Raw genomic sequence first — 72,089 nt, 5'->3', positions numbered from 1 at the left:
GACCCCGCTGCCATGGGAGGGTAGGACAAAAGATGTCATGCAAGTTCTTTTCCATAAGCACGTATGACTATATTCGGAATACATGCCTACATTACATTGATGAACTGGAGCTAGTTCCGTGTCACCCTAGGTTATGACTGTTACATGATGAATCGCATCCGGCATAATTCTCCATCACCAATCCATTGCCTACGAGCTTTCCATATATTGTTCTTCGCTTATTTACTTTTCCGTTGCTATTGCTATCATCACTGCAAAATACCAAAAACATTACTTTTGCTACCGTTACCACTACTATCAAATTACTTTGCTACTAAATACTTTGCTGCAGATATTAAGTTTCCAGGTGTGGTTGAATTAACAACTCAGCTGCTAATACTTGAGAATATTCTTTGGCTCCCCTTGTGTCGAATCAATAAATTTGGGTTGAATACTCTACCCTCGAAAACTGTTGCGATCCCCTATACTTGTGGGTTATCAAGCATCATGAAATTGGTGATGGAGGATGGTTGATGATGACGATGGCGACGGATTCCCCTCTTCGGAGCCCCGAACGGACTCCAGATCAGCCCTCCCGAGAGGTTTTAGGGCTTAGCGGCGGCTCCGTATCGTAAAACGCGATGAATTCTTCTCTCTGATTTTTTTCTCCCCGAAAGCAAATATATAGAGTTGGAGTTGAGGTCGGAGGAGCTCCAGGGGGGCCCATGAGGTAGGGGGCGCGCCCTAGGGGGGTAGGCGCGCTCCCACCCTCGTGGACAGGTGGTGGGCCCCCTGGTCTTCATCTTTTGCAGGGATTTTTTATTATTTCCGAATAGGTGTTCCGTGAAGTTTTAGGTCATTCCGAGAACTTCTGTTTCTGCACATAAATAACACCATAGCAATTCTACTAAAAACAACGTTAGTCCGGGTTAGTTCCATTCAAATCATGCAAGTTAGAGTCCAAAACAAGGGCAAAAGTGTTTGGAAAAGTAGATACGTCGGAGACGTATCAACTCCCCCAAGCTTAAACCTTTGCTTGTCCTTAAGCAATTCAGTTGAAAAACTGAAAGTGATAAAGAAAAACTTTTACAAACTCTGTTTGCTCTTGTTGTTGTAAATATGTAAAGCCAGCATTCAAGTTTTCAGCAAAGATTATGAACTAACCATATTCACAATAACGCTTAGGTCTCAAGTTTACTCATATCAATGGCATAATAAACTAGCAAGCTATAATAATAAATCTCGGATGACAACACTTTCTCAAAACAATCATAATATGATATAACAAGATGGTATCTCGCTAGCCCTTTCTGAGACCGCAAAACATAAATGCACAGCACCTTTAAAGATCAAGGACTGACTAGACATTGTAATTCATGGTAAAAGAGATCCAGCCAAGTCATACTCAATGTAAACTAACAGTAATGAATGCAAATGACAGCGGTGCTCTCCAACTGGTGCTTTTTAATAAGAAGATGATGACTCAACATGAAAGTAAATAGATAGGCCATTCGCAGAGGGAAGCAGGGATTTGTAGAGGTGCCAGAGCTCGGTTTTGAAATAGAGATGAATAATATTTTGAGCGGTATACTTTCATTGTCAACATAACAACCAAGAGATGGCATTATCTTCCATGCTACACACATTATAGGCGGTTCCCAAACAGAATGGTAAAGTTTATACTCCCCCTCCACCAACAAGCATCGATCCATGGCTTGCTCGAAACAACGAGTGCCTCCAACTAACAAGAGTCCCAGTGGGAGTTTTGTTTGCAATTATTTTGATTTAGTTTGCATAAAGCATGGGACTGGGCATCCCGGTGACCAGCCACTTTCCCGTGAGTGAGGAGCGGAGTCCACTCCTCTTAAGAATAACTCGCCTAACATGGAAGATATGGACAGCCCTAGTTGATACATGAGCCATTCGAGCATAAAAAACAGGACATTTATTTGAAGGTTTAGAGTTTGGCACATACAAATTTACTTGGAACAGCAGGTAGATACTGTATATAGGTAGGTATGGTGGACTCGTATGGAATAACTTTGGGGTTTATGGAGTTGGATGCACAAGCAGTATTCCTGCTTAGTACAGGTGAAGGCTAGCAAAAGACTGGGAAGCGACCAGCTAGAGAGCGACAACAGTCATGAACATGCATTAAAATTAATCAACACCGAATGCAAGCATGAGTAGGATATAATCCACCATGAACATAAATATCGTCAAGGCTATGTTGATTTTGTTTCAACTACATGCTTGAACATGCGCCAAGTCAAGTGACTTAAATCATTCAGAGGAGGATACCACCCTATCATACCACATCACAACCATTTTAATAGCATGTTGGCACGCAAGGTAAACCATTATAAGCTGCTAGCTAATCAAGCATGGCACAAGAAACTATGATCTCTAGTTGTCATTGCAAACATGTTTTTTCATAATAGGCTGAATCAGGAACGAAGAACTAATCATATTTACAAAAACAAGACAGGTCGAGTTCATACCAGCTTTTCTCATCTCAATAAGTTCATCATATAATCATGATTATTGTCTTTCACTTGCACGACCGAACGATGTGGATAATAATAATAGTGCACGTGCATTGGACTAAGATGGAATCTGCAAGCATTCAATAAACAGGAGAAGACAAGGCAATATGGGCTCTTTTGTCAGATCAACAATAATGCATATAAGAGCTACTTCAACAATTTAATTATGGTCTTCTCCTATCGACCCCCAAAGAAAAGAAAGGAAATAAAACTATTTACACGGGAAAGCTCCCAACAAGTAAAAGAAGAAAAGGAAATCTTTTTGGGTTTTTCCTTTTTTTAATTACTACTACAAGCATGGAAAGTAAACTAATTAAAAGCTACAACTATTTTTTTAGTTTTTCTTAAGGTTTATCAAACACACAAGAAGAGAGCATAAAAAGGAAAATAAACTAGCATGGATGATACAATGAAAAAGTATGAGCACCGACATCTAGCAATGAGTGTGTGAACATGAATATAATGTCGGTGAGAAATGCGTACTCCCCCAAGCTTAGGCTTTTGGCCTAAGTTGGTCTATGGCCACGGTTGGCCTGGCGGATATCCATAGTAATAGTTGGGGTCGTACTGAGATGTAGCGGCTATCGCCTCCTGAGCTGCAGCGTGGCGACGAGCGGCCTCCGCCCTCCTCTCGTACTCATCTGCCTCCTCTCTGGTAATAACATATCTTCCTTTTGCCTGATAATCAAAGAAGGCAGGAGCATGGAGAGTAATATGGACAGCACGACGTCTGTCAAAGATTAAACGATACTGGAGAGGTGATTCATTCCTCTCGACAAACTGGTGGTGAACCATAGCATTAAAGTCTAGGTAAGCAGGAGGTAATTCAATATCATCATTACATATAGTAACACCAAGAAAATCAGCTAAGCGGGTTGCATAAATTCCACCAAAGAAATCTCCATTAAATCTATTTAGATGCAACCTACGTGCAACAATGGCTCCCAAATTATAAGATTTATCTCCCAACACAGCACTCCTAAGAATACTGAGGTCAGGGACACACATGTGACATGCTTTATCTTTACCGTTAATGCATCTACCTATGAAGAGAGCAAAATAATGTATAGCAGGAAAATGAATGCTCCCTATGGTAGCTTGTGTTATATCTCTAGATTCCCCCACAGTTATACTAGCAAGAAAATCTCTAAATTCATATTTGCGAGGTTCCCTGACACTACCCCATTGTGGAAGTTTGCGAGCAGTGGTAAAATCCTCTAAGTCCATAGTGTAAGAATTTTCATAAAGATCAAACAGGACAGTTGGAGAATTACGTGAAGATGAACATTCAAACCTCCTCACAAAGGAACTAGTGAGATAGTGATACTGGCTGCACTTTTCTTCCTCGAAGCTCACAAGATCAGTGTTACGCAAATATGCGTTAAATTCTTCCTTAATTTCCGCTCGATCCATAAAATTTTCCGAAGGCCATTCACGAGGACGCACTGGAGCGTTTCTTGGTGGCTCATCATCAGCATCACACATTGCAAGTCTGGGCTCTTGTTTCCTTGAAGAGCCACCTTGGTACATTTTCCTAAACATATTTCTTCCTCTGAAAAATTTCTGAAATTTTTAGTAGCTTCAAAATAAAAGTGAACCAAACTCAATAATATTGATGGCAACTACTCCTACAAGTGCCTAGAGCCTATATCATGCATCAAAACTACTTTTTACCATATAAATTTGACATGCAAGCTCAAGAACAGGGTCACCTAAGCAGCACAATTTTGCAATGAATAAATCACTAGAACGAAAACTAATTGGACCAATTGAGGAGTCACATACCAAGGAACAATCTCCCCAAGCAGTTTTGTGAGAGGTGCTTTGAGCAAGGAGATCGAAAATGGCAGCAAAATGAGCTTGGACTCGGGTTTGAGCTGGATATTCGTGTTTGTGGGAGGAAGGAGTGTGTGGGTGCAAGGATAAGTGGAGAGGGGCCATCATGGGCCCACGAGGCAGGGGGCGCCCAGGGGGGTAGGGCGCGCCCTCCACCCTCGTGGCCAGGTGGATGACCCCCCTGTTGTGTTCTCGGTGCCAAATATTCTCAAATATTCCAGAAAAAATCATATTTAAATTTCAGGGCATTTGGAGAACTTTTATTTTCGGGGTATTTTTATATTGCACGGATAAATCACATAACAGACAGAAAAATACTATTTTTATTTTATTTAATATAAATAACAGAAAGTAAAAGGAGGGTACATAAGGTTGTGTCTTCTAGTTTCATCCATCTCATGATCATCAAAAGGAATCCACTAACAAGGTTGATCAAGTCTTGTTAACGAATTCATTCTGAATAACATGGAACCGGAGAAATTTCGAATAACACTATGTTACCTCAACGGGGATATGCACATCCCCAATAATAAGAATATCATATTTCTTCTTGACAGTAGGAAGAGGAAATTCAAAACCTCCAAATATAATCGATGGAATTTTTCCAATAGAGTTGATACTATGAACTTGAGGTTGTTTCCTCGGAAAGTGTACTGTATGCTCATTACCATTAACATGAAAAGTGACATTGCCTTTAGTGCAATCAATAACAGCCCCTGCAGTATTCAAAAAGGGTCTTTCAAGAATAATAGACATATTATCGTCCTCGGGAATATCAAGAATAACAAAGTCCGTTAAAATAGTAACGTTTGCAACTACAACAGGCACATCCTCACAAATACCGACAGGCATAGCAGTTGATTTATCAGCCATTTGCAAATATATTTCAGTAGGTGTCAAGTTATTCAAATCAAGTCTACGATATAAAGAGAGAGGCATAACACTAACACCGGCTCCAAAATCACATAAAGCAGTTTTAACATAGTTTCTTTTAATGGAGCATGGTATAGTGGGTACTCCTGGATCTCCAAGTTTCTTTGGTATTCCAACCTTAAAAGTATAATTAGCAAGCATGGTGAAAATTTCAGCTTCTGGTATCTTTCTTTTATTTGTAACAATATCTTTCATATACTTAGCATAAGGATTCATTTTGAGCATATCAGTTTATCGCATACGCAAAAAGATAGGTCTAATCATTTCAGCAAAGCGCTCAAAATCCTCATCATCCTTTTTCTTGGATGGTTTGGGAGGAAAAGACATAGGTTTCTGAACCCATGGTTCTCTTTCTTTACCGTGTTTCCTAGCAACAAAGTCTTTCTTATCATAACGTTGATTCTTTGATTGTGGGTTATCAAGATCAACAGCGGGTTCAATTTCTATATCATTATCATTACTAGGTTGAGTATCATCATGAACATTATCATTACCATTATCACTAGTTTCAGGTTCATTACCAGATTGTGTTTCAGCATCAGAGATAGAAATATCATTTGGATTCTCAGGTGTTTCAATAACAGGTTCACTAGAAGCATGCAAAGTCCTATCATTTTTCTTTTTCTTCCTTTTAGAAGGACTAGGTGCATCCACATTATTTCTCTGAGAATCTTGCTCAATTCTCTTAGGATGGCCATCAGGATACAAAGGTCCTGAGTCATTCTACCACCTCTAGTCATAACTCTAACAGAATTATCATTATTCTTACTATTCAATCCATTGAGCAAATCATTTTGAGCTTTAAGTATTTGTTCTACTTAAGTGGTAACCATAGAAGCATGTTTACTAATAAGTTTAAGTTCACCTTTGATGTTAGCCATATAATCACCCAAGTGGTCAAGCATATTTGAATTGTATTTCAATTGTCTACCAAAATAAGCATTAAAGTCTTCTTGCTTAACCATAAATTTATCAAACTCATCTAAGCATGGGCTAGCAAACTTAGTAAATGGGATTTCAGCTTTATCATGTCTATAGAGAGAATTTACCTTTACTACCTGTGTTGGGTTATCAAGACCATGAGTTTCTTCAATAGGTGAAGGATTAAGATCATATGTTTCTTCAACAGGCGGTAAATTAAGACCGTGTATTTCTTTAATAGGAGGTAAATTCTTAACATCTTCAGCTTTAATACCTTTTTCTTTCATAGATTTCTTTGCCTCTTGCATATCTTCAGGACTGAGAAATAGAATACCCCTCTTCTTCGGAGTTGGTTTAGGAATAGGCTCAGGAGCTGGCTCAGGAAGTGTCCAATTATTTTCATTTGTCAACATATTATTCAATAGAATTTCAGCTTCATCCGGTGTTCTTTCCCTGAAAATAGAACCAGCACAACTATCCAGGTAATCTCTGGAGGCATCGGTTAGTCCATTATAAAAGATATCAAGTATTTCATTTTTCTTAAGAGGATGATCAGGCAAAGCATTAAGTAACTTGAGAAGCCTCCCCCAAGCTCGTGGGAGACTCTCTTCTTCAATTTGCACAAAATTATATATATCCCTTAAAGCAGCTTGTTTCTTCATAATGATTAGCAGATATAAATCCCAAGTGACTCAAAGAATACAGCTATGTTCCCCGGCAACGGCGCCAGAAAATAGTCTTGATAACCCACAAGTATAGGGGATCGCAACAGTTTCCGAGGGTAGAGTATTCAACCCAAATTTATTGATTCGACACAAAGGGAGCCAAAGAATATTCTCAAGTATTAGCAGCTGAGTTGTCAATTCAACCACACCTGGAAACTTAATATCTGCAGCAAAGTATTTAGTAGCAAAGTAATATGATAGTAGTGGTAATGGTAGCAAAAGTAATGTTTTTGGTATTTTGTAGTGATTGTAACAATAGCAACGGAAAAGTAAATAAGCGAAGAATAATATATGGAAAGCTCGTAGGCAATGGATCAGTAACGGAGAATTATGCCGGATGCGGTTCATCATGTAACAATCATAACATAGGATGAGACAGAACTAGCTCCATTTCATCAATGTAATGTAGGCATGTATTCCGAATATAGTCATACGTGCTTATGGAAAAGAACTTGCATGACATCTTTTGTCCTACCCTCCCGTGGCAGCGGGGTCCTAATGGAAACTAAGGGATATTAAGGCCTCCTTTTAATAGAGTACCGGACCAAAGCATTAACACATAGTGAATACATGAACTCCTCAAACTATGGTCATCACCGGTAAGTATCCCGATTATTGTCACTTCGGGGTTAACGGATCATAACACATAATAGGTGACTATAGACTTGCAAGATAGGATCAAGAACTCTCATATATTGATGAAAACATAATAGGTTCATATCTGAAATCATGGTACTCGGGCCCTAGTGACAAGCATTAAGCATAGCAAAGTCATAGCAACATCAATCTCAAAACATAGTGGATACTAGGGATCAAACCCTAACAAAACTAACTCGATTACATGATAGATCTCATCCAACCAATCACCGTCCAGCAAGCCTACGATGGAATTACTCACGCACGGTGGTGAGCATCATGAAATTGGTGATGGAGGATGGTTGATGATGACGATGGCGACGGATTCCCCTCTCCGGAGCCCCCAACGGACTCCAGATCAGCCCTCCCGAGAGGTTTTAGGGCTTGGCGGCGGCTCCGTATCGTAAAACGCGATGAATTCTTCTCTCTGATTTTTTTCTCCCCGAAAGCAAATATATAGAGTTGGCGTTGAGGTCGGAGGAGCTCCAGGGGCCCCACGAGGTAGGGGGCGCGCCCTAGGGGGGCAGGCGCGCCCCCACCCTCGTGGACAGGTGGTGGGCCCCCTGGTCTTCATCTTTTGCAAGGATTTTTTATTATTTCCGAATAGATGTTCCGTGAAGTTTCAGGTCAATTGGACTCCGTTTGATTTTCCTTTTCTGCGATACTCTAAAACAAGGAAAAAACAGAAACTGGCACTGGGCTCTAGGTTAATAGGTTAGTCCCAAAAATCATATAAAATAGCATATAAATGCATATAAAACATCCAGTTAATTCCTGTCGTCCTCGAGTAGGTAAATGATAAAAACAGAATTTTTGATGTGGAATGCTACCTAACATATTTATCCATGTAATCTTCTTTATTGTGGCAAGAATATTTAGATCCATAAGATTCAAGACAAAAGTTTAATATTGACATAAAAATAATAATACTTCAAGCATACTAACCAAGCAATCATGTCTTCTCAAAATAACATGGCCAAAGAAAGCTATCCCTACAAAATCATATACTCTGGCTATGCTCTATCTTCATCACACAAAATATTTAAATCATGCACAACCCCAATGACAAGCCAAGCAATTGTTTCATACTTTTTATGTTCTCAAACTTTTTCAATCTTCACACAATGTATAAGCGTGAGCCATGGATATAGCACTATATGTGGAATAGACTGGTGGTTGTGGAGAAGACAAAAGGAGGGGAAGATAGTCTCACATCAACTAGGCGTATCAACGGGCTATGGAGATGCCCATCAATAGATATCAATGTGAGTGAGTAGGGATTGCCATGCAGCGGATGCATTAGAGCTATAAGTGTATGAAAGCTCAAAAAGAAACTAAGTGGGTGTGCATCCAACTCGCTTGCTCACGAAGACCTAGGGCATTTTGAGGAAGCCCATCATTGGAATATACAAGCCAAGTTCTATAATGAAAGATTCCCACTAGTATATGAAATTGACAACATAGGAGACTCTCTATCATGAAAATCATGGTGCTACTTTGAAACACAAGTGTGGTAAAAGGATAGTAGCATTGCCCCTTCTCTTTTGTTCTCTCATTTTTTTGTTTTATTTTATTTTATTTTTTTTATTTGGGCCTTTTCTCTCTCTTTTTGGCCTCTTTTTTTATCTTTCGTCCGGAGTCTCATCCTGACTTGTGGGAGAATCATAGTCTCCATCATCCTTTCCTCACTGGGACAATGCTCTAATAATGATGATCATCACACTTTTATTTACTTACAACTCAAGAATTACAACTCAATACTTAGAACAAGATATGACTCTATATGAATGCCTCCGGCGGTGTACCGGTATGTGCAATGATTCATGAGTGACATGTATGAAAGAATTATGAACGGTGGCTTTGCCACAAATACGATGTCAACTACATGATCATGCGAAGCAAATATGACAATGATTGGAGCGTGTCATAATAAACGGAATGGTGGAAAGTTGCGCGGTACTAGAGAGGTTAGCAATGATGGAAGAGTGAGAGTGCATATAATCCATGGACTCAACATTAGTCATAAAGAACTCGCATACTTATTGAAAAAATCTATTAGTTATCGAAACAAAGTACTACACGCATGCTCCTAGGGGGATAGATTGGTAGGAAAAGACCATCGCTCGTCCCCGACCATCACTCATAAGGAAGGCAATCAATAAATAAATCATGCTCCGACTTCATCACATAACGGTTCACCATACATGCATGCTACGGGAATCACAAACTTCAACACAAGTATTTCTCAAATTCACAACTACTCAACTATCATGACTCTAATATCACCATCTTCATATCTCAAAACAATCATCAAGTATCAAACTTCTCATAGTATTCAATGCACTTTGTATGAAAGTTTTTATTATATCCCTCTTGGATGCCCATCATATTAGGACTAAATTCATAACCAAAGCAAACTACCATGTTGTTTAGAGACTCTCAAAATGATATAAGTGAAGCATGAGAGTTCATCTATTTCTATAAAATAAAACCACCGCCGTGCTCTAAAAGATATAAGTGAAGCACTAGAGCAAATGGCAAACTACTCCGAAAGATATAAGTGAAGATCAATGAGTAATTGAATAATTATGCAACTATGTGAAGACTCTCTAACATTTAAGAATTTCAGATCTTGTTATTTTATTCAAACAGCAAGCAAAACAAAATAAAATAAAATGAAGCTCCAAGCAAAACACATATTATGTGGCGAATAAAAATATAGTTCCAAGTAAAGTTACCGATGAACGAAGACGAAAGAGGGGATGCCTTCCGGGGCATCCCCAAGCTTAGGCTCTTGGTTGTCCTTGAATATTACCTTGGGGTGCCTTGGGAATCCCCAAGCTTATGCTCTTTCCACTCCTTATTCCATAGTCCATCGAATCTTTACCCAAAACTTGGAAACTTCACAACACAAAACTTAACAGAAAACTCGTAAGCTCCGTTAGTGTAAGAAAATAAATCACCACTTAGGTACTGTTGTGAACTCATTCTAAATTCATATTGGTGTCATATCTACTGTATTCCAACTTCTCTATGGTTCATACCCTCCGATACTACTCATGGATTCATCAAAATAAGCAAACAACACATAGAAAATAGAATCTGTCAAAAACAGAACAGTCTGTAGTAATCTGTATCAAACGTATACTTCTGTAACTCATAAAATTCTCAAATAAATTGGTGGACCTGAGTAATTTGTCTATTAATCATCTTCAAAAAGAATTAACTAAATAGCACTTTCCAGTAAAAAATGACAGCAATTCTCGTGAGCGCTAAAGTTTCTGATTTTTACAGCAAGATCACAAAGACTTCATCCAAGTCTTCCCAAAGGTTCTACTTGGCACAAACACTAAACTAAACATAAAAACTCAATAATAACAGAGGCTAGATAAATTATTTATTGCTAAACAGGAGCAAAAAGCAAGGAGCTAAAATAAAATTGGGTTGCCTCCCAACAAGCGCTATCGTTTAACGCCCCTAGCTAGGCATGATGATTTCAACGATGCTCACATAAAAGATAAGAATTGTAACATAAAGAGAGCATCATGAAGAATATGACTAGCACATTTAAGTCTAACCCACTTCCTATGCATATGGATTTTGTGAGCAAACAACTTATGAGAACAATAATCAACCAGCATAGGAGGGCAAAACAAGCATAACTTTAAGATTTTCAACACATAGAGAGGAAACTTGATATTATTGCAATTCCTACAAGCATATATTCCTCCCTCATAATAATTTCCAGTAGCATCATGAATTAATTCAACAATATAACCATCACATAAAGCATTCTTATCATGATCTACAAGCATAGTATTTTTATTACTCTCCACATAAGCAAATTTCTTCTCATGAATAGTAGTGGGAGCAAGCTCAATAAAATAACTATCATGTGAGGCATAATTCAATTGAAAGTTAAAATCATGATTACAAGTTTCATAGATATCATTATTCTTTATAGCATACAAGTCATCACAATAATCATCATAGATAGCAACTTTGTTCTCATAATCAATTGGAACATCTTCCGAAATAGTGGATTCATCACTAAATAAAGTCATGACCTCTCCAAATCCACTTTCATCAATATAATCATCATAAATAGGAGGCATGCTTTCATCACAATAAATTTGCTCATCAAAACTTGGGGGACAAAAAATATCATCTTCATCAAACATAGCTTCCCCAAGCTTGTGGCTTTGCATATCATTAGCATCATGGATATTCAAGGAATTCATACTAACAACATTGCAATCATGGTCATCATTCAAATATTTAGTGCCAAACATTCTAATGCATTCTTCTTCTAGCACTTGAGCACAATTACCGGAATCCTTATTCTCATGAAAGATAGTAAAAAGATGAAGCATATGAGGTATCCTCAATTCCATTTTTTTATAAATTTTTTTAATAAACTAAACTAGTGATAAAACAAGAAACAAAAAGATTCGATTGCAAGATCTAAAGATATACCTTCAAACGCTAACCTCCCCGTCAACGGCGCCAAAAAAGAGCTTAGTTGACGGGTTGTTAGTGCCGCTTTCCTTGCCTCCTCGGCAACGGCGCCAGAAAAGAGCTTGATGTCTACTACACAACCTTCTTCTTGTAGACGTTGTTGGGCCTCCAAGTGCAAAGGTTTGTAGGACAGTAGCAAATTTCCCTCAAGTGGATGACCTAAGGTTTATCAATTCGTAGGACACGTAGGATGAAGATGGTCTCTCTCAAGCAACCCTGCAACCAAATAACAAAGAGTCTCTTGTGTCCCCAACACAACCAATACAATGGTAAATTGTATAGGTGCACTAGTTCGGCAAAGAGATGGTGATATAAGTGGTATATGGATGGTATATAAATGTTTTTGTAATCTGAAAATATAAAAACAGCAAGGTAACTAATGGTAAAAGTGAGCACAAACGGTATTGCAATGCTAGGAAACAAGGCCTAGGGTTCATACTTTCACTAGTGCAAGTTCTCTCAACAATAATAACATAATTGGATCATATAACTATCCCTCAACATGCAACAAAGAGTCACTCCAAAGTCACCAATAGCGGAGAACAAACGAAGAGATTATGGTAGGGTACGAAACCACCTCAAAGTTATCCTTTCTGATCAATCTATTCAAGAGTCCGTAGTAAAATAACACGAAGCTATTCTTTCCGTTCAATCTATCATAGAGTTCATACTAGAATAACACCTTAAGACACAAATTAACCAAAACCCTAATGTCACCTAGATACTCCAATGTGACCTCAAGTATCCGTGGCTATGATTATATGATATGCATCACACAATCTCAGATTCATCTATTCAACCAACACAAAGAATTTCAAAGAGTGCCCCAAAGTTTCTACCGGAGAGTCAAGACGAAAATGTGTGCCAACCCCTATGCATAGGTTCATGGGCGGAACCTGCAAGTTGATCACCAAAATATACATCGAGTGGATCAATAGAATACCCCATTGTCACCACGGGTATCCCAGCAAGACATACATCAAGCGTTCTCAAATCCTTAAAGACTCAATCCGATAAGATAACTTCAAAGGGAAAACTCAATCCATTACAAGAGAGTAGAGGGGGAGAAACATCATAAGATCCAACTACAATAGCAAAGCTCGCGATACATCAAGATCGTACCACCTCAAGAACACGAGAGAGAGAGATCAAACACATAGCTACTGGTACATACCCTCAGCCCCGAGGGTGAACTACTCCTTCCTCGTCATGGAGAGCGTCGGGATGATGAAGATGGCCACCGGATAGGGATTCCCCCTCCGGCAGGGTGCCAAAATGGGTCTAGATTGGTTTTCGGTGGCTACGGAGGCTTCTGGCGGCGGAACTCCCGACCTATTCTGCTCCTCGAAGTTATTAGGGTATATGGGTATATATAGGAGGAAGAAGTACGTCGGTGGATCTCCGGGCTGTCCACAAGACAGGGGGGCGCGCCCAGGGGGTGGGCCCGCCCCCACCCTCGTGGGCAGCCCGGGACTCTCCTGGTCCATCTCCGATACTCCGTGGGCTTCTTCTGGTCCAAAAATAAGTTCCGTGAAGTTTCAGGTCAATTGGACTCCGTTTGATTTTCCTTTTCTGTGATACTCTAAAACAAGGAAAAAACAGAAACTGGCACTGGGCTCTGGGTTAATAGGTTAGTCCCAAAAATCATATAAATTAGCATATAAATGCATATAAAACATCCAAGGTTGATAATATAATAGCATGGAACAATCAAAAATTATAAATACGTTGGAGACGTATCAGACCACTACGTGGTGCACTAAGAGGCTGAGCTAACATAATCACCACTAACACCCTAATAGGCAACCTAGGGACTTCAAGCATCCGGAAGAGCTGCATCCCCCAGCTGAGAAAGCTCCAATGCTCCCTGGCCACCATGATCAAGCAGGGCATCCTCGATGCCTTTGTTAGTCAAGTCATCAAGATGGAAAAATGATCAGTACTGCGGATAAGAAGAAATGGTTTTAAATAGGCACGGCATATGTTCCAAAATGATCATGGGCTCATTGTGATATCAACTAGAGCATTCATCGCCTATTTCTACACACACGTTGACAATGTAAATCTTGTAAGTGAAAAAAAAACCCCACAAGTTATACATATCTGTTTTGCCTCCACCATAGGTACAGGTGGACCATGGCCCTCTCCATTGTACACTTAACTTTTATTTATCATTCTAAGATCCCAATCATCAATTCCTTATGTTATCTCTTTCCCTGACACTTGCTCTTCTCGACCGCAAGAAGGACCGAATAAATTGTTGTGAAACGCTAGAAGAATAATTTTTTATCGGGAAGGATGTTGATGATGCTGTTGTTGCACCAACCCAACCCTTCATGGAATGCTGAAGGATTGCAAATTTCGGTTCACATATAGATTCATATAGTTCAGATGTCGAGAAACCCTTTATGATGGACTAGCAATCTTCCTTTTTTCTTGAATATTGTTTTCACCCATTTTTTGATTTCTCGTGCTCGTGGTTAATTGTTTGACACATATTAGAGTCGTAGAACTTTTACTCTCGCATAATCACACACATGATATTCAAGAGCAAACATGTCAAGAGTGCATCATAGCTATGTGGCTGATACTCTTCACCAGTGCTTTAAATGAGTGGAGTGAGCATGATAAGATGGATGTTAGGTGGCACAAAGGAAGTTATGCAAACACATTTCATATATCAACGAATGATTAGTGTTGTCTATGTGAATGCATGAAGATGGGCACATTGAAGTCCTCGACAAACTTCATCCCTGCTACTAGGATATCCGTTGATTGTAGCTTGTGATTAGAGACGAGCCCGAGCACATGTGTAATTTTTTTACACGAATGTAGATTTTTTTTTTCGAGGGTACGTCAATAGCGTACCTTAGCTTTATAGAAGGAAGAGAAATATGTACAAGAGGTTACAATTTTGCCGGTTAAGGGCCACAAGCCGACCGTCACCGAGCCTCCATTCCACTCACACGCTACTCTACTGCTCTGACCTACGTTGAACTCCAAACATGATTATACGGCTCGCCACATGCCTTTGGTTCAAAATGCAAAGTTCTTAGAGGAAGGTGATTTATTCCGTGGTATGATGGTTTTTTGTAATAGTTTTCCGCCCTGCATGACGTTTGCTATATAACGATTATAATAATTTTAATTAATTAATATATGGGTGGGGTTTTGCAATAAAAAAACTCTAAACTCGTCGCTCCAAGCTACATCCTCGATCTCAACATCAGCAAACTAGGGTCAACTCTCAGGGAGGGAATCCAAGAATCCACAGGGTTACCCATGCAAAAGCGCAGAACGCAAGGAAGCCTACTCTGGCTCACCATACTGTACACTCCCTTTTGCGGGAAAGGCCCTATAGAAATTCACATTTTTATCCAATCGCCCCCCTGAGTCTCCCCCAACATCTCCCCGTTGCTTCCTTCCAGAATTAATCCAGATCCCTCTCTCCTCTCGCACTCCTCCTCGATCCGACTAAACCAAAAAGGCTTCGCACGCACGCTAGAGACCAAAACATTTCCCCGAATTCCGATCTCCCTCACGCGATCTCCCCCCCACCTCGTCTCCACTCCTGTCACTACCCGGGGATCGGGTCCGGGCTGGGTTGGATCCGGAACGAATCCCGCGGGCTCGTCGTCTTCCCCGCGAGCGCGCGCGCAGGCGGCGGTGATGCGCTGCTCGAACTGCTGCTGCTGCTGCTGCTGCTAGCCGCGTCCGATCGGGGGCGATGAACATCGTGAAGGGCGTCGCTGATCTCCTCCGCAAGTCGACGCCCTCCTCGCCGGGCTCCGGCGGTGGCGGCGCCGGTGCCGGTGGAGGCAGCCCCGGCGGAGGCGGGGGCGGCACCGGCTCCCCCTCCGCCGACAAGTTCGCCGCCGCGCCCTCCCCCAGAGTCCGCTTCAGGTACACAGCCCTACTCCCGAACACTCGCGAATTGCCATTGGCTCGTTTGCGGTGGGGAAACGCGGCTTGCTCGTGTGAACTGCGTGGGTGGCTGCTCAAGTTACGCTGCCTAATTTCGAGCTACTGTTGGATGGTGACGGATGGGTTTTTGATTTTCTAGTTTATTACTTCAGTCTGTTAAGTTCTTCGTGCTTTTGTTTGGATGAAGCCTCCAGGTGGGGGTAATGGCTTAGCTAATTGGAAGTAGCTACACCTGTTAATTTGTTAACTCATAGTAGAACGGTAACACTATGATCCTAGAGATTTAAAATATTGATTAATTTATTCATCCTTTTCCATTTCACTAGGTCTGCTCAGCATTTTGCTGGAGACACACTAAATCATTGGCAATTGGGTAGTTGAATGGATTGCCCTGGTTCCTTATACCTAATTTCACCAATTGTGAGCTCATAACGTACCGTGATGTTACAATGTAGAAAAACAACTAAACTCTGTCGACGTTTTCATTCACCACTTCTGTTTCTTAATGAAATGTACCAGAAGCTGGTGCAGTATTGCTAGTTTTGCGATTGAATGTGGGCATTTTATCCTAATCCTGTGTTATATGGTTCCAGTGACACTGGTGAGGAAGGAATCTTAAACACACTCTGGCAGAGGTACGAGAATGCCATCGACAAGGTACTCACCCCTTCACAGAAATTTTCACTACTAAATCTAAGATAGTGTCACTGGGTCCTTCAGTTATATCACAAAAAACCTCGCGTAGTGCAGATAGTGTCACTCATTCCTTCGATTAGTAGCGCAAAAAACCTGGCGAAAATGCAGACCGTAGCCTCAAACTTGAAGTTGTCAGCATACATCTCCTAATTTTGGTGCAACATGAAATATTTCCTAATACTTGAGTATCTCTTGTTGAATTTACTGAGTGAGTAATTGGACTAATATCCTCAATAAGAGTCCTGTATTATTGTGGAACTTGGTTGGGTAAGTCTCTGAGGGCAGAGCCTTGAGAGATTGTCCTCATCTTGCTGCTGGCAAGGCTCTTCACTGTTGTGTAGAGTTGCTTTAAGACTGAAAGAAGGGTCTATGGAGAGACTATAGAGAACTTATGCATATTCTTTGTTTATTCAAAAATAGTTGGCAATGCCGTGCCTATACTGACGGTGACCTGAAAAGGATAGCTAGTACAACCAAAACACAAGATCAAATCTGAACTATCTTCTTAACATAAATATACACTTCTAACTAATTAGGATGCCTTATGCTGGTCATTCCTATATTTTAACGAACATAACCCCTTCTAAACCAATAGTGCTTCACACTTATGCACTGATTATTGCCCCTTGCACGCACGCCGCTGCACATAAATCATAAATGTATAAAGAGAGGAGCTGTCCAAGTTCATGAATGAATCAACGTATTTATATTCTAAATCATGTAAATTAGTTTAAGAATGGATCTGCACACATTTGTATTTTTTCAACTAGATAATAATATCGAGGAGGTACTTGTGATTTATAACAATATTTAAACCCTATAATTTCTCTATAGCACGTTTCCTATTTATTTTATGACAAATGTCCATTTCTCATGTCAACAATTTCATAGGCTGAAAAGAAGAAGTCCCTGCAAATATTTGTCCTGCATTTTATACAAGCATTTAAAGACTGGGAGCCACACCGTATTGATCAATCAGTTGACCGGAGATCAGTATCAGATGATACAGTTATAGGATGTTCTGGTGGGCATCCTTCTGAGGTCATCCTTATTCTCGTTCAGGAGATTTCTCATTTAACTTCATTTGTTACTGAGAGTAAGTGGGCCCACTGGAGAAAATATATCTTTCTTAACTACAGATTCTTGGCCCCTTTGTTTACCATTCTTATACCTTAGCATACAATGTTTTTTCAAGTTTCCACTCACTACTGACACCTTCTCAAGCTGCCATATGTCTATAAGGACATGGTTGTATGTCATTCTCACTGAATGATCTAAGACCAAGACTGGTGAAAAAGGAGCAAAATAATTGCTAGACCTGGGAATTGAGATAATATATGACTTAGGAAGCAGTTAGTTCACTAATCAAATAATGTTAAACACAGTTCTAAATTTGTAATGTTCGCTAGATGCTCTCAAGCAGGTAGAAATTGTAAGATTCAATTTAAGTACACCGAAAGGCTGTGTGGCGTAAATTCCTGAGTCAGTTATTTATTCCCTGAACTGTCTCTTGAACATTTTCAACTTCTTTTATTGTGGAAGTTCATTGTACTACACTAAAATGGGCACTTGCATTCTACATACCAGATTAACAATGACCAATTGTTAGACCGTGCCAACTGTTAATTATAGTGGTTTATTAGGTTTAGCAACTGCAGTGATTCGGTGATAATTGGATCGATCTTGTTTCCTGTATTCGCAGGCAGCAGCTGTCCAGAATCCTCGGCTAATCTCTCAGAGCAATCCACAGACCTGGGATTAAGCACTGAAGTATTACCTGTTTTGGAGTGTTTCACCATTATTACTCGCTCAGTGCATAACTGTAGAGTATTTAGTTATTATGGAGGTGTGCAAAAGGTTACTGCTCTTTTGAAAGGTAGATTCTTTCTTTAGTTGGGTATTTATTATCCTAGATTCATGTTGATTCTTTACTCCTTTCTCCATGTTATGAATCTCCTTGTAGCATAGGTTATGATAGCGGTGATATATATGTTAATTCTGTAATGAATCTAATTTAACTGGCCTTTCTTTTGTATATTCAGCCGCAGTTGTAAAGCTCAAGACCTTGACAAGTTTGCTTGCCACAGATGAACAACTGTCAAATAGAACTGTAGAAAATATGAGGATGATGCAAAAGATTCTTGTACACATTGTTACGATAATTTCAAACTTCATGGATTTGGAGCCAGCTGCAACAAGAATTTCACGGGTTGTCAATAGCACTGATCATACCCCATCAAACAACTTAGCCACAGTTACTCCCAATGCTATAAGAAGATTTGTTTCTGATAGAAATTGGCAGCAAAAAGCCATTGTTTCAGTTATGGAAGCTGGCGGCGTCAATTGGTTAGTAGGTAAAGTTGGTTTTTCAATGTTTGTACTTTGTATACATTTGATTATATCTTTAACTATTTTGCTTCATTACTTGCTTAGGACAGGGAATCTTAGTCTCTACATTGCGTAACTCTTACAGTTCTAGCATGGTCCACAACTCCGCTTTACTTATAAGAGTTTGCTAGTAGCTTGAAGTGTAATGCGTAATTTCCGCTCTGGAGAAAGAGAGAAGTGCATATTTCAACCCTGAACTCTTGCCCTAGTTTAGTTTACAACCCCGAACTTTAATACCGTCTAAATTACAACCCCCAAGTCTCAAAACCGGGCAGGATTCAACCCTCCCCTCTCTGTTGACCGGTTTTGACCTGGGGTGACCAGTTTTGACTAGTCAACGGGTCCAATCAGCATGCCACGTCAGATTTTTTTTCAAATTTCAAGAAAAAGTAAATAAAAATCTGTAAGATCAGGAAAAAAATATAAAAAAGCAAAATTCCGAAAAAATTGTTCGCGAAAAAAGCTAGGGAAAATAAAAAATGATTTTTTTCTGGAAATTGAGTTTTTGGGTTTTTTCTGGATTTTTTTTTGGAAATTCGTTTTTTTATTTTCCGTGTTTTTCGGAAATTGGATTTCTTATTTCTTTTCCTGTATTTTCTTCGATTTTACAGGTTGTTTCCTTGGAAATTTTGCATTTTTTGCTGATGTGGCATGCTGACTGGACCTGTTGACTGGTCAAAACCGGTCAACAAAGAGGGGAGGGTTGAATACTGACCGGTTTTGAGAGTTGGGGGTTGTAGTTTAGACGGTATTGGAGTTCGGGGTTGTAAATTAGACTAGTCCAAAAGTTCAGGGTTGAAATATGCACCTCTCTCCTGGAGAAATATTCTGCAGGAAATATCAAAACAAAGATTAGATGGCATGTAGGTTCCACTCTTGATATTAGGCTGTGGATATTATTGATGCAATTAAGACATGTTTTGGTATAACTGTAGATGGAAGTGAGCAACTTGTGGATCATCCCTGAATGTGGGATAAACAAAGTACTACTCCCTCCGGTCCATATTACTTGTCGCTCAAATGGATGTATGTAGCACTAAAATACGTCTAGATACATCCGTTTGAGCGACAAGTAATATGGATCGGAGGGAGTACCTTCATTCGGAATAGACTGCATGCAGTCAAACTTCTCTTATTTTGACCATCGATATGTCAAATACTATTTGAATTTCTCATGGAAAATACTATAACTACATTTTTTATGAAAAAATACACTCATAATTTTATAAATTTTACTAACATATTCATATGGAAAATAATGGTCAACGTTGTGGGCCAGAGACTGTATCAAAACCTGAAATGTCATTTATTATTTTAAGGGAGAGAGAGAGGGGGGAGGGAGGGAGGGACGACGGCAATTTTACCCATGGGTATGGGTATCCGCGGGTACCGTACCCACATGGCAGGGTACGGGCACACTTTTATACCCACGGGTAGTACCCATATCCTACCCATTAAGTCATGGGTAGGGTATGGGTATAGTCTTGTACCTACGGGTATACCCATACCCTGCCCGTTTATGAACTAATGTTAAGTTGTCGTCAATTAGTCCTTAATTTGTCATGTGACTCGTCCACTCCTATTGACTTAAGAGTATGTTGTGATTTCTAAATTTTGATATTGGTCAATTTACTCATCTACATGTTATTGCGCTGAGATAATTGATTTTTTTGTCAAATGTGCTATCAATGAGCTTAAAATTGTGAACAACTTGTGCACTATTTGTTCTACCCGCTGGGTACCCAATGGGTACGGGTACCCGTCGGGTATGGGTATGGGTAAAGTTTCATACCCATGGGTACGGGTATGGGTAGAATTTTGTACCCATTGGCTATACGGGTATGGGTATGGTATTGCTCTACCCTGCCCATACCCTACCCATTGCCATCCTTAGGAGGGAGCATAAGTTTTCCATACATTGCAAACTATAAAAATGCAATTACAAGTTTTTGGATTTTGTTCTTTTCTTATGAGTAGATGTAGAATAAGCAACGTTTAACGGAAAATGTTCTTTTTGGCGAACTGCACAGGAAGAACACATGATCTATAATTGTGAATATGCTGTCACTATTTGCTACTCCCTCCGTATCAAAATATAAGACGCTTTTTGACACTGTCATAGTGTAAAAAAAATCTTATATTTTGATACAGAGGGAGTATTTTTTTTATCATCATATTTGTCTTTATGTGGGCCCCAAGTTTAGAAATATTTCTCTGTGAAATCTTGCTTACTTAAAGTGCACTCTAACATGTACTCCCTCTGTCCGGAAATACTTGTCGGAGAAATGGATGTATCTAGGCGTATTTTAGTTCTAGATACATCCATTTTATCCATTTTACCGACGAGTATTTCCAAACGGAGGGAGTAGATATTAGTTTTTTTTTGAAATTAATAACTACACTGTAACTTTTCTAAGACAAGAACTCACTGGAGCTTGGTATATAAAAAAACCCCACACTCTTCCGTACATAGGTAGTGTATACGTTGTTTTGTACTCCGTCCGTTTCTAAATATAAGTCTTTTTAGAGATTTCAATGCGGACTACATACGGATGCATATAGACATATTTTAGAGTGTAGATTCACTCATTTTGCTCCATATGTAGTCTGTATTGGAATCTCTAAAAAGACTTATATTTAGGAACGGAGGGAGTACATATCAGCTGGTAGCACATCCATGTTTTCCATCGTTATTATGTTACTTATCTGAAATTGTTTGTTGCAGAACTCTTAAGGGTCATTCGAAGACTAAATTTGAAAGATCAGTGGACTGACTTGTCACTTCACTTTATAACTTTGTATGCTCTGAGATCAACAATATCTGAGAATACTCGTGCACAGAATCATTTCAGAAGCATCGGAGGACTGGAGGTTCTATTGGATGGACTGGGACTACCATCAAGCAAATTTTCAGTCTCAAAGCATTCTTTTGTCCCCAGTGATGAAAGGTAAGTGTTTCACTGTTTCAGCAGTGGCATATTGCTTTGTTCCGTGCCATAGAATTTAGTTCTGCGACCATTTATTTCATCTGTTCCACCGAGCATCAATATTAATAAATTGATACATATTCCGTAGCTTGTACTTTACAACAGCTAGTGCTGCCAACTTTCATGCACTGCCATTGAAGAGCAGTATCTTACATCTCCCTTTCTACTAGAGGAGACAGCTTTATAGTAATGTTAGTGTCTTCTTAGCCACTCCCTCCATTCCATAATCAAAGAGATTCTAGTTTTGTCCTAAGTCAAACTTAGAACTTAGACATCTATGACACCAAATTAATACAGTATGGAAATATATTTCATGATGGATCTAATGAAACTAACTTGGTTTTGTAGATGTTGATATATTTTTCTATAGGCTTGGTCAAACTTAAAGAAGTTTAACTTAGGACAAAACTAGATCACTTACATTTTGGAATGTAAGGAGTACCTGCTATCAAGTGTTCAATAGGACCAGTTTACCATTATAAAAACTGAAGGCACATTTTAACAACAATCTGCGATAGCAAAGATACATTTATCTGATCGTGTTTTGTGCGTTTGCCGTTCAGTTCCGTTCTTGTGTTCTAACATGACATGCTTTTGCAGGAGTGACATTCTGCAGCTCCAGATACTATCTTTGGAAATTCTGAGGGAAGCGGTGTATCCTGTTGCATAACTTTTCCTTTAGATAGATCGTTGCATTCCTTATAATACTTTGTTCTATTTCTAGATTCTGCCTTTCTGGAGCAATGATAACATATAGGTACTTCATATGCTGACCTCTTATGTAGCAAACGAGTTATAGTTAGATCATTGGCATAGATTGATAGTGCTAACTTTACCTATGAGGTCGTTGCTCACCATTTTGGTCAGAATTTTGTTTTCTGTTTCGACTTAGATGACATATAATGTTTGCAGTCTCTCTTGGATCCTTGACTGTTTATTCAGTTTCGGTAATGTTAACAATTTGCAGTTCCTATGTGAAAATGGACGGATACATAAATTTGCGAACAGCATCTGTTGGCCCGCATTTATGTTTCAGGAGTTTCATCAGCAGAAATTTCTTGATCCCGAGGTGCCCAACTGGAAACTTGATAGACAAAGTACCGGGAATTCACCTACATTAGAATCATTCCCAAGTCCTGTTGATATTCTTAATACGATCGAATGGAATGAGTATTCTGTAAAGTTAAGCAAGGCACTTTGTTCTTTCCTTCTTCCTCCTAATGAGATCAGGTACTGTCCTGGTTCAACTGTTACCAAAATTTCTCTACCCATCTCGTTGGCATACTGGGAGCAATGTGCAAGGTGGATCATAAAGATTCTTTCAACTGTTTTCCCGTGCATCAAAGCATGTGCTAGTGAAACGGAATTGCCTAACCATATAAGGTAAGTTCTTATTCCCCATTGGTTTGGTGTACGTCCTTGTTAATTAGATTAGTTAATTATCACTCACTGTTTCAAAATTTCCAGTCTATGAAGAGTATTGGCAAGAGGGCACCTCCTGCACCCATGGGCATATGCACCCACTTTTCAAAAAATGCACTTTAAGCATGTTTCAAAATGTTGAAAAATTCAAAAAAAATAATTCATGCATACATGTTCGCAAATGTGTGTGTGTGGCACAAAGTTTTGTGAAAAAATGTCTTTTTGTTTTGTCTCCGCAAAAAGGACAAATTTCAGTGCTTCTAAATAGTGTTCCACGACACAATTTTTTGTCTTTTTTGCACAGGCCACAAAAAAAGTTATTTTTTCGTGAAACTTTATGCACACACATAGAACATGGAGACGTATCCGTGCAACCTTTTTCAGATTTTTTTAGCATTTAGAAATGTGTTATCCGAAGTGGGTTCATATGTACCCGGGTTCATCCATGAACTTCCCATGTATTGGCTTCATATATAGATACTGTCCAAGCTAAGATTTAGAGGAAAAAAGTTCTGTTACATAGTTAATTCTACTCCCTCTGTTCGGAATTACTTGTCTCGGATATGGATGTATCTAGAACTAAAATACATCTAGATACATCCATTTCTGCGACAAGTAATTCCGAACGGAGGGAGTACCATATTGCATTATTGCCATTTCCAACAATCTGTTAGATACTATCCAACATATGAGTAATTTTCCGTAGCGCGGCTAGTGTCGTAGTATCTATTGTCGCTCCTTTTTTCATTCTTCTTGCAATTGTTCATTGTTCTGTTTATAATTTTTCCCTTTATGGTCAACACCTTTGTCTGTATCTGTATGCAAATACCATGTTTCCTTAGTTCCTTCAGGTGATTGAATTTCTAATTGTCTATGTAGTTTAACTGCATTGTTCTGTTCTGTAAATTTCCTTTGTTGATAAATTATTTTGATGTATTCAGGATTTTATCAAATATCCTACAACATTACATGCTCAGCACATTTAGGAAAGTTCTCATTTCAGCACCAGTTCTACTCAAATCTTTTCGAGAGGAGGGCTTGTGGGATCTGATATTCTCAGAGAAAATTTTCTATTTCGGATCATCCCTGGAGTGCATTCATCAGATTGTTGGTGAGACTGAGACACAAACTGATCATTTCACTGACGCTGCCGAATCAACTGGCTACAAAAGTAATCTACCTGATGTCAACATCCTTCAGTCAGAAGCTATTTCCTTCTTGGAGTTTGCTGCAACACTGAATGAAAACACAAATAACCTGGTATCCAAAAATTTTCTTTCCCCGCATAATATGTTGCTCATTTTACATAATTTTGAATACTGTCATGTTTTTTTTTGCATTCATGTCTTTAAAATAGTTTTGTTTTGTTTGTAGCCAGAATGCTCAGCATTGTTAAGTGCACTGGAACACTGCACTAATGGTCCTGGATTGGTTGCTACCATTCTTAAGAGCTTTCATGTTATCCTGAAACTTGCCACTGAGCAAACTCTAGTTTCTTTCAAGTCATTGGACGTGCTTACCAGAGTCCTGAAGGTTGCATGCCTTCAAGCACAAGAACTAAGGAAGGCACATCCAAGCGATGACTTCAGGGGAAATGGTTCTCAATCAAACAATGTTCAGATGGATTCTCTAGATGAGAGAATTAAGAATGCTCTTACATGTGTCGAATTGGCTTTCAACCTTTTCAAGGAATATGTCACAATATCTAACCTTGGAAGGATGATAATTTTACATAATGCCAATTGTATTGGGTGCCTATTTGATTTATTCCAAGAAGAGAACCTCCGGAAACATGTACTGGAGCAAGTTCTTGCCTTATATAGGGTATAACCATGTTTACTATTCTCTCGTTTTTATCACACTTGATATTACTTCTAGAATTAACTTTCTCCTCCCTTGTTCTTTGTTCTTTCTTACAATCAGTTGCCTCCATCATCAGCAAAAGATCATACAGCAAAGTTGCAACTATGCTCCAAATATTTAGAGACCTTCACTCGTGCAAAAGAGCATGAAAAGAACTTTGCAGAAATGTCGATTGATTTATTAGTTACCTTGAGAGAGATCATTTTGATAGATCGCGCGGTATGTTTTTTTATAGATGGGGACAGTAATTGCATATTATTGGCTTGTTTCTTCCTTAGTAGCACTCCATGCCTGATGAATCCCTAATATCTTTTGCTAGTATTACCAAAATCTGTTTCGCAATGGGGAGTGCTTCCTGCATATAGTCTCTTTATTGAATGGAACTTTTGATGAAGCAGTTGGGGAGCAATTGGTCCTTAATGTCCTTCAGACGTTGACCTCATTACTTGCTGAAAATGATGAATCCAAGGTAATCATATACTGCTTTAGTTCGCTTCACATGTTCTCTGTATGAGCTATATGGGGCCAATAATAGTTTTTGGTCTTTTCTGGATGGCCACCTGTGCTGTCCTCTTGTTACAAGGTATTCACCCAAAATTATAAAGGTTTACTTTGTTGTGGAACCAGCTGATTTCTGGTGAAACCAGGTTATCCAGCAATAAAAAAAATTCTCCTATTTCTCAATGGTCACACAATTTTTTTCTTCCATTCTTTGTAAGGATTAATTGAAAACGTCAATTAGAATAAAAGTTGCCATAATCAACGAGCGTAGTTACTCTGGTTCATGTAACTTACTTGCTTAATGCTTTTTTTTCCTGATTTATCTTATCCAGGCTGCTTTTAGAATGTTGGTTGGTGTGGGCTACCAAACACTGCAAAGCTTGCTATTGGACTTCTGTAAATGGCTGCCAAGTCGGAAACTCTTGGATGCCCTACTTGGTATGCTTGTCGATGGGACTTTTGAGATAAATGAAAAGACAACAATAAAGGTATGCAATCTTCATGATCTTTGAAGCAATGTGATCCTTGTATATTCAGTTGCTTCACTCAATTGTACCTGCATTGTAACTTGATTCTTTACCCTGATGTTTTCTTTTTCTCCACAGAATGAAGATGTAATTATACTTTTCTTAAATGTTCTACAAAAGGTTCGCCCCCCCCCTCTCTCTCTCTCTCGCGCGCACACACACACACACTGTTGTTTTGCATTCATATGTTTATGTAACAATGGTGCTTCTGATTGGCAGAGCAGTACTTCGCTTCAACATTATGGGCTTGTGGTCTTACAGCAATTGCTCAAAGGGTCCATTACAAATAGAACTTATTGTTTCAAAGCAGGATTACTTAGCTTTCTTCTTGACTGGTTTTCTGTTGAGGAATGGGAGGACACAGTTATAAAAATTGCAGAGTTAATTCAGATTATTGGAGGACATAGTATTTCCGGGAAAGATATCCGGAAAATGTTTGCTCTCTTGCGTGGTGAGAAAATTAGTGTCAAGCAGAAGCATAGCTCATTGCTTTTGACAAGTCTTAGTCATATGCTCAAGGAAAAGGGACCTGAAGCTTTCTTTGAGTTCAGTGGTCATGATTCTGTGAGTTATTTTCATTTCAGTACTTTAATTGTTTTCTATAATCTGTTTCCTGACATAACTTTAATGATCATTTTAAGTATATTTGCCTCAGTTGCCATTATGGTATACAAGTTTATATTTTGAAGCAATGCCATATTGTTCTCTTCATGGTTCTGAATAAAAGCTGCCGAACAGTTACTTTGTTTTATTCAAGTAATATTTATGTGGTGAATTTCTTCCCCTCAACAGGGTATTGAAGTAAAATCACCTGTTCAATGGCCTTACAGTAAAGGTTTATCTTTCTGCTGTTGGCTTAGAGTGGAAAGCTTCCCTGAGAATGGTATGATGGGCCTTTTCTCCTTTTTCACGGAAAATGGAAAAGGATGTTTAGCTATGCTTGGGAAAAATACTCTAGTCTATGAGGTAATGGTGGTTGCTGCCTTCATCTTTTCCAAGAACTTTCGGTAAATTAGTCTTGTATTTCTTTTTCATTGGTTAAATTATATCCTGACAAATAAATTCTTTGGTCAGTAAAATTGGGAAATATTTATTCAAGACAAAATTACTTTCTGAAGTTGGTTATTCGATCGCTAAGTTGGCTACATAATTGTGTGAAATCCAACATAGTTGCTGACTTACGTTTTTTTCATGAAAATCCTAGTTTGGTTTTACATATATTTCAATAAATTTCTTTGTTTCCTCAAAAGAAGATTTGTCTCCATTTCACTGACTAATCTTTGATCATGTAATGCTGGTTTCACCATAGATTAATCCACGCTAACAGAAGTATGATTTAATCCATGTTTCTATTTGAGTGAAATACACTATTGTTCCGTAAACTTTGAGGAAATGAGTACTTCAGTCCATGAACTCCAGAGACGCACACATATCACCATAAATTCGTTTAAGTGATGCAGTTTAGTCCAAAACTGGTTTGGTGGGGAAGATGACGCGCAGTTGGACCGATTGCGCGCACCCCAGCGAGAATGCGCGACGGTGCTCCTACACCTGCGTCTCCTGCTTGTACTTCCGCCGGGACCTGGCCTCCTGCCGCAAGGGAGACGCATGCAAGTAGCGCACAACGTCTTCGAGTCCTGGCTCCACCTGACGGCGATATGGTGTCGAGGTGGAAGGCGCAGTCGGTCTGAGAAATTTACAGAAAACTCCCTTGCTAAAACTCCCCCTCGGTCGAGGTCCTCCACTCGCACACATGCTGCGTCACCAAATCGTTTTTTGGACTAAAATGACTGAAACAAGTTTATGGTGCTATCTGTGCGTTTGTTGAGTTTGTGGACAGTTGTTTAGTAGCCATTACCAAGATGGTTTTTAAAACTCGGCCATTTTGCTGATAAGAACTCTATATGTTACTTAGTTATACATATAAATCCATATGGCATGAGCTCGTTATTTGACTTCAGTTGTCGAATAACAAAGTTTGATTTTAGTATTAATGTCAAATTTAATCACCCTATCTACCTTATGCAGTCTGTCAGTCAAAAGAATCAGTGTGTTTTGTTGCCTTTAAGCCTCCCAACGAAGCAATGGAAATTCCTTTCTGTTACTCATACAGTAGGGAGAGCTTTTTCTGGAGGAAGCCAGCTGAGATGCTATGTAGATGGCGATTTAGTATCAACTGAGAAATGCAGGTGAGTTAGCACACCATTTGACTGAGCCTGTTCTGTTTCTGTAATAATATCTAAGGATTTGAAATAGTCCCTAGTATTTTCGTGTTTAATATTTGAAATTTCTTTTCTTTGTCCATGGTTTTTATCACTATTAGTTCTTACATGTGTGTGTGTGTGTGTACCTAATAAGGACTCCTAGACCAATACTAATACTCCTTAACACCCCCCTCAAATGCAATGTGTATTCAATAGCATTGCATTTGAAGAAGTGTAACACTAAAAAATAAATGATAACCCAAAATCCGCGTCTTGAGAGTGTAGCATGAAGATTCTTCAAAACCTGTTGAGTCAAGCCAAAGGAGATAAAGAGAAGATGGCGCATTAGAGGAAGACACCACATCAGTAGAAGATACAAGAGATCAATAGAAGTTGGGTTGTCAAAAGTTGGCACATCAAGAGGATGAAGCATTGCACACAAAATCATAGCCCAAGAAAACTGGCGGCAAAAGAAGCTCGGCAGCATGAGAATGGACGTAGATTGACAATGCAAAAGAGGCCACAAAAATCCTATAGAAAGGACAAGGTTCAGAAAGAGGCTGACGGATAAAGATATGGTGGACTCGCATGACATGAGAAACACGAAGAAGAGCAACGGACTTGGTGGACACAACGGAAAACATAGAGAGCTAGAAGCTAGAAAGCATACACTAGACGAAGATGCAAGCCATGTAGTCAGAAGAGGCTGCGGAGGAGACCGTGCAGGTGAGATGCCGGCAGGAAGCAGAAAAGAAGAGCAACTAGTGGAAGAGCACAACGCCGATGAAAGGTGTATGTGCGAGACGGAGTCGACAAAGAACATCGTCGAGAATCACCAAACATCAAGGGAAAGAAGAGATGCTAGATGACATTGTACCCCCCCCCCCCTACTTGAAAAATCTAATCTACGAAGAAGGAACACCCGTATGGGCACTTAAGGTAGAAGCAGATCAACAGATGTAGGAGAGCAGCACGCAAGCAGCAGCACAAGGAGGACAGTAGCATACAAGCAGTAGCACAAGGAGGACAGCAGCATGTAAGCAGCAAACAGCCAGGCATGCGCGCTAGCAGAGGAGAGGTGCATGCGGGGAAGCAGGCTAGCAGCCCTGCAATGCGAGAGCCAGCCTGGAGGCGGAGGGCAGACGCGGCTGTTGGAGATGGGCGGCGGAGAGCAGGCCGACGGGAGTGGCGATCTGAACGGTGCCGCCATGCGGGGATCTGTAGGTGTGGAGGAGATAGCGTTGGCCCGATCCAATTGGGCCCTAGTCGATGCAGGGATTGAACGAGGCGGGAGGCCGAAACAAAATTGATCAAGAGGAGGACGAGTTGTGGCGTTCGGGGAAGAAATCCCTAAACCTGGGCTCATGATGCCATGTCATGGATGCAACTTATCTCTATTGCATAACCCAAGGGGCGTATATATATTAGTACATCAGAGCAACTCCAACGCGGCGACCATTTCGTCCGCGCACGTCCGTTTGGGTCGGTGCGAACAGAAAAGTCGGCTCAACGCGCCGACCCAAACGGACGTGTGTTCGCTTTTCGTCCGCCTGCCGACCCATTCCCGGCCCATTTTTGAGCCTCATTTGCGTCGGCGCGGACACGAGACGGACGCGCGTGGTGCCCGCCTACTCCTCCCCTTGGCCCGCTAGCCGGTGGCACATTGGCCATCCTCTCCCATTCCAACAGCAAACCCTCGCCCGCCTTCTTCGTTGACGCTGCCGCCGCCCATTTTTCGGTGCCTCTGCTAGCTGCCAGTGCCGCAACATCCCCCCCCCCCCCTCCACCGCCGCCACCTCCCACGTCGCCGCCATCGCCGTCTCGCCGCCGGGGCTCTGAAAGCTTTCCACCCCCACCTCCCCGACATAGCCGCGACCAAGAAGCTGCCTCGCCGCCCCGCCAGCTCCTTCGTCCTGACAACGGCACGCTCGTCAGACGCCGCTAGGGCAGCCAGCTAGTCCGAGGGTGGCCCGACTCCCTTCGCCGGCTGGCTCCTTCGTCGACGCCCGCAAGCTTTTCGATAGTTTGCCAAGGTACAAAATGGACCCCGCTGACGAGTTCTTTTTCCATAATTTCCTTTGCGACTCTGACGATTCCTCGTCCGATGATGAGGAGGAGATCTTGACTGCCGTGTTGGTCCATCACCACCTCAATAGCCAGCGGTCGTTGTTCCATGGCTCCATTCCGGGGCACCTTCCGGCGTTGAATCGCAACCGAGAGAGCGGGCATTTCCTTCTTTGGAAGGACTACTTTGACACAAAGAAACCACTGTTCAAACATCAGAAATTCCGGCGCCATTTCCGTATGGGTAGGCATCTTTTCAACCGTATTAGAGAGGGGGTGGTCGGATACGATGACTATTTCGAGTGCAAAGAGGATGCCCTTGGAAAGATTGGCTTCTCCTCTTATCAGAAATGCACTGCAGCCGTCCGGATGCCTGCATACGGAGTGCCCGGTGATCTCATTGACGAGTACGTCTGTATGAGCGAGTCTACATGCCTAGACTCCATGTACAAGTTTTGCAAGGCTGTGATTGTTGTGTTTGGCCCTGAGTACTTGAGAGAGCCGACTCCTCAAGATACAACCCGCTTGTTGGGATGAATGCCAGTAGGGGCTTCCCAGGGATGCTTGGCAGCATAGACTGCATGCACCATAGACTGCATGCACTGGGAGTGGAAGAACTGCCCTTCTGCTTGGCAAGGGCCATATAAGGGCCATGTCAGGGCTTGCACTGTCATACTTGAGGCCGTGGCATCACAAGATCTTTGGATCTGTCACTCTTTTTTCGGCATGGCTGGATCACACAATGATATCAACGTGCTTCAAAGCTCGCCGGTGTTTGCAAGGCTTGCCGAAGGCAACAGCCCACCGGTGAATGTTACCATTAACGGCCACAACTACGACAAAGGATACTACCTAGGTGACGGTATCTATCCTCAGTGGACCACTATTGTGAAGACAATCCCCAACCCTGTCGGAGAGAAGAGGAAAATATTCGCCCAAGAGCAAGAGAGTGCTAGGAAGGACGTCGAGCGTGCCTTTGGTGTTTTGCAATCTTGATGGGGCATCGTTCGGTATCTTGCTAGGACTTGGGAGCACGAAGAAGCTGTGGGAGGTGATGACTGCTTGTGTGATCATGCACAATATGATCGTAGAAGATGAGCGTCCGGGACGTATACGATCAAGGGTTTCAGTTTCAGGGTGAGAATGTTGCGCCTGAGCATGGAGGAGCGGCAACGTTTGAACAGTTCACCCAATTTCATCATGAAATGCGTGATTGGGAAACTCACATGCAGCTGCAAAATGATATGGTCGAGCTTATGTGGGCTCATGTTGTCAACCAATAGATGTATCCTTTTTATTTGGCTTGTAAAACTATGCGAGAACAATTTAATTTATATTCGGGCTTGTAAAATTATGCTTTATATTTGGTTTTGAATACTATGCTTCCTTGTGAAACTATATATTTGCTTGTGAAATATGCAAAGTGTTCATTGAAAATGGAGGCCAGCCGGCCACACCGGCAAATATGGGTCGGCGCGTTGGGCGCACTGCTGACCCAAATCAAAAAGAGGGCGGACACCGAGCGGGGGCCAACACAAACGGAGCGCGTTGGAGTTGCTCTAAGACTTGGGGTACAAGGAAAGAGACATAGCCTAATAAGGACTCATAGACCAATACTAATACTCCTTAACAGGTGCAAATTTGCTAAAACTTCGAAAAGAAAACTGGCATCTACATGCCCTAACTGCAAAAGATAGCAATTGGATCCTGTGAGCTCATATATGGTTAAGATATCAAGGATTTTTTGTCTGTTGTTTTGATTTTCAGTATATTAGTTAAGATGTTTTATACCACTTCTTTTCTGTTCTCAGGTATGCAAAAGTCAATGAAGTGATGACTCGCTGCAGTCTTGGAACAGAATTAATGCCCATTGGTGAAGAACCAACTTCTCTTGGTTTTGAGGGCACTTTTGCTTTTACTGGTCAAATGGGCCCAGTTTATGCATTTTCTGATGCTCTCTCTGCCGAACAAATAAGAGGCATATACAATCTTGGACCAAGTTACATGTACTCTTTCCTTGGTGATCAAAACTTGCTTATGAATAATGACTCACTTTACAAGGGAATTTTGGATGCAAGGGATGGTATTTCATCGAAGATGATTTTTGGCTTGAATGCACAGGTACGAACTGGCCTCCAAATAACATGTTATATTTTCTTGATCAATTGCTGGAACCAGAGAATTGAATATTTTGTTCTTTTTTTTCTCCTAGGCTAGCAATAATAGGACTTTGTTCAATGTGTCTTCTGTACTTGATAGTCTTGACAAGAGCAAGCTTGAGGCAACCATCATGGGTGGTACAAAGTTATGCTCGAGGCGCTTGCTGCAGGACATAATTTATTGCGTTGGAGGTGTCTCTGTATTGTTTCCTCTTCTGATACATTTTGATGATGCCATCACTCATAGTGGAGAATCTCCCACTGGGGATCAGTTGGCAGGTCAAGTCATTGAGCTTGTTGCATCTGTTCTGGATGGAAATGTAGCAAATCAGCAACAGATGCATCTTCTTTCTGGATTCTCTATTTTAGGCTTCTTGTTTCAATCTGTTTCACCACAGCTGCTAAATTTCAAGACTCTTTCAGCACTGAAGCACTTGTTTAATATTTTGACAAACAGTGGTGACGTCTCTCTCTCTCTCTCTCTCTGTCTGTCTCTCTCTTTGTCTCTCTCCCGACAGTCGGCCACATTTTTCTGCCTGCTTGAAACTATGTATATCACTAACATATCTGTTCTTTCAGGTATGTCAGAAATTCTATTGAAAGATGCTCTTTCACAAATTTATCTGAACCCGCATATCTGGGCATATTCAAGCTATGAAGTACAAAGAGAACTTTATCTGTTTCTGATACAGTATTTTGAAACTGACGGGAGATTGTTACCAATGTTATGTGGACTCCCTAGGATCATTGATATTGTACGCCAGTTTTATTCAGAAAAGTTAGATTCTAGGTCTTCTAAGCCTTTGCTGCATTTGGTTACTGAACAAGTGATTGGAGAGAGACCACATATAGAAGAAATTCGCAAGATTCGTCTTCTCCTCTTGAGTCTGGCAGAAATGAGCTTAAAGTAAGTACTTTCAACTTTACATTCAGAGATGCAATGTTGTGTTTTTTTCTCAATCCGTACTTCCATATTTTTGTTTGTTCTGCTATCATTGTTTTATTATCATTCAATGCTGCCATATACTCAAGTCTAAAAGATATATTCCTTGGATTCATATGCTAACAATTCAACTAACTTTTGTTGTAGGCTGAAGGTCTCTTCACATGATATAAGAGCTCTTGTGTCCTTTTTCGAGAAAAGTCAAGATGTTGCATGTATCGAGGATGTACTTTACATGATTATCCGTGCTCTTTCACAGAATTCACTTCTATCATCTTTTCTGGAGCAAGTAAATTCTGTTGGAGGTTGTTACATTTTCATCAATCTTCTTAAGAGGTAATGCACATCTAGTTATTTATGAGTCATATTTTGGACCTAAGTCATGCAGTGCTTATGTTTTGTGCACTTTACTGAGTGATAGACTGATAGGGGCTGTTTGGATTAGAGCCCCGAGCTGCCGTGCCAAAAAATAGGCGTTGACTGAGGGGTTAGTTGCTTGTTTGGTTGGCCGCCGATAAATTGGTGTGCCCATGTTTGCTTTGGCTCCTCGGTTCATTTCACGCGAACATTTTGGCGAGAAGCAGGAGCCCGATTCCTTCGCCAATTTTTTGGCGCACCCGCAAATTGGTAGGGCTAGCCCTGGCGGCATCCAAACAGCCCCGTAGTCTCCGAGTGTAAAGTTACTATGGATCAAATTCCACTTTGACAGGGAGCTTGAGTTTTAGCCACCCGTTTAGTCAGTGATAATGCTATTTTTTGTGCATATTGCATTTTGATCTTTGAAATAGGTTCTGTGCCCATTTTTTCCGGACTAATTCTTCTGAGAATGATGGGTCTATGCTACCATAGTTTTGCCTCATTTCCTGGCATTCCTTGTTTATATGTCTAAATCATGGGCATTATGTAGTGTGGAAGATGACTGTTCTGATTCTGTATTACCCTTTGCAATCCGTGTTTCTTTTAACTTCTCAATCAGTATTATTGAGGATGTGTATTTATAACATCACCTGCTGTTCAGGGAATTCGAACCAATTCGTCTACTGGGTCTTCAACTTCTTGGAAAGCTTCTGGTTGGAGTTCCATCTGAGAAAAAAGGACCAAAACTTTTTGGCCTTCCTGTAGGACGGCCTAGATCTATGTCCGAAAATATACGGAAAGGAATAGCAGCAACACCCCAACTGTTTTTCTATTCAATATCTGAGAGACTTTTCAAATTTCCACTTTCAGATCATTTATGTGCTACTTTTTTTGATGTTCTTCTTGGTGGAGCCAGCCCTAAGCAGGTAAATTTTGTCAAACTTCACATTGAATATGGTGATACTATGCTGTTTATCCTCTGATGTTAAACTTCTGTAAACAAATGATCTGATTTGTTCGTTATATTTTTTGTTCAGGTCTTACAGAAACGGTCCCAATCTAATGAGCTAAAAGATAGAAGCAGTATGTCAGTAGTGAGCTTGGCTCCATTTTATGTTCCTCAGATTTTGGTCTGCATTTTTAAATATATGCACTCTTGCCAAGATGCTTCAGCACGTGCAAAGATCTTGAGTGATCTTCTTGATTTACTTGATTCAAACCCCTCAAATGTTGAAGCCATCATGGTAATTGCCACTTGCTGTATTTCTAGGCCTATACAAATTACTTCTATGTTATCATAATTCATAAATCAATTTCATCAGGAGTATGGTTGGAGCTCTTGGCTTGAGACATCTGTGAAGCTTGATGTCTTCAGGGACTACAGACCAATTTCGAAAGCTAATTATGCCAGTTTGGAGACCAATGAGCTAATTCTTGTGAGGAACATGTATTCATTAGTCCTTTCTTATTTTTTGTGCTACGTGAAAGGTGGCTGGCATCAGCTGGAGGACACAACAAATTTTCTTCTCTTAAAAATTGAGGAGGTTGGAATGCTAACTCGTTTGTTTGTGTTACAGCAATCTAGTAGCCTTTCCCATGTCCTAGTAACTCTTTGAGTATTGCTTAATCCACAGGGACAGTTAACAAATTTCTGTCTGCTGCGAGACATTTTCGAAGATATCATTGGAAGCCTGCTCGAGACTTCTCCTGATGAGGACATATTCATTTCACAGCCATGCCGTGATAATATCTTGTACCTTTTGAAGCTGAGTGATGAATTGCTTGTTGATCAAATTGGAATTAAGCTCCTGGTATCCTCTGAGCAACATGTCCTATAGAACAGAAAAACATGCTACACTTTTCTTTTTGTATAGTGCGTCGTTCACTCATTCTGCCCCTTTTTCTCTCACAGTTTCATCCACCTGATATGTGTGCCTCTTCATCCGATGGCTCACAGAAAGATGACATTGGCTCTGCATTTGTGGAAATTATAAATGCTGAGAGCAATAGCCAACCTGCAAGGTAATATATACTCCCTCCGTCCCATAATATAAACGCGTATTATGGGACGGAGGGAGTACCATACAAAGCTCGTACCTCATGATGTGTACCATCAATAGGATCCTGACTATTGTAGAGGAGGGGGGGTGGGGGGGTGGGGTGGCTTTGGCTAAAACAGGTTTTGAGCCAATTGAGGAAAATAGGTTTTGCACAAATCAGGATGTAGATGCAATCCTTAGGGTATTCCCTTATTGAGCAATGTGGTGAGCAAGCAATCAGTATGGTGAGCAAGCAATCAGTATTCCTCTAAGAAAAGTAAACGCACAAGTATAAGATCAAGAGAAGAAAACCACAGATGGCCTCGATGAATGTATAGAGCCTTAGATGCAAACCACGGGATCAACATATATTAGCAAGGGAAGATAAATGCATTGTAACCCTTATTGAGCAATGTGGTATTTGATAGGTATCAAGCTACTAGGCAACGCTAAAAGTAAGCTTAGCAACTTGGTCTTCAACCTAACGACAAAGATCGTGCATTGCTATAAAAATGCCCCCAGTCTTTATTTTTAACTTTGCCTTGAGACACTTTACTCAAATCCGGGATTATTTCTCCTTCATTAATCACAATGAAAATGTTCATACAATAGGATTGTTTAATCATCAAAACTAATTTATGAGATTAGATATGCTTTCGCAATGCAACCATATGGAAAAATATCTCTAATAGGTAATGACGTAACGTGCACATGTTAAAGATCAAAGGTGCTGAAAATATCCACTACTTGTACTGAATTGCACACTGGAGGCCATCATGTATTCCTGTGAAGAACCTTATCCTGATGTCGTGAGTGCCTGATGTGTCACATCATGGTTCTTTTTTTACAGCTCATTTAATCATTTATATTTTACTCAGTTTAGTAGAGATTGTTTCACAATCACCACACAGGCAGGACACAGAGACAAGCTTAGAGAAGAACAAAGATCTGTTTGGTTCATTGGGGGAACATGCTATAATAAAGCATGATTGGGATTTTGCTGCTTAAGTTGCTGATATTACCATTTCTTCTTATATGCCTGTTAGAGATATATAGTTGTGTTATAGTAGAACTCTTTGTATTTCCTGCTGTATGTCCGTTTCCTACTCTTTCTTATACATGTATTTGTATATTATGGGCCTAAGGCCAAGGAGTAGAACAAGTTGCTTCCCTCGTACTCCCTCCGTTCCAAATTACTCGTCGCAGAAATGAATGTATCTAAAACTAAAATACATCTAGATAAATCCATACCTGCGACAAGTAATTCGGAACGGAGGGAGTATAATAGAACAAGGTTTCCAAACCTTTTTTTTCCTCCACATGTCTGGTTGCTGACAAGGTTGCTGCTCTGTATTTTATATTTCCTTTTTGTATGTACGTTTCCTACTCTATCCCATGCATTTGTATATACTCCCTCCGTTCCTAAATATAAGTCTTTTTAGACATTTCAAATGGACAACAACATATGGATGTATGTAGACATATTTTAGAGTGTAGATTCACTCATTTTGCTCCGTATGTAGTCACTTGTTGAAATCTCTTGAAAGACTTATATTTGGGAACGGAGGGAGTATTTGATCCTTAGGCCATGGGAATGGAACAAGTTGCTTCCCTCATGACAATGTTAAGTGGAATACCTTAGGATTAGTGACTGCTGCTGCATTACAAGTAACATTTTGGTGGTATCTGGTAGTTAGGCGATTCAGTATCGGTAATTTGACACCGAACTTCCTCTAGTAACTCTTGTTCCCATTTCTGTTCACTTGCTTACCTTCTGTTTGATGATATGTAAGAGTAGAACTTCTGATAAATTTATATTTACCATCTGTAAATATGTTTATTTTGCACTTTTGCAGTCTTCCTTGGAGTAGCAACATATTTACTGATGGTGAAAAACTGAGTGATGACTGGTGGAGCTTTTATGACAAAATCTGGACTCTTGTTTGGAACTTGAATGGCAAGGGACAAAACAGATTGACACCAAAGGGTTCAAGTGCCTCTGTTCCATCTATTGGGCAAAGGGCACGTGGGTTGGTAGAATCGCTAAATATCCCGGCTGCAGAAATGGCTGCTGTAGTTGTAACTGGAGGCATTGGTACGGCATTAAGTGCAAAGACGAACAAAATTACTGACAAAGCCATGATGCTACGAGGAGAAAGGTTCCCAAGAATCATCTTCCACCTTGTAATTATGTATCTCTGCAAAGCTGGCTTAGAAAATGCATCCAAGTGTGTCCAGCAATTTATAACAATGCTTCCTAATCTTATTTCCGAAGAAGATCAATGCAAAAACAGACTGCATTTCATAATTTGGTATGGCTATCACCCTTAAGACCCATGGGAATATCCCCTTGATTATCGTGGCTGTTCTAGTAAATTCCTTTTTGCTGCAGGTCTTTACTAAGGGTTAGATCCCACTACGGGGAACTTGATGATGGTGCACGTTTCCATGTTATTTCACATTTGATTCTTGAGACTGTCATATATGGAAAGTCCATGCTAGCCACTAGCATCTTGGGCAAAGATGATTCTGCTGAAGCAAATAGCAATAAAGAGTCCGGCTTCATTCTTAATCTTGTACAGAAGGATCGTGTTCTTGCTGCGGTTTGTCTCTCTTCATTTTTAGTTTAGTTCAAAAGTATTGTGCTTTGGCATGAAAAAATTAGATGCCTTACATTGTCGCTCCCATTTTTTTTCTTTTTACCATGCTCTTTATGATTTTTTTTCCAAACACCACTAGCAAGAAATAAACAGTTTGTTACTTGCCAGGCTTCTGATTTAGTAAAATACATGAAGGACACAAAGGCTGATCGCCTGAGGCAACTCCAGGACCTAAATTCTAAACTTGACGAGCGCTTGATTGAAGATATAGAACAACTCCAAAGCTTGGAAGATGATATACAGTTTGCAAAGACTGCCGCAATTTCTGGGGATGACAATAGGAAAGCAGCTTTCAAGCTTGCATTTGATGAGGATCAGCAAATTGTTGCAGTAAGTTGTGGTCACAGTAAATTTTACCAAATATTTCAATGTTTAGTAGTTTGAATTGCAGATAAAACTGACATGTTTTATATCAGGATAAATGGATACATATTTTCCGCGCTTTGAGTGACGAAAGAGGACCATGGTCTGCTAGCCCCTTTCCAAATAATTTGGTGACATACTGGAAACATGACAAGACAGAGGATAAATGGCGGCGGCGAATGAAGCTGAAGCGTAATTATAAGTTTGATGAACGCATTTGTCAACCACTGTCCACCAAATCTACTAATGAAAATACCGCCCCGTCTGTTGATCCTTTTGTTAGTGCCAAGATTCCAGAAAAAATGAAGCGCTTCCTTCTGAAAGGAGTGCGTGGAATCACAGGGGATGTTGGTTCTGAATCATGTGAGGATAACAATGATACAAGTGAGCCTTCCCAGAATAAACCATCAGAGAATCAGGTGTCAAGTGATGCTGCAAATTCTAAAGACTCTTCAGATTATCCTACTAGTAGTGTGCAAAATAGGAAAGAACAATCATCTACTGGTGGAGATAATGATTATGCTGAGGTAAACAGGCTTCATTATATGCGTTTAACATTTTGGCAGATTTATTGTTGTATCCTCAGACCCTTGGTTTTCCTTTCCAATTTCCAGGTGCTGTCTTCTGTTCACTGTGTTCTTGTTACACCAAAAAGAAAACTAGCTGGACAATTTACTATCACTCGAAATGCCCTGCATTTTTCTTTTGAGTTTTTGGTCGAAGGCACAGGGGGCTCATCTGTTTTCAACAAGTTTCTAGATAACAAAGAATCAGATGCCAAGAGTGAGCTGGGAAGTGTGGAAAAGCTGAAGGGTAATTCTGATGTAGGACGAGGCAATGAGGCTGGATCTGGTGATGCTCTGATGAAAAGTCAGTCTAACAAGATAAAACACCATAGAAGGTGGAAAATAACCAGGGTGTGTTGTCCGCCCACTCTCATTGTGTCTGCATTCGTGCATGTGTGTGAAAGATCTGACTCCACTTTTCTTTGTTGACAGATAAGAGCAGTTTACTGGACACGTTATCTACTACAATATACTGCAACGGAGATATTTTTTGATGATGCAAATGCACCTATATTTCTTAATTTTTCCTCCCAAAATGATGCTAAAAATGTTGGGTCTCTTTTAGTTTCCTTGAGGAATGATGCTTTGTTCCCCAAAGGAAGTACAAAAGACAAAAATAGTGTAATTTCGTTTGTTGACAGAAAAGTTGCCCTTGAAATGGCTGAGAGTGCCAGGGAGAGTTGGAGAAAAAGGGAGATCAGCAACTTTGAGTATCTAATGATTCTGAATACTCTTTCTGGACGATCTTACAACGATTTAACTCAATACCCTATATTTCCTTGGATATTGGCTGACTATTCATCAGAAAAACTTGATTTCAACAAGTCATCTACTTTCAGGGACCTGTCAAAGCCAGTTGGTGCATTGGATGCAAAACGCTTTAAGGTATTTCCCGTAGCTATGGGGTATCGTACTGTCTCTCCCAGTTATCATCTCTGATAAATAATAAACAATGTGCAGGTTTTCGAAGATAGATATCTTAATTTCTGTGATCCTGATATACCAAGGTTTGACCTAAATATTTTTGAATTGCATTCCTAAACTTTTCTTGTGTCCCAAGTTTTCTCTAGACGCTCATTGCATCAAAATTTTGTTTTTCCTTCTGCAGTTTTTATTATGGATCACACTACTCTAGCATGGGAATTGTTCTTTACTACCTTCTAAGGCTCGAGCCTTTTACTGCTCTGCACCGCAATCTTCAGGTCCTTTATCTGAGTAATTCTGTACTAGCTTGAATATTAGTCTCTTACTCCCTGCGATCCATAATAAGTGCCGCAGTTTTATACAAGGTTGAACTAACCTTAGTTCAAACCTGTGACACTTATTTTGGATCGGAGGGAGTACTAAATAAGTGAATTTGTTTAGGATGTGTATATATTCTTTCATGGCATATCTTTTCACTGAACAGCAAATAGTACTATAGCTAATTAGCTAATACTACATTACTTTATATGTTTATTTATGCAGGGTGGTAAATTTGACCATGCAGACCGTCTCTTTCAGAGCATTGAAAGCACATATAGGAACTGCCTATCAAATACAAGTGATGTCAAGGAGCTTACACCTGAATTCTTTTACATGCCTGAGTTTCTTGAAAATTTGAATTCATATCACTTTGGGGTAAAGCAGGACGGTGAACCTTTAGGCCATGTAGGTCTCCCTCCATGGGCAAAGGTAATGATTGATAATTTCTGCAGTTTTTTAGATTGACTTTGTGCGAATGTACTCATATAACCAATCTAAATATTTGAAAGAGTTACCAATCTAAATGTTTGGAAGAGTTATTATTGGTTAAAGGTACACAATATTTAGTGCACACGAGGGCAGAAGAATTCATGATCAAAGGAAACATGTCTTGTGCAGGGTTCACCAGAAGAATTCATTCATATCAATCGTGAGGCCCTTGAAAGTGAATATGTAAGCTCTAATCTTCATCACTGGATTGACCTCATATTTGGTTATAAGCAGCGTGGCAAGCCTGCCGTTGAGGTACATGATTTATCACCCTTTTGCAGCATACTTGAGTTAGTAGATCACACAATTTGACTTTACTAATCAAATACCAATTATCTGGGGCAGGCAGCAAATATATTCTACTATTTGACATACGAGGGTGCTGTTGATTTGGAAAACATGGATGATATGTTGCAGAAGTCTGCTATCGAAGACCAGATTGCAAATTTTGGACAGACACCCATTCAAATTTTTCGGAAGAAACACCCAAGAAGAGGACCTCCTATACCAATTGCACACCCACTATATTTTGCTCCACAGTCGATAACAGTGACTTCTGTTGTTCCTAGTGCAATCAGCTCTTCATCATCTGTATTGTTCATTGGCTTGTTGGATTCAAACATTGTCTTGATGAGCGAGGGGCTCATACTGTCAGTAAAACTTTGGCTAACAACGCAATTACAGTCTGGTGGAAACTTCACATTTTCTGGATCACTGGTCTCTTCCTAATGAAAACTATATCTAATAGGGTAAAATTATTAGTCCATAAGTGTATGTACTTTTATTTATTATGTATGTTCTTTTCTTGTAGGAGCCTTTCTTTGGAATTGGTTCTGATGTTATTTCTCCCCGAAAAGTTGCCACTTCCTTGGCTGAAAATGTTGAGTTCGGAAGACAATGCCTGGCAGCTGTCCAAATTCATGGTGACAATTATTTAATTTTATGTGGTAATTGGGAGAACAGTTTCCAGATCATTTCCCTTAGTGATGGAAGAATTGTGCAGAGCATCCGACAGCATAAAGATGTTGTTAGCTGTGTTGCAGGTGGTTAATCCTTTCTGATGTGTATGGTATTACATTTACTCTTTAAGATCCAGCATTAAGCATATATAGTTGAATAAACTGCAATAATATACTCCCTCAAGTATCTAACATTAAAATGTAACTAGATACATCCGTATTTAGACAAATCTAAGACAAGAATTTTGGGACAGAGGGAGTATAAGTCTTTTAGAGATTCCAATGTGGACTACATACGGAGCAAAATGAGTGAATCTACACTTTAAACTCTGTCTATATACTCCCTCCGTTCCGAATTACTTGTTGCAGGTATGGATGTATCTAGATGTATTTTAGTTCTAGATACATCCATTTCTGCGACGAGTAATTTGGAACGGAGGGAGTACATCCGTATGTAGTTCATATTGAAATCTCGAAAAAGACTTATACTCCCTCCGTTCCTAAATATAAGGCTTTTTAGATATTTCGATATGGACTACATACGGAGCAAAATGAGTGAATCTACACTCTAAAATATGTCTATATACATCCGTATGTGGTGACCATTTGAAATCTCTAGAAAGACAAATATTTAGGAACGGAGGGAGTATTTAGGAACGGAGGGAGTATAATGGAATCTAACTTACTTGCTTCCATTAATTAATTTGATTAGTTGTAGTCTTAATTAATTTGGTCAAACATGGTCTAATTCTATCAAATACTCCCTCCGTCCCAGAATAAGAATACAACTTTTTACTAAATCAGCTACACTTATTTTGGGACGGAGGGAGTATTACTTGAGTTCTGAGCCATCTTGGGTATGCACTCTTAACCTGAGGGAGAGATCAGTTAGTGCTAGCAACTAAGCAGACCTCATAGATGCTTTCTTCCATTCAATTTTGCCTTAACATCTTGGGAGCACACTTTTTGTGCAGTTTCATCTGATGGAAGTGTAATTGCAACTGGAAGTTATGACACGACTATTATGATTTGGCATGCATTCCGAGGAAGATCAAATGACAAAAGATCAAAGAATGCAAGTAATGACCTATCAACTAAGGACCATGTTATCATCGAAAACCCTTCTCACATCTTGTGTGGTCATGATGATATTATCACATGCTTATTTGTTAGTAAGGAACTTGATATTGTTATCAGTGGATCAAAGGATGGAACTTGTATATTTCATACGCTGCGTGAGGGGACTTATGTTCGATCCATTCGACATCCATCAGGTGCTGGCCTGTCAAAGCTGGTGGCATCACAGCATGGTAGGATAGTATTTTATTCTGACAGTGATCTCTCCTTGCATATGTATTCCATAAATGGAAAACATATCGCTTCATCAGAATCCAATGGCCGCCTGAATTGCATGGAACTAAGTTGTTGTGGAGAGTTTATGGTATGTGCTGGTGATCATGGACAAATTGTTCTGCGGTCTATGGATTCTCTCGGAGTTGTTTGGAGGTATGATGGATCTGGGAAGACAATAACTTCTTTAGCTGTGACTCCCGAGGAGTGCTTTTTGGCTGGAACCAAGGATGGCAGCTTGATTGTATTTTCAATAGAAAATCCATTACTTCGCAAAGGCGGCATACAACGAAACAAAGTAAAATCTTCTGTAGGTTAGTGGTGTGTGATTAAGCAGCGCTCCTTGCTGCAAGTTCTGAACAAAGGTGAGTCAGTGGCCACAGTCAATGCAGCTTGTCATGTCATTGTTTTCTTGTTTATACCTTTTTTTTATCACTCCATCCTTAATGTCTTTGTGCTGATGCCTTGGACCATTTTGTTTGTTCTCATCTCCAAGCTTGCAGAATGCTCAAATTACTTAGTCAATCTGCCCTTCGGGATCTTTCCAGGGGAGGAGATTGTTGTGATGCTCTCGTCAATGGGGGTATTTTACTGTACCTAGTCATTTATGCTTCTCATTGTACCTACAATATTCACTGTAGTTAGACACGCTACTAGGTTTTTAATTATCATAGGATTGATGGAAGAGGAATACTCCCTCTGTTTCTAAATATAAGCCTTTTTAGAGATTTCAATACGGATTACATACAGATGTATATAGACATATTTTAGAGTGTAGATTCACTCATTTTGCTCCGTATGTAGTCCATATCGAAATATCTAAAAAGCCTTATATTTAGGAATGGAGGGATTAGATTTTGTTGTAGTTAGCCGGCATACTTTTCTAGGTTTCCAGTTGCATGCATTGGCTAATAATTAAACATTCTAGTGCACTTTCTGTGTTCTTCAGGATATTTTTAGGGTAGGATGCTACTTTGACCTATCCATGCTTCAAGGAAGAAGACTATTTTTAAAATTGTAGTTGGCCTACCGTTATGTTTTTTCTTTGGTTTCACAAATTGCATGCCTACCGTATTTTTTTTCCGGGAATATTGATGTTTCTATTTTGAACTCTGCAGGTCACCGGCAGTAAATGTAAAAGAGAACAGTTTGTTGCTCTTCTGTACATACAGCTTTAGATTGAGGAGTTAGGATTCTACAGGATGCCTGAGCTGATCAAGGTCCACAAGCGGATAATTCTTCTAACTGCAAAATGGATACGTGGTAACTAATACCACAGTACTTTCTCCTTTTGATTTTCGAGATGAGCTCGGATACCGTGGTGCTGGACTGCTAGTTGCATAGCTAGTGCATGCGAGTGTAACATAATCTCGTGCGGTGTTCTTACAAGTTAGGGCGAGCAATTTCCTCTCCCAATAGAATTTATCTGTATGTATTAGATGCCAGTATCCTGTAGTTACGAAATCATACATTGTACATGAAGCTCATCTTCTCAGTGGGAAAGTAAGCGGCGCGTGGTTGTGCCATTAGTCTCTTGAGACCCAGAAACCTTTTTATGAACTTCGGGGCTAGCTCTTCTTTCTAATGAAATTTCGGTAGCAATTTCCCCCCGAAAAGGAGGACAACCCTTGGTCTTTGTATCGATTGGTGCGCACGGCCAATCTCGGTAGCAAGATGAGCAGTGCTGTCTAATACTTTGCGGAGCTCTCATGTGCGTGCCATGATTTTGTGGCCTACAACACATGGAGAGGCGAAGGTGAGACATGGATCGTGAGCGGAGATGGTATGATTTGAAGGAGAAGTCTAGCGGCAGGGGAAGGAAGACCCGAGTGAACAGAAGGGTGACCTGAGTCGCTTAGTCGGATTAGACCACTCGAGCCAAGGAGGCTCTACCCCACCGGGGCCTCCTGCCATGAACGTGGCGGGCCTGCATGCTTCGACCCCCGAGCCACCCATGCTGTTGGAAAACACGCCACGCGCGGAGGAAAGCGCGGATGGCATGGCTGCACAAGAGACAGTTGCATTCGGGAAGATGAAGGCCTTCTGCTCCAGCATCATACAGAGGCTGGCGCCCCCACTGATACGCGAGGTACAGGCGACCCAGCTACGTCCGGAGGCCGAGTCCTTCACCCCAAAGCGTACTACCAGGGCGGCCAAGCGCTCGGTGCAAAACCATTCGAAGGCCACGCCAGCTGAGAATGTTCTCCTCCATGCGTTGGGTACCGTCGCGGGTATAATTTTTACCAAATGATCTCTGCCTCCCCCCCCCCCCCACCCCCCCCCCCCCCCCCCCCCCCTCGCCGTGCCGCCCGCCGAGGCGCCGTTGACCGACGATGACCCCTCCCCCCTCCCCCTCGCCGTGCCGCCCGCCGAGGCGCCGTTTATCCGTTCCCTTCATCCTTTCCGCCACCTCCTCCATCTTCATCCTTTCTGCCCCTCCTGCTTGCCCCCCATTCCTTGTACCGGTTTCCATGGGTGCCTATGATATCACGGCGTCAGAGGTGAGGCGCCTTAGAGAGGAGCTCGTAGCCAAGGATGCGCAGCTCCTGGCCAAGGATGTGGAGCTTCGTCAGCTCCGGGAGGAGAAGAGTGACTTGCTCCTCCGTCATGAGCGTCAGCTGACGGAGCTTCATGAGCGTCAGGCGTCGAAGACTAAGATGCTTGTGGCGTTGTCGGCGTTGTTGCAGGAAGCGGCGGCTACGCTGGTGCGCGAGCACTCTGATCGTGAGGATCTCCAGGGTCGCCTGGACCGCTTGCTGGATCATGTCACCACACAGGTGGTGAGGCTTCGCGACGCGTACCATCATGTGACCGCGACCATGCCAGCCGTCGAGCTAAACCCGTTCGGTCACCCCATCGACTTCCACGAGCTCCGGCTTCCTGACCTGGTCTCCTTCTTCAGTTATCTCTCTAAGAAGGTGAACCGTCTCCGTGCGGCGGTGGATGAGGCGTTGGACAAGGAGGGGGGTCGTGGTGCCGTCGCCATTGGTGGTTGAATCCTGTTCGGACTTCATCACCGCAATCCATTCGTGCCATTCGACGCCGTCTTCGACGAGCTGGCTCCTCTGGACCGGGAGCAGGCTCTGCGTGTTGGGGAACGCAGTAATTTTAAAAAAATTCCTACACACACGCAAGATCATGGTGATGCATAGCAATGAGATGGGAGAGTATCGTTCACATACCCTCGTAGACCGTAAGCGGAAGCGTTACGAGAACGCGGTTGATGTAGTCGTACGTCTTCACGATCTGACCGATCCAAGTACCGAACGCACGGCACCTCCGAGTTCAGCACACGTTCAACTCGATGACGTCCCATGAACTCCGATCCAGCAGAGCTTCGAGGGAGAGTTCCGTCAGCACGGTGGCGTGATGATGGTGATGATGTTGCTACCGACGTAGGGCTTCGCCTAAGCACTGCAACGATATGATCGAGGTGGATTATGGTGGAGGGGCACAACACACGGCTTGGAACAATCAACTTGCGTGTCTTTGGATTCCCCCGCCCCCGTATATAAAGGAGCAAGGGGGGAGGACGGCCGACCTTGGTGCGCCCCAAGGAGAGGAGGAATCCTCCTCCTAGTAGGAGTAGGATTCATCCTTTCCTAGTCCTACTAGGAAGGGGGAAGGAAAGAGAGGGAGAGGGAAAGAGGGGCCGCGCCCCCCTCCCCTAGTCTAATTAGGACTCCTCATGGGAGGGGGTGCGCCACCTCTTGGGCTACTGCCCTCTCTCTCCTCTCAGGCCCACTAAGGCCCAATACTTCCCCGGGGGGTTCCGGTAACCCCTCGGGCACTCTGGTTTTCTCCGAAACAATCCGGAACACTTCCGGTGTCCGAATATAGCCGTCTAATATATCAATCTTTACGCATCGACCATTTTAAGACTCCTCGTCATGTCCATGATCACATCCGGGACTCCAAACTACCTTCGGTACATCAAAACACATAAACCCATAATACCGATCGTCACCGAACTTTAAGCATGCGGACCCTACGGGTCCGAGAACTATGTAGACATGACCGAGACTCGTCTCCGGTCAATAACCAATGGCGGAACCTGGATGCTCATATTGGTTCCTACATATTCTACGAAGATCTTTATCGGTCAAACCGCATAACAACATACGTTGTTCCCTTTGTGATCGGTATATTACTTGCCCGAGATTCGATCGTCGGTATCCTCATACCTAGTTCAATATCATTATCGGCAAGTCTCTTTACTCGTTCCGTAATGCATCATCCTGTAACTAACTCATTATTCACATTGCTTGCAAGGCTTATAGTGATGTGCATTACCGAGAGGGCCCAGAGATACCTCTCCAACAATCGGAGTGACAAATCCTAATCTCGATCTATCCAACTCAACAAGTACCATCGGAGACACCTGTAGAGCACCTTTATAATCACTCAGTTACGTTGTGACGTTTGGTAGCACACAAAGTGTTCCTCCGGTACTCGGGAGTTGCATAATCTCATAGTCATAGGAACATGTATAAGTCGTGAAGAAAGCAATAGCAACAAACTAAACGATCATCATGCTAAGCTAAACGGATGGGTCAAGTCAATCACATCATTCTCTAATGATGTGATCCCGTTAATCAAATGACAACTCATGTCTATGGTTAGGAAACTTAACCATCTTTGATCCAACGAGCTAGTCAAGTAGAGGCATACTAGTGACACTCTGTTTGTCTATGTATTCACACATGTACTAAGTTTCCGGTTAATACAATTCTAGCATGAATAATAAACATTTATCATGATATAAGGCAATAAATAATAACTTTATTATTGCCTCTAGGGCATATTTCCTTCAGTCTCCCACTTGCAGGGCCGGCTTTGGACAGTGCGAGAGGTGTAACGGCCCGGGGCCCAGACTAAAAGGGGGCCCATAGTATATATGCAGTATATATATTATATATTACGGATTAGTGGAAAAAAAAAGAATGACTAACGTCCAGCCCAGGTAGCTCTGAGCCCACCCAGCAAGCAGCACGCAACCACCACTAGGGCATGCCCAACCAAGGCCAGGCAACGCCCGTTGCCCTGTCGTTCGCCTGGAATCTAGGGAGACGCACCGACACAGGAGCATGGAGACGCATCGACACAACAGCACGCCGCCTGACGCCGACACCAGTGCACCGCACCGAACCTGGAGCTGAGTTTGGGGATCAAATTGGCAAGAATTCGGGGAAGAGATCAACTGATCAAGATCATCATTCAGAAGGTAATAATTCTCAGATCAATCTATTTATAAATCCTAATCTATAGGTGAATATTTTCCGATGGTCTCAATTCTAAAACTTCTCATCTAAAAACATAACATCTTCAATCTCTTATACTGTATTCGTGTTTCTCACTTGCAGCATAATCATGTTACCTAAAAAACATCTATCTGGCTGTGAGAAAAGAAACAACAAGAAAAGAGTAGACAAGTTGATTAAATCTCGGGAAGGCGTTATGGATATGTTTGTCTTGAGGCCTGGTGCTGCTACAAATTCAGAGCAATTATATATCACAAATGGTGAATAAAAACTTGATGATACTAAGAAGGCCGTTGAGTAAAATCATGTCAAGAAAAATAACGTTGCAGAAAATGATGCCGATCAGCAGACGGAAAATTTTAGTGACCATGAGAATCTTGGAAATGCAGATGAGCAGGGTTCTTCTTTTGATATATATGATCCTAGAACTTGGAATATTCTTGACAATAAATCAAGAGATATTCTCATTGAAAAAGGACCTATAAGGGAATACAATCTTGTGTTTCCCGAAGATGAAATTAGTGGCAGGCATTTTTCATATGATTACTACACAAGAAAGTAACGGAATGGCAAGTTCAGTGATCGGAGGTGGTTAGTGTACTATAAACACGTGAATAAAGTCTACTGCTTTTGATGCAAATTGTTTAAATTTGGAAAAAGCAAAAGTCTGCTAGCATCCGAGGGATTGAAGGATTGGAGACATTTTAGTGAGAAGCTCAAATTGCATGAGAATAGTGTTGAGCATATCACTAACATGAATACTTGGAATGAGGTAAGGCTGAGGCTAAGTAAAAAGGAAACAATTGATAAAGACATGCAACAAGAGATTGCAAGGGAGAAGGAGCGATGGAGACTTGTTTTAATTAGAATTGTTGCTGCTGTGAAATTTCTTGCTAAACATAGTGTGGCTTTTCGAGGATCGAATGAGAAATTATATCAAGATAACAACAGAAATTTTTTGGGAGTAATTGAAATGATGGCAGAATTTGATCCTGTAATGCAAGAGCATCTTCGGCGCATTAAGAATAGTGAAATCCATCATCATTATCTTGGCCATAATATTCAGAATGAGTTAATTTCCCTTCTTGGTCGCACTGTTAAATATTCTCTGTTGAGGATAATTAAGGATGCAAGGTATTTCTCTGTCATCTTGGACTGTACACCTGACGTGAGCCATCAAGAACAAATGACTCTAATTGTGAGGTGCGTAAACATGTCAAGTACTACTACAAAAATAGAGGAGTTTTTTCTAGAGTTCTTGAAGGTGGATGATACATTCGGACTTGGACTTTATAATGTGTTAATAGATTCACTTAAATATGTTGGTTTGGATGTTAAAGATGTCCGTGGACAAGGGTATGACAATGGTTCGAACATGAAGGGAAAACACCAAGGGATACATAGCATACTACTTGAAACTAATCCAAGAGCATTATTCATGCCATGCGCTTGTCATAGCCTGAACCTTACTCTTAGTGATATGCAAAATCTTGCAGTAAAGCTGTTACCTTCTTTGGTGTTGTGCAAAGAATTTATATATTGTTTTCAAGCTCTACTAAAAGATGGCAGCTATTGCTTGATCATGTTCCAAAAATGACAGTTAAGTCTTTGTGTAACACTGCGATGGGAGAGTCGAATAAAGAGTGTCCAGGCTATCAGATATCAAGCACCCGAGTTAAGAAAAGCATTACTGGAATTGAAGAGAACTTCTACCGATGACGCCAAGACTAAGAGTGACGCAAAATCTTTGGCTAGCGCACTTGAGAAATTTGAATTTTTACTTGGCATGGTCATTTGGCATGACATTTTGTTCACTGTAAACATGGTGAGTAAGAAGTTGCAATCTAAGTTTGTGTGCATTGATGTTACTCTTAAACAGATTGAAGGTGCCATCTCATATTTTAAGAAGTACATAAATGACGGCTTTGCAAGTAGTCTGGATATTGCGAGATCTATTGCAATTGACATGGGTGTACAACCTTTGTTTCCTGTCAAGAGACGTATTACTAGAAAAAGACAGTTTGATGAAATTAGTGGCAATGACGAAAATAACCAGAATGAAGAAACGCAAGCAAGTGAGGTGGAATCATTTAGAGTTAAATACTTTTTGGTGATGATTGATGTTGCAATTGCTTCCCTAACTACTAGATTTGAGGAACTGAAGACATTTGGGAGCATATTTGGTTTCTTGTTCAACTGAAAGAGTTGAAGTCCTTGGATGATAATGATCTAAGAAGATGTTGCACTAATTTTGTCAACAAATTCACTCATGGTAAGTCAGCAGATGTCGATCTAGATGATTTCGTTTCTGAACTAAAAGTACTGCAGATGACATTGCCAAACACATTCATGTCAGCAGATCAGATATTTGAGTTTTTTAGAGATGCGGATTGTTATCTAAATGTCTCAATTGCTTATCGTATCATTTTGACCGTACCTGTGACTGTTGCATCAGCTGAAAGGAGTTTCTCAAAATTGAAACTATTGAAAAATTATTTGAGGTCAACGATTGTCTCAAGAAAGATTGAATGGATTGGCCATGTGCTGCATTGAGAAGAATATGCTGGATAGTATTGATCTTGACACTCTCATTGATGATTTTGCGTCAAAAAATGCACGAAAGTCTCGTTTCACATGATCACTGGAGGTTAGCATGCTATTTCAATATGTTTTTTCTGCGTTGTAACTTCCATGATACTTGGTTTGGAACAAAGACAGGGAAAATAACATATGCTTGATTCTAGTAAAAATATATTAGTTTTATGATTTTATAGCAATTTTATATTTTCATGTATCAAATTGGATTTTTCTCTCTATTGGGCCCACTGGTCGGGTTCGCACCGGGGCCTTCGAAATCATAGAGCCGGCCCTGCCCACTTGCACTAGAGTCAATAATCTAGTTCACATCTTTATGTGATTAGTTCACATCTCCATGTGACTAATACCCAAAGGGTTTACTAGAGTCAATAATCTAGTTCACATCGCTATGTGATTAACACCCAAAGAGTGATCATGTTTTTCTTGTGAGAGAAGTTTAGTCTACGGGTCTGCAACATTCAGATCCGTATGTATTTCGCAAATTTCTATGTCTACAATGCTCTGCATGTAGCTATTCTAGCTAATTGCTCCCACTTTCAATATGTATCCAGATCGAGACTTAGAGTCATCTAGATCGATGTACAAAGCTTACATCGACGTACCTCTTTACAACGAACTATTTTTATCACCTCCATAACCGAGAAATATTTCCTTAGTCCTCTAAGGATAATTTTGACCGTTGTCCAGTGATCTACTCCTAGATCACTATTGTACTCCCTTGCCATAATCATGCTAAGGTATACAATAGGACTGGTAAACAGCATAGCATACTTTATAGAACCTATGACTGAGGCATAGGGAATGCCTTTTCATTCTCTTTTTATTTTCTGCTGTGGTTGGATTTTGAGTCTTTACTCAACTTCACACCTTGCAACACAGGCAAGAGCTCCTTCGTTGACTGATCCATTTTGAACTACTTCAAAATCTTGTCAAGGTATGTACTCATTGAAAAAACCTATCAAGTGTCTTGATCTATCTCTATAGATCTTGATGCTCAATGTGTAAGCAGCTTCATCGAGGTCTTTCTTTAAAAACTCTTTTCAAACACTCCTTTATGCTTTCGAGAAAATTCTACATTATTTCCGATCAACAATATGTCATTCACATATACTTATCAGAAATGTTGTAGTGCTCCCACTCACTTCTTTGTAAATACAGGCTTCACCGCAAGTCTGTATAAAACCATATGCTTTGATCAACTCATCAAAAGTGTATATTCCAACTCCGAGATGCTTGCACCGGTCCATAGATGGATCGCTAGAGCTTGCACATTTTTGTTAGCACCTTTAGGATCGACAAAACCTTCTGGTTGCATCATATACAACTCTTCTTTAAGAAATCCATTAAGGAATGTAGTTTTGACATCCATTTGCCAGATTTCATAAAATGTGGCAATTTGCTAACATGATTTGGACAGACTTAAGCATCGCTACAAGTGAGAAAATCTCATCGTAGTCAACACCTTGAACTTTATCAAAAACCCTTTTCGATAAGTCTAGCTTTGTAGATAGTAACATTACTATGAGCGTCCGTCTTCCTATTGAAGATCCATTTATTCTTAATGACTCACCGATCATCGGGCAAGTCAATCAAAGTCCATACTTTGTTCTCATACATGGATCCCATCTCAGATTTCACGGCCTCAAGCCATTTCGCAGAATCTGGGCTCATCATCGCTTCCTCATAGTTCGTAGATTCGTCATGGTCTAGTAACATGACTTCCAGAAAGGATTACCGCACCACTCTGGTGCCGACCATACTCTGGTTGTCCTACGGGGTTTGGTAGTAACTTGATCTGAAGTTTCATGATCATCATCATTAGCTTCCTCACTAACTGGTGTAGAGATCACTAGAACTGATTTCTGTGATGAACTACTTTCCAATTTGGGAGAAGGTACAATTACCTCATCAAGTTCTACATTCCTCCCACTCACTTCTTGTAAGGGCATATTTATCCCTTAGTTGTTTTGGTGATTGATGACAATGCTTTTGCAAACTAATCGTGTGCATTGAGTATTTCAGATATTTCATCACTAGGCACAAGACGTTTTGGTGCCCCTCGAAGACTATTGAAGACGACGTTTCTCTATGTTTCTTTTCGGTGGATTTGAGTCGTAGGAAAGCCGTACTATTAAGAGGGGGTGCGCTTTGGAAAGGTTTGGGTGGAATCATCACGTACACATCTTCTCCTTTGCACCGCCTTTCCTTTGGCATTTTGGAGCATCCTCCGTTTTTTTCTCGTCTGTGCAAATTGTCGTGTTGGCTGAGCTTGGGCATGCGGAAGTACTACTCCTAGGAGCGGTAGTACCACAGGCCCTTGCGGTAGTACCGGGCTAGGCGCGGTAGTACTGCAAGCGCCCACGGTAGTACCGCTCCTTTGGAGCTGTAGTACTGTGGCCCCAGGCCGGGCCCTACTGCGGCTGCAGTAGTAGGAGCGGATATAATTTTTTACATCCGCGCCCTACGCGGTAGTACCGCGCCCAGTGTGCGGTAGTACCGTGCGTTCTGGTCTGGCTCAGCAGCCTGCGCGGCAGTAGGAGCGGATGTAATTTTTTACATCCGCACCCCGCGCGGTAGTACCGCCCTTGGCTCACGGTACTACCGTGTCAGATTTTTGCATTGACTCCAACACAACGGAAGTTGCCACTGATGTATTTTTATATGTCCGTGCCTTCTCAAAAACTGGAACATCCCTGCCTTGCGGTAGTACCGCAAGGGGGAGCGTTAGTACCGCGCCAGCGGTTCTACCGCCCTCTGCTTCAGTGCATTTGGGTTGTCCTGGTTTGTGCTGCTCGGGCGGTAGTACCGCGGGGCCCTACGGTAGTACCGCATGCCCCTGCGGTAGTACCGCGGCCCTGGTGCGGTAGTACCGTGCTATGTAGGCTGGGTTGGTGGATAACGGTTGGATTTGTTCTTCCACTATAAAAGGGGTGTCTTCTTCTCCGAGTTGACTATCTCTTTAATCCCCAAGCTCCATTATTGCTCCAAGCTCCATTTTCGCTCGATCTCTCTCCCTAGCCAATCAAACTTGTTGATTCTATAGGGATTGGTTGAGAAGGCCTAGATCTACAGTTCCATCAAGAGAAATTTGATTCCCCCACTCATCCCTTGCGGATCTTGTTACTCTTGGGTGTTTGAGCACCCTAGACGGTTGAGGTCACCGCGGAGCCATATTCCATTGTGGTGAAGCTTTGTGGTATCGTTGGGAGCCTCCAATTAAGTTGTGGAGATAGCCCCAACCTTGTTTGTAAAGGTCCGGTCGCCGCCTCCAAGGGCACCATTAGTGGAATCACGGCATCTCGCATTATGTGAGGGCGTGAGGAGAATACGGTGGCCCTAGTGTCTTCTTGGGGAGCATTGTGCCTCCACACCGCTCCAACGGAGACGTACTTCCCCTCAAAAGGAAGGAACTTCGGTAACACATCCTCGTCTTCACCGGCTCCACTCTTGATTATCTCGTGCCTTTACTTGTGCAAGCTTATTTGTGTTATATCCCTTGCTTGCTTGTGTTCTTGTTCTTGTTGCATCATATAGGTTGCTCACCTAGTTACATATCTAGACAACCTACTTTGATGCAAAGTTTAAATTGGTAAAGAAAAGCTAAAAATTGTTAGTTGCCTATTCACGCCCCCTCTAGTCAACTATATCGATGCTTTCAATTGGTATCAGAGCCTCATCTCTTTATTAAGGACTTTGCCGTCCGAAGAGTATGGTTGACACCGTAGACGGTGTGGAGGAGCACTCCGATGTGAATCTGGTCTTGTCTACGGCCGATGGGGGAACCGCGGTCTCCCATGAGGAATTCAATGTGGCTTTGGACACATTGAAAACCTCCATGACGACCGAGGTTGAAAGCATGTTTACTAAATTCTTAGAAGGGCTTAAACTATCTACCGCACCGTTGAAAGTGGGTGATCCCACTAACAAGGTGACGGATGCTAACTCCGACAAGGGGGAAGCTAGTAGTGAAAAGGCTCCTTCTTCTAGTGGTAAAATTGGCAACGACATCTTTGCCCATGTGGAACCTCCGCTTACTTATGGTGGACCGATTCCTTCCACTCATTTGAATCATGCCGGTCCTCCCCCTAAGATTGTGAAAAATGAGGACTTTGATTCTTGAGTTTATCGCTTTAAGCATCATTTGAACCATGTTAATACTAACCTTTGGAGAATCATTGAAGAAGGTTTTTATCCGCATGACCGAAGCAACTTCACCCCTAGAGAAGCCACGGATAATCAATTCAATGAGAATGCTCTCTTCATCATCCAAGATGCAATTCCACCCGAAGATCTTGCTCATCTCTGGCCCTTCACCATGGCCAAGAATGCATGTGACCATGTTGTTTCCCTCTACAGGGGAAGCACAAGCATTCAACGCTCCAACTATGAAGTGGTGCAAGATGAAGCCGATGAGTTTGCAATGAAAGAAGATGAAGAACATCGTGAGCTTTATCAGAGATTAACCAAACTCGCGGTATCACTCCGAGATCATGGGAGCAAGGATACAAATGACAATTGGATCAAGCGCAAATTCCTCAAGACCATGATGCCTTATCACAAGGCAACGTCCTCCGTCATTCGTCAAAGGCCGGACTTCCACACCTTTTCCTCAAGTGAAGTGTTGGATGAATTTGTGGATATGAGCATCTTGGACAAGACCGCTGACAATGCGGTGTTACGTTCTCAAAGAGCAAAGAAGCCCTACCTTGCATTGAAGGCCAAGGTTAGTGTGGAAGAAGAGGACGAAGAGGAAGAAGAGGAGAGCAACCCCGAAGATACAAAGTATGCCTATCATGAACACATGGCTCTTGCTTCAAGGAAAATTTGGAGCAACAAGAACACAAGCCCCAACTTCAATAAAAACCACTCAAGTGGCGAGAAGGTCAAGCAACGAGTGAGGACGTGCTATAATTGTGGCAATGCGAGCCACTTTGTTGTGGAAATGTCCTTATGAGAAGAGGGAAGACAATGGTGGCAAGCTCATCCGAAAGGACAAGGCCAAGTCTTTCCCCAACAAGAGCAACTTCACCAAGAAGACTCCTCCCAAGGGGTTGGTGGCACAAGAAGAGTACAATGAGGATGATGATGATGATGATGATGAAGACGGAGAGCCGGTTGCCATGGCCTCCGTTGCCATTGCGACAACTCCACGGGTGTCTCTCTTCGACTCATCCAATGAGAACATCACCGCCAAGTGCCTCATGGCTAAAGCCACCAACAAGGTAACCCCCAACATCAAAACTACCATCACTAATAATCCTTCTTTGACAGATTGCATTGATGAACATGAGGGGTCCAATGTGGAGGAAAATGAGTTTGAGTCTTTTATGAGTAATCTTAAGGGTAAATCCAAGAAGCACTTCTTTGCTCTCTTGGAACAACTTGGTGAAGCCAATGACATGATCGAGGCTCACGAGGACACCATCTCTAAGATGGAGGGGCATAGTCATGACTATGCCGATGAGATATCGGATCTCTCTAATGCTCTTGAGGAAGAGCATGGTCATCTCTTGGCTCTTGAGGAGTCACACAACGATGACCATGCTAAACTAAAGAAAGATCTTGATCATGCTCTTGTTGTTTCTTGTGTGCTAAACTCCGAGAAGGCCAAGCTTGAAGTTGATCTTGCTAGACTCAAAGAGGAGTTTGACTTACTTGACAAGGCTCACAAGGTCTTGAAGGGTGCTCATGCTAGCCTCAAAGAGTCTCATGATCAACTCCAAGTAAAGCTAACCAAGGAGAAAGCCACATTTCCTCATATGGTCTTAATTGATAATGCAAATGCTACTAACCCGTGTTGTGAGCATGTGCATCTTATGGAGGAGAATGCTAAGTTGAAGGAGCAACTTGAGAAAGGCCTTGTGTCGTGCATACAAGGCGAGAAGAACCTCAACAAACTTTTGAGCAATCAAAAGGAAGTTGTGGCCAAGGAAGGGATTGGGTTTGCACCCAAGTCCAAGAACAAGAAGAAGAATGACAAGACCAAACGACCTCCTCCTCTCATGCAAACTTTTGTCAAAGAGGGAGAGGGTGCCTCTAAGAAGAAGAAGAACAATGTGAAGGGCAGTGATGCCAAGAAGGGCAATGCTACACCTCCCAACAAAGCCGGCGACTTTAACCCTTCTTATGTGTTATGTCGTGCTAGTGATGGACATGTCTATGCCAAATTTGTTGGTTCTTCTTATGAGTACATTGAATGGTCTATTTGGGTTCCTAAGACCCTTGTTACTAACATCAAAGGACCCATTACAAAATGGGTACCTAAAACCAAGCATTGATCTCGTGTACGTGTTTGCTTCCGGTGGGGGATCATGGTTGCTCGATAGTGGAGCTACTAATCATATGACCGGAAGCAAGGACGTGGTGGTGGACGTGCAAAAGATTCCATCTATGCCCACCAACGTCGAGTGGGGTGACGCCTCGTCCTCTAAGGTATTGGGACTCGACAAGGTTGTCATTTCTCATGATCTCACGATCGAGAAGGTCATGCTTGTTGAGTCCCTTGCATACAATTTACTTTCCGTTCGTCAACTTGCGCTTATGGGCTTTGCCACCTTCTTTGATGTTGATACCGTGGCCCTCTTGTGGAGCAAGACTCTTAAAGTAGCCTTTGTTGGGCATGTCGAAAACGGTCTCTATGTGATTAACTTTTCGGAGCGAATCACTAAGATCGCGACATGCCTAATGGCTAAAGTTGACATGTGATGGCTTTGGCATCGCCGTTTAGCCCATGTCAATATGAGATCTTTGCAAAGTCTTCTCAAGGGGGACCATGTCCGTGGACTAACAAATGTTAGTTTTGCCAAAGATCATGCTTGCAGTGCTTGTATCGAAGGAAAGCTACATGAAAAGGCTCACCCTCCCACGACTATCATTTACTCGAAGAGACCTTTGGAGCTCCTTCACATGGATCTCTTTGGGCCTCCATCTTTTGATAGTCTTGGGGGTAGGAAGTATTGCTTGGTGATTGTGGATGATTATTCAAGATACACTTGGGTATATTTCTTCAAGAGGAAGAGTGAGACCCAACAAACCGTCATTGACTTTGCAAATGAAGCTCAACGTCAACACAATGCAAAGATCTTGACAATAAGAAGTGATAACGGCACCGAGTTCAAGAACTACACCTTGGATGAGTTTCTTAGTGACGAGGGGATCAAGCATCAATATTCCGCACCTTACACTCCTCAACAAAATGGTGTAGTGGAGAGGAAGAACCGGACGTTGATGGATGCGGTAAGGACCATGATGGTGGAGTTCAAGTCTTCATACAACTTTTGGGCCGAAGCCATCAACACCGCGTGTCATGCATCCAATCGGCTCTACCTCCGCAAAGGCTTGAACAAGACTCCATATGAGATACTCACCGGCAACAAGCCCAACCTCAAGTACTTCCGGGTGTTCGAGTGTAAGTGTTTCATTCTCAAGAAAGGTGTTCGTTTGTCTAAATTTGAGGCTAGAGCTCATGAGGGCATATTTGTTGGTTATGCTACAAACTCCCGTGCTTACAGTGTCCTCAATAAGTCCACAAGACTTATTAAGGAGACATGTAACGTGGAGTTTGATGAGAATAACGGCTCCCAAGTGGAGCAAAGTGGCACTTGTGATGTAGGTGAAGAAATTCCTCCCCAAGCCATAAGAAGAATGGGTGTTGGTTTTATCCTACCCATTGAGGATCCCCTTGTGGCCGAAGGAGAAGGACAATGTTCCAGCCACGTGGAGCCATCACCAACTCAAGGCCCACATGCTTCCAAAGAACAAAGTGAAGGCCCTCAACCTCATGAACAAGACCAAGGGCAAGATCAACCTCAAGATGGTGTTGAATCACCAAGTGATGCCCAAGGTCAAGTTCTATCATCCAAGCAAGTTCAAGATCAAGAGAAAGCTCAAGATCAAGAACGAGCTCAAGACGACGCTCAAGATGATCAAGTGACCGCTCCTCAACTCTCTCCAGAGGAGGAATTAGAGCATCGTGCCGCCAAGATCGCATCCAAGCTATCCACCAAAGATCATCTCATGACAAATGTGCTTGGAAGCTTAAGAAAGGGGGTAAGCACTCATAGACAATTAGCAAACTATTGTGAACATCACGCGTTTGTCTCTTGTGTTGAATCCCAAAAGGTCTATGAGGCACTCGAGGATCCGGATTGGCTTAATGCCATGCATGAAGAACTCAACAACTTCGAGCACAAAAAGGTGTGGAGATTGGTGCCAAGGCCAACGGGGAACCATAATGTCATTGGAACCAAGTGGATATTCAAGAACAAGCAAGATGCTCATGGGATTATCATTCGCAACAAGGCTCGTTTGGTAGCCCAAGGCTACTCCCAAGTCGAGGGTATCAACTACGGTGAAACCTTTTCTCCCATTGCTCGCCTTGAATCCATTCACATGTTGATTGCATATGCTTCTCATCATAACTTTAAGTTACAACAAATGGATGTGAATAGTGCTTTTCTTAATGGCCCTATTAATGAGTTGGTATATGTCAAGCAACCCCCCCGGTTCGAGGATCCCTATTTTCCCGATCATGTGTACCAACTCGATAAGGCACTCTATGGCCTTAAGCAAGCCCCACGTGCGTGGTATGACCACCTTACCGAGTTGTTGCAAGATCATGGTTTTGAAATTGGGAAAATCGACCCCACTCTTTTTACTAAGAAGGCCAAAGGGGAGTTGTTTGTGTGCCAACTACATGTTGATGATATTATCTTTGGTTCCCCTAACAAAGCTTTCAATGATGAATTTGCCGCACTCATGACCTCCAAGTTCAAGATGTCCATGATGGGAGAGTTGAAGTTCTTTCTTGGGTTCGAAGTCAAGCAACGAAGAGAAGGAACCTTCATCAACCAAGCCAAATACACTCAAGACATGCTCAAGAGATTCAAGCTAAGTGATGTCAAGCCGGCTTTCACTCTAATGCCCGTCAAATGCCAACTTGACATAGATCCCAACGGTAAAGTGGTGGATCAAAAGGTATATCGCTCCATGATTGGCTCCTTGCTTTACCTTTGTGCATCTAGACCGGATATCATGTTGAGTGTGGGAATTTGTGCATGGTTTCAAGCCGCCCCTAAGGAAAGCCACTATGTGGCGGTCAAGCGAATCTTTCGATATTTGGCTCATACCCCAAACTTTGGCTTATGTTATCCAAGAGGATGTAACTTCAATCTTGTGGGCTATCCGGACTCCGATTGGGCGGGAGACAAAGTGGATAGGAAGTCAACTTCCGGAGGGTGCCAATTTCTTGGTTGCTCTTTGGTGAGTTGGTCTTCCAAGAAGCAAAGTTGCGTGTCTGTCTCGTCCACGGAAGCGGAGTATGTGGCTGCCGGTAGTTGTTGTGCACAACTTCTATGGATGAGGCAAACTTTAAAGGATTACGGTATCATTTGTGACAAAGTGCCTCTTTGGTGTGACAATGAAAGTGCCATCAAGATCTCTCTCAACCCGGTGCAACACTTCAAGACGAAGCATATTGAGATTCGGTATCACTTCATCTGGGATCATATTAGGCGAGGGGAGATCGAGCTCAACTATGTCAACACTCTTGATAACCTTGCAGATATCTTCACGAAGCCCCTGGATGAAGCAAGATTTCGCGAGTTAAGGCATGAGCTAAATATCATTGATTCGAGCAATGTTGCTTGAACCTGTGCACACCCCACCATACTCAAATTGTTATCTTGTTTAGGTGTAGGCATGGACATAGGGGGAGTGTTGTTCTCTCAATGAACTCTCCCTCCCCCTCTCACATTAGCCATTGTTGATGGTACTTGTGCTTCAAAGACGAGTTTTGGTCATGGGTCCAAGGATAATTCTTTGCGGTGCCATACCAATTGACTCAAACATAGGTGGCTTCGGCCACCGCCCTCTCTTTAGAGAAGTTGTGTTGAGTGTTTTAGTCCTTGTTGTCTCTTGTCTTCCTTTCGTCGTGTCGAGCTTGTGTGTGTTGTCTCGTGTGTCGGCGATTTGGTGTGTCCGTTCGCTTGAAGGTTGCTATGCAAAGGCTTTTGTTTTCCCTTGTTCTTGAAACTTGCATCTTCTTGAGCACACGGTACTACCACGGCCAGCCACCGTACTACCGCGTGAGCAGCGCATGGTACTTCCGCACCCAGCACGGCAGTAATTTTTTACTGCCGCCTGGGGGAGCGGTACTACCGCCCACGGTGCGGTACTTCCGCCCTGGCGGTACTACCACGATGACACGCGGTACTACCGCGCTGTCGAGGGTGCGTGTGGGTTAAGAACGGGCAGGGGGAGTTCCAACTCCCCCATACCCATTCGTCTGTTTCTCTCCACGCCGTCTCTCTCTCGCTCAAGAACGGCGCCGGAGACCCTCGCCGGATCTCCGTCTCCGGCCGCTCTCCTCGGATTCTGACCGGTGGGATCGTTCCCCACCACTTCCTGTTGCCATGGAACAAGGTTTCTCCCCAAATCCCTCTCTCTTTGGTTCGTTTGTTTGCTTCTAGGTTTTTGGGGAGATGCATGTTGTTCTTGAGATTTTAGGCCAAATCTATGCAAGAGTAGGATGTAGGAGAGTAGCAATGCATAGAGATTGTGCTTGCTTTGTTGCCCCATGGTAGATTTGATCAACCGTAGTACCGCGTCGTTGTCACGGTTGTGCTTAGATCCAATTGTGGACTCGGATCTGCCGCCGGGCCGTACTACCGCATCTCTGGTGTGGTACTACCGCTCGTACGGAGGAGCGGTACTACCGCACGAGGCACGACACTAAATTTTTACTGCCGCTCCAAGACACGGTACTACCGTGCCCCTGGCACGATACTACCATGACTAGGAGCAGCACTAGAATTTTAGTATCGCGCAGCCATGCGGTACTACCGTTTCTGTCAAATCTCTCTTGTGGCAACTTTGAAGTGCGAGTTCTACTTATTTCACCTGTTTTACTGATGTCTTTGCATTTATCCTTCTCTCTTCTCGTGTGTGTTTTTGTGTTTTGTGTCTTAGGTGGTGGCACCGGTGCTCATGCTCGCCGTTTCAATCCCAGTCGTGACACGGGCTCCAAGCGTCTGCGCAACCAAGACGAAGCTCCTGAGGGCTCCAATGCCCCCCAACGCAGGACCAAGACCACCGCCACCAAGCTCAAGGAGCCCTCCAAGGGCATGGATGAGATTCCTCTTGCCGAGTTTGCCACTCGAAGAAAAATCAACCCCTATGTGAATCCTCGTGCCAACTTCAGCGAGAATGATCTGTTCTGGACCAAGCAGCAGTATCTCACTTATGTGGATGTGATCAAGGCCAAGCAGAACCTCTATGTGGACGTGCACTGGATTGACATGCATCACATGCAAGATGAGATGCACCGTGATTACTTTGGTGAGGCTCTGGACCTCGTGGAGCAGTTTGGCATTGAGCATGTGATCTCATTCCATTTGGATTATGACCCTGAGATTGTGGCCCAGTTCTTTTCCACGGTCCACTTCCATACGGATGAGGCACGGAGGATGACCTGGATGACCAACGGATAGCGGCTGGCTGCTACATGGAAGGACTTCATGGATTTGCTTCAGGTTCCTGATGAGGGGCTCAACACACCCGTTGGTGTACGCCCTCATGCCAATCCTGAGTCAGCCAACAAGGACAAGCTTCTACCCTACTATGTTGAGAAATCACTTCCCAGTGGCAAGAAGACATGGGTGCTGAACCCCTTCCTCGACATCATGTATCGCGTCTTCCACAACTCTCTCTTTCCCCGCATTGGTGACAAGGACAAAGTGCATGCCTATCTTGTGGATATGATGCTCATCTGTGAGGAGGCTCGTCTCTCTCAGACTCAACCACTTGATGTCTCACACATCATGTGGTGCGAGCTTTGGTTTGTGGTGTTCACCTGTAAGGTTCCCATCTATGGACCTTACCTGTTTCTGCTAATCTCGAGGACTTGGGAGAAGCTCCTTCCCAATGATGAGTTTCTTGCCCCTGCCTGGATTTGTCATGACCCCATCCGGCTTCATATCAAGCCCCAGTGGACCAACACTACTACCCGTGCTGAGGCAGCGGCTGCTCAGATGGATGTGGATGCAGATGAGGTTGAGGAGGAGGACGCTGATGAGGACAGCTCTGCTGGCTACTCGCCTTCATCGTCTGAGCCCTCTTGGCTTAATAAGCTGAAGAACAAGATAAAGGCTCTGTTCTGCATGCAGGCCAAGAGGCAGTACCGGTCTCATGTTGCTCAGAAGGAGAGTCGCCGCCACGACAAGCGAATCTTGAGGACGTTTGGTGAGCAGATATCCAGCGGTTCTGAGAGGGTCATCACGCCAGAGGCAGCCTGGATGGCCAAGCAGGGCTACAAGTGGACTGACTCTAAGGAGGACCAGGAGGAGACTATCCCAGTGGCCGAGTCTGACGAGGAGCGTGTGAGTGATTACTCCGCTTGAGCCACCACTTGTGTTGTAGGCGTCCTCTCTACCTTTTTGGCGTCTCGATGCCAAAGGGGGAGAGAGAGTAGGATTTGCGAGTCGCGTTTGTTTCGTGTGTCATTTGCTTTTGTTCCGTTGAACCTCGTTTGCTTTGGTTTGGTTTGCGCTTGTGAGATTTATCTTTCATATGGTGTAACACATGTGCACTCTATCATACCTTATTGAGCTTATGCTATTGTGACGCCCTCGCTTCAATCGTACACTAATCATACGCACAAACATGTACGATCAAGATCAAGGACTCACAGGAAGGTATCACAACACAACTCTAGACACAAATTAAAATAATAGAAGCTTTATATTACAAGCCAGGGGCCTCGAGGGCTCGAATACAAGAGCTCGGTCATGGACGAGTCAGCGGAAGCAACAATATCTGAGTACAGACATAAGTTAAACAAGTTGCCATAAGATGGCTAGCACAAACTGGGATACAGATCGAAAGAGGTGCATGCCTCCTGCCTGGGATCCTCCTAAACTACTCCTGGTCGTCGTCAATGACCTGCACGTAGTAGTAGACACCTCTAGTGTAGTAGGAGTCATCGTCGACGATGGCATCTGGCTCCTGGGCTCCAACGTCTGGTCGCGATAACCGGGTATAGAAAGAGGAAAAAGAGGGAGCAAAGCAACCGTGAGTACTCATCCAAAGTAGTCGCAAGCAAGGATCTACACTACATATGCATTGTTATCAATGAAAGGGGTAGTATGTGGACTGAACTGCAGAATGCTAGAATAAGAGGGGGATAGCTAGTCCTGTCGAAGACTACGCTTCTGGCAACCTCCATCTTGCAGCATGTAGAAGAGAGTAGATGGTAAGTTCACCAAGTATCATCGCATAGCATAATCCTACCCGGTGATCCTCCCCTCGTCGCCCTGTGAGAGAGCGATCACCGGTTGTATCTGGCACTTTGAAGGGTGTGTTTTATTAAGTATCCGGTTCTAGTTGTCATAAGGTCAAGGTACAACTCCGGGTCATCCTTTTACCAAGGGACACGGCTATTCAAATAGATAAACTTCCCTGCAGAGGTGAACCACATTTCCCAACACGCTTGATCCCCTTTGTCTGGACACACTTTCTTGGGTCATGCCCAGCCTCAAAAGATCAACACGTCGCAACCCTACCTAGGCACAACAAAGAGGTCAGCACGCTGGTCTAAATCCTATGGCGCAGGGGTTTGGGCCCATCGCCCATTGCACACCTGCATGTTGCGTACACGGCCGGTGCGCAGACCTAGCAACCTCCATTACAAAGGAAGTTGCGTTACGCGGTCCAACCCGGCGCGCGCCGCTCAGTCGCTGACGTCACGAAGGCTTCGGCTGATACCACGACGTAGAGTGCCCATAACTGTTCTCGCGTAGTTGGTTAGTGCATATAGGCCAATGGCCAGACTCAGATCAAATACCAAGATCTCGTTAAGCGTGTTATCTTGAAGTAACCGCGAACGCCGACCAGGGCCAGGCCCACCTCTCTCTTGGGTGGTCTCAACCTGGCCTGTTGCTCCGCCACAAAGATCCACACAAAGGGCCGTCGGGACAAAGGTCCTTTCAGCCCCCAATCTGTGAATCACTCGCGGGTACTCTACGAGCCGACTCGTCTTTAGTCATCACATGTATCATGTATATGTATATAAGTATATACCCGTGATCACCTCCCTAGTGATCACGACCTGATAGTATAACACGGCAGACAGACAAGAATGTAGGGCCACTGATGATAAACTATCATCCTATACTAGGCATTTAGGAATGCAGGTAAGGTATCAACAACTGTAGCAACAATGACAGGCTATACAACAAAATAGGATTAACGGAAAGCAGTAACATGCTACACTACTCTAATGCAAGCGGTAGAGAGAAGAATAGGCGATATCTGGTGATCAAGGGATGGGGCTTGCCTGGTTCCTTTGGCAAGAAGGAGGGTTCGTCAACACCGTAGTCGAACTGGGGGTCACCGGTAGTCTCGGGGTCTACCGGAAAGAAGTAACGGAGGGGGAATACAATAAATAACAGAGCAATCCAAGCATCACAAAGTGTAACATTGAATTACGTGGTGCTAGAGGTGACCTAACGTAGTAGTAGGTGCTACTGGAGAATGGGGAATACATCCGGGAAAGTATTCCTGGTGTTTGACGTTTTCAGACAGACGAACCGGAGGGAGATTGTTGCACGTTCTCTATGCTAGGGATATGTGGCGGACAAACGGACTGCGTATTCGATTTTGTCTCGTCGTTCTGAGCAACTTTCATGTACAAAGTATTTTCATGCGAGATACAGTTTATTTTATATTAATTTTCAAAGTTTTAATCATTTTTTGTAACTATTATTAATTCGAAAATAAAATGAATAACTATGTGCACCCAGCAGAGTGCACACAGCAGGGCCACCAGAGGCTGACAGTGGGCCCCGTTCACCTTGTCAACTATTGACTAGTTGACTGGTCAACTAGGCAGCGGGCCCACATGTTAGTTTTTGTTAGTGTTAACTAACTAACTAATTAGTTAATTAAACTAACTAAGTTTAGGTTAATTAAATTAAATTAATTATTTTATTTAGCTAATCAATAGTTTTTTTATTTCACTTTTCTTTTTTTGTTTACAGGGGCTGGGCCCCACGTGCAGTGAGCCAGCCGGTCCTTGGCTGGGCTCACGGTCGCACACGGGCACAGGGCGCCGGCGGCTTCGCTCGACAGCAGCAGGGGGTAGCGTGAGGGCCCGGGCGCGGCGGCGACCAGTGGGAGGGCGCGGCCGGCAGCGGGCCTGGGTCGCCGGCGGCAGCGGGACAGGGGCATCACAAGTGGTAGCAGCAGGAGCGATGCAGGAGCAGTTGCGGCATGCAGCGAACCGCAGCAGGAAGCAGCAGTACGCGACAGCGGGCAGCAGGGGTCGCGGGAGCAGCGGGCTGCGCCAGGGCACGGCGGGCGGAAGTGAGCGAGGCCTGGCGTGGGCGGCTGTGGCCGGGTGCGGTACGGTGCGCATGTAGGAGGAGGAGGAGCAGCGGATGTACGCGGGAGCTCGGGCACGATGGCGACGGCAGCCTACGGTGTCCAAATCGAAGGGGGAAAAGGGGGATCTGAAGGAGGAGCTCACGGTGAGTTGGCAGAGGAGCAAGGCGGGCTCGGGGAGGCTCCCGTGAGGCCGAATCGAAGACGGCGAGCGGCGGGACGGAGCTTTAAGGCGACGTCGATCCCGTTGATGTAGGTCCTCCTGGCCCCAACTGGTCCTCTAAATGGACGAAACCGACCATGGCAGATCTCCTGGACGGCCTCCCGCACGCCGGAGAGGACGATGGCCGCGACAACGAGGAGAAGGCAGCGATCACCGCACGGGCTCACGAGATCGAATCCAAGCCAGAGAGGAAAGGGGCGAAGGGGAATCGTTCCTTATAAGCTACGTAAGGTTGAAGGAGAGATAGATGGGCTAGGCCTGGGTAAGTTGCTAGATGGGCCAAAGTGCACAGTAGATTAGGTCCTCTTGTTTTCTCCTTTTCTTTAATTAGCTAGACCTTTTCTGTTTTTTCTTTCTTTCACCACTGTTTTCTATTTAAACGCTATAGTAAATGAATTTAGTTAATATTGAAATTTGGCACATAATTTAAGCTTAACATTGTGGTGTTTCATAAAAAGTTTCAGAGTCAACGGAATTGTTCAAGCATTTTTAAAAATTTAATAGGTCAATTAACATGTTGTTAGACCACTTTATATTATCCTAGGAACTAAATGGTGAGTTAAATGATGTTGGTTCCTACACGATAATTAGTTAGTGAATATTTTCAACCCAACGGACATTTTTATCTCGTTGTTTTATGAAACTATAATTTGACTTGTTATTTGAATTTGTATTTGAACTAAGTTTGAAATAAGTGAGGCTTAGCAAAATTTTAATCATGATGACATGGCATCAGTAACAGGGGTTTACTGTAGCTTGATTATCCGGGCGTCACAATTCTCCTCCACTACAAGAAATCTCGTCCCGAGAATTAAGAGGTAGAGTCAAGGGGAAGGAATTGGTTATGAAACTCTAAGGATCTTTTCGTTCGGGGTTGCTCTTCTCAAGATGTTGGTCCCTTCTGTTGACGTCTTCATTCCTCTGCTACAGGTTATCCTGATGAAGTCATCATCCTTCTTTGGGGTCTTAATCATACTTACGAGAGGACAAGGGGTAGCTTCAAAAGAATGGTCCACTGCATGGTTTCTTGTCTGATAGGTAACATCAGGGAAGGTGGTGGATATCAACTCTCGAATTGGAGCTTAAGAAAACATCAAGAGCAAAGTAAGAAGGTAGCATGAGAAGTTTCGAGCGTGCAGGCAATCGTTCAATGCCCGAAACAAAGTGTGAAAGGGGTTTAGAGCAACGAGAATAGGTATTGCGTCTGATACCAGAATAGATTACTCGGAAAGTGACCCCATGAATTACATACGAAGTCAAGCGCGAGGAATAACTTTGGCAACATGGGTGTATAGGAGAGTCAGGTTTTGATCATGTGGAACTTGTGGGTTATGGGCCCACCATGTGGGTTAAAACAAGGAAGGGCGTTGACATCTTGCACGGCCATGATAGTAAGGCATGCCAGAGAATATCCGGTCAGTTATGTTGGCATCATCGTTGGTACCAAGGGCGAGGGACGAAGAGAACCATATTCCTGCTCATTGAAACGAGGCGGACCAATAGGCAAAGTTCTCGTCCATTGGTGGTTACCAAAATGTCACCAACATTAGTAACACGGTCTTACTGACAGAGTTGTACACCGAGGTGCTTACAAAAGCAGTGACTTATTGCTGCTTAGATCATATAAACCTCAAGAAGGTTAAACAAAACAATGGAAAGGAAAATGTGATTATCATATTAAACAGAACAATGGAAAGGAAAAATGTGTTTAAACACATAACTCAGGCGTATATCCTTCCCAAGGACAAGGAGAGCATGATATCCATGACAGTATATAATTGTAGAAAACCCTCTAGGTAAGGGGAGAGAAATTTCATGACATTACCCATACAACGGTGTTTGGGTAATTGAGCAAGAAACATTTAGCATTGTGCTTCAAATGTTCTTATTGAAAATTGGAGTACCAAAGACAAGCTTCGAGATAGCATTGACATGGTCATTGGGTAAAGACCAGACTTTGGGATATACAAAGGATCCATCTGGAACAACTTATAGGATAAGTTTTGCAATTTCCTCATGGAAGAATGGATAACCTTGCAAAAAAGGAAACTATAACACTAGGTGCTCCGGCCAGGTGTGCTAGGCATGACATCACCTTACTCGGTCATGTAAAGATGTTATAACTCCTGGAAATATGTTCCAACCATCATATCTGACCAAGATTCAGATCTGATTGGTGTCAGGATACCTCAGGCTCAGGAAGCCTGAGAAGAGGTGCAACAAAAATCGACGAGATGACATTATAAGATTCTCTGGAAATGAACTATAGAAGCAAGTTCTGAAACAAGAGTTCATCAGTAAACCATGGAGAGGATGAAGAGGTGGCGGATGGACACAACGGCAATTCATCGAGGTATCCAACAATATGGATTTGCACAATTAAGTGAACAAGGTGATAACATTTGACACACCGAAGTATATAATGAGGTATGTTTCATGAGAACATCCACAATTAAATATTGAATGAAAATGCACCTGGAAATATGGACCAAGTAGGACGATCAAAGTTAGAATGGTGATTCGATAACGAAACTATCGGCCATTCACTTCGAAACAATAGGGTTGCTAGAAGTTTTGAATTCACACATCATAGTTCATTTGCTGGTATTCTGGTTAGCAACAACACGGGGGGCAAGAAATGAACGGAGATTGCGAGAAGTATTACCACAAGAATTCTTAAGAGGTGGAACAATTGTCACAACATCCTTGACGTAAAGGATAGTAATACTTGAAGGTAGAACATAATACAAGCTGGATATCAAGTTGCATCCATGACATGAACAAGTTTGTGATGAAAGGAAGGTAAGGATGTTGTCGATGGTAACTCAATTTACCAAGGGACTGGGATGGTACTTATCACCACGTATTCGATTGATATCCTGTAAGGCGTAAAAATGTTGATGACGATCACAATACATTTGTCGAGAGGTTCCATGCAGATGTAATCGACCAGCAATGACATCAAGCAGAAGCAATGGTGAGGCGAAGGGTTATTGGAACCATGGACACAAACTCGGAATCAAGCTTGCTGTTCGAGGTGGGACGATAAGACGAGTAAATCGACGTAAGCTTAGCTCATCATCGGAAGTTGTGCTCCGGGAATAAGGACCAGTGGCACAGTTAAAATTTAGCACGATAATGATATAGCCGATCAGGTTAGGAATAACTTGAAGGATTATTAAGCTCATAAGCAACGAAAATTACTTAGAGTTACTGAATCGGAGTGCGGATCGATTCACTTATCGGTGTTCTCAAGTGACTATTAACTCAGAACCCAAGGGGGATTGGAATCGGCGAGAATAATAGTTGATGCAGAACTCGTAAGAAGTTATGTAGTTCCGTGATATTCTCGAGATACCAGAGGGTATACTCGAAGGTAGAGCAGAATAGAGGTTGGATAGGTGTATTGTCCTGCAGAAGACAAGTACTTCAACTTGTCCGAGAATGGGATCAAAGAAGAACAATATGGTCGGAACCACGATCGCAAAGGACCAAACATAGATACACGATGCACTTATAACAAGGGGATTATTATCATTTCAAGAAGCTTTGATGATAAGTTCCACATCGGGTCCATGGGCATGAACGCAAAGGCTCAAGATCGACTCCCACTTCTTCAATGCATAACCTTTCATTTTACTTCTCGCTTTTGATGAAGCTATAGTGTAGAAATTTTATCTGGCGAAACAACAAAAGAGTATGACTCGCGAAAACTTTCAGGTTCATACGGTTTGGGGAAGGCATAGGTTCAACCCATCGGGGCATCTTAGGAGTATATACCAAAAATTTCAAGAATAAATAGCACAAGCTCGATAGTAGAGCATGCTTGAGCAAGCAGAGGATACAATTTACCAAAGGCATTATGTATCCGAGGAAAGGCTCACAAGTTTATTGAATATGAAGGACGTTGTCGGATAAAACACGACAAAGGGTCTGGTGATCAACAAGGGATCTGATGCGAGCATCAGTATTCAACCAAAGGAGGAAAGAATGCAAGGAGATCGGATTATAGAAACAACTGACTAACTCAAAGCTCAATTGCAAAGGAATTATGAATTCCAAGACAAGGGATCAGAAGCAATGCTCTGATTAGGGATGGATAAGTTGAGTAGTCTTAGGGGTACAATCGATGGCAATTTGATTGGTCGAGATCCAGCTCATGTTTAAAATGTCATCTGAGCCGGGAGGATGAATCAAGGGACTCAAAATGATAATGACAAGGGATACTATGAATATTGCTAGCCATATGGAACGCAACCATAATGCAAGCAGACAAGTATTTGCGGGCAGAGGATTACCGAAAGATCAGATAGTATTTTAACGTGTCTTGTGAATCATATGAACAACAGGGGAAGAGCCGATACTCAGTAAGTGCGAGGAATTATCCGTAGAGGGTATTCATATGGCAAGAACTGCAAGGCAGTAAGCTCAAATGATTCTTGGAACAACGGAGAGCAGTTCGGGGCATCTTGTAATAACAAGATCAATGGGATTAAATGTAAGAATGGCAGATGTATGCAGTTATCAATAAGGATATAACAATGGTAGGGAATTTGCAAAGGCGATGGGTATAAGTGTCTCGGGAGAACATCGTAGAGTAATCTCGGAATCTTCTGGTGCAGCAGACGATCATCGGTAATAAGGTGTTCTCCAGGTGAAAGTGATCACGAGATCCTAATGTTAGATTTAGCAAAATTCATTTAACCTGAATAGAATAGAGATCAGAGTCCCAGAGTATAGACGAGGAGTAAAAGATCCTAATACCATCCAATGGCGATGTGGGTCCGTAAGACAGGCAGCCATGTTAGTAATTTTTTTTTCAATGACTA

At 42.3% G+C, this 72,089-nt stretch overlaps 1 protein-coding gene across 4 annotated transcripts; it reads left to right on the top strand.

Annotated features, from left to right (window-relative positions):
* Nucleotides 1-15,518: 15,518 nt before the first annotated feature.
* LOC125516059 (BEACH domain-containing protein B) lies at nucleotides 15,519-45,333 on the top strand. 4 transcript variants are annotated; one of them, XM_048681547.1, is made up of 41 exons: nucleotides 15,524-15,997; nucleotides 16,612-16,675; nucleotides 17,606-17,738; nucleotides 18,417-18,590; nucleotides 18,757-19,068; nucleotides 21,828-22,050; nucleotides 22,690-22,743; nucleotides 23,032-23,472; nucleotides 24,453-24,771; nucleotides 24,886-25,335; nucleotides 25,435-25,593; nucleotides 25,694-25,843; nucleotides 26,208-26,363; nucleotides 26,481-26,522; nucleotides 26,622-26,966; nucleotides 27,195-27,368; nucleotides 28,431-28,591; nucleotides 32,482-32,791; nucleotides 32,883-33,288; nucleotides 33,409-33,736; nucleotides 33,920-34,108; nucleotides 34,791-35,055; nucleotides 35,167-35,373; nucleotides 35,452-35,673; nucleotides 35,764-35,940; nucleotides 36,042-36,151; nucleotides 38,025-38,480; nucleotides 38,561-38,771; nucleotides 38,937-39,158; nucleotides 39,245-39,718; nucleotides 39,806-40,108; nucleotides 40,190-40,642; nucleotides 40,718-40,764; nucleotides 40,866-40,959; nucleotides 41,225-41,431; nucleotides 41,621-41,746; nucleotides 41,837-42,208; nucleotides 42,303-42,534; nucleotides 43,425-44,165; nucleotides 44,297-44,383; nucleotides 44,919-45,333. In XM_048681547.1, the coding sequence occupies exons 1-39, from the start codon at nucleotides 15,822-15,824 to the stop codon at nucleotides 44,117-44,119; spliced, it is 9,639 nt and encodes a 3,212-aa protein (XP_048537504.1). In that variant the 5' UTR covers nucleotides 15,524-15,821; the 3' UTR covers nucleotides 44,120-44,165; nucleotides 44,297-44,383; nucleotides 44,919-45,333. The 4 variants fall into 4 exon arrangements, with proteins under 4 accessions (XP_048537505.1, XP_048537504.1, XP_048537503.1 ...); XM_048681546.1 differs by having other exon boundaries at nucleotides 17,606-17,810; nucleotides 44,304-44,383; XM_048681545.1 differs by having other exon boundaries at nucleotides 17,606-17,810.
* Nucleotides 45,334-72,089: the final 26,756 nt, after the last annotated feature.

Source organism: Triticum urartu, chromosome 6, assembly GCF_003073215.2.
Source record: "Triticum urartu cultivar G1812 chromosome 6, Tu2.1, whole genome shotgun sequence".
NCBI classification, from domain to species: domain Eukaryota; kingdom Viridiplantae; phylum Streptophyta; class Magnoliopsida; order Poales; family Poaceae; genus Triticum; species Triticum urartu.
Note: the sequence above shows the minus strand (reverse complement) of the source record. Positions and strands in the feature narration are given on the sequence as shown.

Excerpts from the sequence above, each read along its gene's own strand:
- LOC125516059 (XM_048681546.1), top strand. The coding sequence starts at position 15,822 with ATGAACATCGTGAAGGGCGTCGCTGATCTCCTCCGCAAGTCGACGCCC. Across the intron at positions 39,159-39,244 it reads AGGATCAGCAAATTGTTGCA|GATAAATGGATACATATTTT; the intron begins GTAAGTTGTGGT and ends GTTTTATATCAG. Across the intron at positions 39,719-39,805 it reads GAGATAATGATTATGCTGAG|GTGCTGTCTTCTGTTCACTG; the intron begins GTAAACAGGCTT and ends TCCAATTTCCAG.